At 46.8% G+C, this 60948-nt stretch overlaps 1 protein-coding gene and 1 long non-coding RNA gene across 2 annotated transcripts; one reads left to right on the top strand and one right to left on the bottom strand.

The window, feature by feature from the left end:
• Positions 1-20411: 20411 nt before the first annotated feature.
• On the top strand, positions 20412-33348 carry LOC144785696 (uncharacterized). Its single transcript, XR_013602025.1, has 3 exons — positions 20412-21006; positions 21048-21552; positions 31967-33348. It is a non-coding gene; the product is annotated as an uncharacterized LOC144785696 (long non-coding RNA).
• Positions 33349-46911: 13563 nt separating this feature from the next.
• Positions 46912-53738, bottom strand: LOC144785301 (uncharacterized). Its single transcript, XM_078664272.1, has 5 exons — positions 50688-53738; positions 50430-50607; positions 49994-50196; positions 49196-49950; positions 46912-48058 (listed from the first exon to the last, which is right to left on the bottom strand). Exon 1 carries the CDS (start codon positions 53736-53738, stop codon positions 52491-52493), a length of 1248 nt encoding a protein of 415 aa, XP_078520398.1. The 3' UTR covers positions 46912-48058; positions 49196-49950; positions 49994-50196; positions 50430-50607; positions 50688-52490.
• Between the last annotated feature and the right edge of the window lie 7210 nt (positions 53739-60948).

The raw sequence follows: 60948 nt of genomic DNA, 5'->3' as shown, positions 1-60948 counted from the left end.
ATTGCCTCAAATATGCCAATGCCCGTATTTTGCCCTGGGTGTCTCTCTAAGACAACAGTTACCCTCAGTATGCCAGGGTCAGTGACAACATTTGCAGGCATCCCATCATATGCTCACTCACTCACTCACACTCATTGGAGAAGTGTGGCTTAATGGTTAGAGCGGCAGACCTTGATGCAGAGGTCTAGCCCGGGACCAGGGTTCAATTCCCCGCCTCGGCGGGTCTTGGGCTAAAAAATTCCACGGACCTGATAATTCTCGCCTCGGTGCCTATTCCAATCATGGAGTCCCACTCTGCAACTCTGGGCAATAGCTTGCTTAATCTCCACAACGGCCCCCACAACGCTAAGGATGCCTGGCCTCCACCTTGGGGGTGCCCAGGAGTGGACACCTCACAGGGAAAGCCAGGATGGGTTCCACAGCGGTATTCGTACAAGCGCCTTGAGACCCTTGCGGGTGAGTAGTGCGCTATACAAGTATCAATTTACATTTATATTCTCTAGTACTCACTCATTCACACTCATACTCTTTTAGACCACCCTACACTCCTGCTTATTCATGTCCACTCCCCCTCTTGCATTCACTCTTAATCTCTTCCACTCAGTCTCACTCACTCTCTGTCATGGAGTCACTGACTTTCACTCACACACACATACTTTCACATATAGACATACGCTCACATAAGCACGCTCTCTCTCACATAAGCACACTCTCACCCACAAGTTTGCACAGAATATACATTTAAAACCATGTTTGCTCACCAAACCTCCCACCGAAGGTCCCGTTCCAGGTAAGCGTGCTCCATTTTATTATTGCACTAATAGTGAATAATAAACTTTTATTAACTACTTGTGTAATGAAAAATGGGCAGAAAATAAGTCATGAGAAGCTGCCCCTGTGTTCTTGGCACTGATTTTGTCACCTTTGAGGCAGGGGTCATAAAGGCAGTGCCAGGGGTCACAAGGGGCAAGCCAGGGGTCTCAGCTGTGACCCGGATTTACACCAGAATGATGTCTAATACCCTACGAACCGGGAAGGGGACTATGTGCAGGGTTGCCTCGAGGCTTTATCCTTCGGCAGTCCTTTCTGTTTATCAAACAACGTTCAGGGTGCCAGTCAGTCAATCCACTTTATTTGATTAATTAAAATCATAAAAGTACCAAAAGCAAACAACAGACATAGACAATGTTACAAAACATTAAACATAATGTTTAAAATACATAGGGTTCTTTCATGCTTGAGTAGTACGATAAAAACAGAAACTTCCAGTCCCAGAATGCAAACTGCTATTTGATTACAAAAAAAAAAAACAGGACTAGCTCATAGTGCCACTTATAATGCAACAAGGGTCTCACTGGAAGCTTTGCGTGTGCATGTAAACATTCTTAAGTGTGCCAGGCACCCTTCTAGATATCTGATAAAAACATATAACACTGGACATGACGTGTATTTCACACTATTCTTAAAATTCATGTTTTGAACACATCAGCAGGCCTGAGAGCTGTATCATACAAGGATCCCAGCAATCTGGCCTTCATGACTAAAACCCTGTATTTCAATCATCATTTATTTTGTTTATTATTGTTCTTTGAAATACCTTGCACCAAGGAAAGTTGTTACAAAAGCACCTTCCTTGCCAGGTCAGTTAGATGAAAAATATAGGGGGATAATCTCAAGAACGTGTGGTAACTATCGCAAAAGTAGCTTAAGTCTATCATGGGGAAAAAACTCTGTGTTAACGTGGTATTCTCAACACGGCGACACCATGCGATAGTCCCATGATAATGCGTCAAATGAATGCGTTAAAATCAAAATCATGCCACAAAAATGCGAAATATGCGAAATAAAAAAGCAAATGCAGAGGACAACCAGAACCCCACAAGCCCCCCCACCCCGGAGGACCAGCCTGGGACCTCGGGGTCAGGGAAGGGCAAGGAGAAGAAGAAGAGGAAGACACAGTTCAGTCCGCAGGAAAACAGGATCCTGATAACGGAGGTGGTCGAACACCATCAACAACTGTTCATCTCCTCCACTGTGTCATTGGCAACAAAACATGGAATACGTCAGACCATCGTGGACAAGGTGAATGCAGTCGGAGTGCCGAAGAGGACAATGGAAGAGGACAAGAGGCGCTGGAAGGATGTGAAGCGCAAAACCAAGCTGAACCTCGTCAACAACTGGAAGGCAGCAATGCAGACCGGAGGTGGGAGTCCAGCACCACAGGAGGAGCTGGACGAGATGGAGGAAATGGTGTCCACAGTCATCAGTGGGGAGACGGTGGCAGGAGTTGGGGGACCGGACACTGCTCAACATGACCGGACACAACAGCACCAGGGTAATGACCAGGGACTGGAGGGACGGAGGGGATGGGTACAATGGCACACATGCACAATTAAGCAGCTGCAGACAAACCATGCCCCAGAGTCTTAACTCCCACCAAGAGCCCAAAGCACCCAAGTCTGCAACATCCCAGCACTGCATAAGCATAGAAGTTAAAGGCACATCGCATGAAAGGGATAAGGGGCATCAAAATCAGAGCTGCAGGGGTGACTCCCACAAAATGCAGCACACACACATAACATGCAGAGCACAGCAACACTGACAACAATGTGGTACAAACCGCAACATGTCCACAACAGAACAGAGGACACAACTGCTGCCCCTTGTGTCTAGAAACTGGCCAATCACATTTGGCATAGCAGGGAAATGTGATATGATGATGTACAAGTACAAACACACATCCGTGATGGTGTCGGAATGTAAACTGTCCCGCATCATATAGGCAGCTCCCCTAAACACTCACAATATACACTGTCATGCAGTCTGAATGTAAACATGTACAATGCGTCAACCCACATGTCAACACATTGTTAAACTGCATCTCCCCTTCACATTGCAGGGGGAAATCCAACACCTCCTGCAGAGCAGCCCGAACCTCTCTTCTCCGATGACAAAGAGGACCACCACACCTTCGACGCCCTCCAACAGGTCATGGAGAGCCTCCGCACCCCACCTCCAGGAGCAAGGCAGCCCAGCTGCTATGAGCAGAACCCACCCCACTGCACAGGACACAGAGCAGCCAGCACCCACCACCACGGCTGCCTCCCTGGACCCCCACGACGAACACATGGCCTTCCAACGCCATGTGTCGGGGTGCCAGGAGAAGCTGGCTGAACAGGTGCAGGTGGGGTTTGACCGCATGGCAGACAAGCAAGACGCCATACATGGGTGTCTAAGTCCCATCAAGGACCCCACAGTCCCTAACGGACACCCACAGTCCGCTCCATGCTCTCCAACAAACCATGGTTGACATCGCCAGAGTCCTGACTCTGAGACAAGAACGACTGTTCAGTCAGAGTGGCTCTAGCGAGCTCGCCCAGGAGTTGGGACTCATGCCGAGGCTCATTGAGAACATGAGCGGAAGCGGGCTTAAAGAGCGGCTGCCACGGCTGCACACCAGCGAGAGGTAGCTGGGTCCCTCAATGCCCTGAAGACCATCCTCATGGAATTGCTGCCACAAGGCCTGGCGCTGATGCATGCTGCTGCTACCACTCCATCCACATCTACACCCCCTGATGTGTCAGTGCCACACAGTGCGGCGGACATTCGACCTCTGGCCCCTGAGGTGTCACTGCCACACAGTGCGGCGGACATTCGGCCCCTGAGGTGTCATTGCCACACAGTGCGGCGGACATTCGACCTCCGGCCCCTGAGGTGTCAGTGCCATACAGTGCGGCGGACATTCGACCTCCCGTCTCTGAGGTGTCAGTGCCACACAGTGCGGCGGATATTCGACCTTCGGCCCCTGAGGTGTCTGTGGTAAATAAATAAATAATACCTCTATTTTTGACTGGATATAACAATAACAGATAGCTCAATAAATAAGAGTCAAGATTCGAGGTAGTAGGAGTTTGCAGGTTTAATACAGCATAAAGGACAGGAACAGGACAACCTGCACAGGAATAGGATGGCAGCTAGCTCGCTCTTAATAACAGTGCACAAGCATATATAGTTAAACAAAATACATGATGTTCAATACAATAGGCGTAACAGTGGGCAGGGCCTGTAGCAGTCGCGAAAGATAAGGCAGAAAGTAGGTGTAACAGGAGGCGTGAACAGGGCGTATACATAGACATGTGATGTAAACGTAACAGAATATGTCTTAAATGGGGCGGAAACATGGAGGGGGCTACCTAAGGAGCCGGGACCTCTAACCTAGTGGTGCGCGCAAACTGACAATGACGTGTTACTAGGGAGAAGCTGGGGTCTATGACTTCTGCGCTAGAAGGAGAGACTGAAGTCTGGAGAGTCAGAGCGACATGTACCTAAACACTATCTAGTATCTGATGTTTAGAGAACATGTTGATAGAATCCAAAAGTTATCAGGGTAAAGGCTAACAGACTCTAAGACTGGTGCATGCATTATTCTACATGTAGTGCGTGTTGAGGAATATTAAATGACCATTAATACAGTATTTCTCTTACATGGAGACGTAGAGGCTAGACCATGACGGAAACTATTGATGCGATTCAGTAGCTTAGGAATGCAGGGAAGGAGGGCTGGACAGATAACTAGAATCATAACATACTCTTGGCAGACTGGCAGGCAGAGCCAGGCCGAGCCGGGCACTGTGAGGCAGGAAGTAAGTGAAGGGTCAGGGATACAGGTGGGGGCTGTATCGCTCCTCGGAGAGGGTTCAGGAGACAGGAGCTGAATCTGAGTCCGGGCCCTTTTGAGGCCTAGAAACGGGGACTTTACAATGAAATAACGTGCACACTGAGAAACGTGGCAACGTAGCTTTACATAGGCTCAATACTCGTAGCTTTCACGAGAACTGGAACTGGCATACTAGAGATGGACACAACTGTAATTGCGTCTTTAATCGATGATGGGGAATACATATGCATATTAATCATGCACATACAACATAGGATGGGGGACACGTAGGGACACAGAACATGGCAAAATTTACTTTTCCACATTCCCTCCTTGTCACTACGTTTCCATCAGGAAACATCAATATTCATGATACCATCTATCATTTCATACAGTATCATTTGCTCGTCTCGAATTGTCTTGGAAAGGGATTTAGGACGGGACTTGGGACTAGGAATACAAGAGGTAGCACAAATGCCGCAAATCGCAGGGCCACATTGTATACAGAGGCAGCAACTGAATATGATCGCTACTGCAATACCTAGAAAGGACAATACTTTCCATCCCCAGGCAGAAATTATATTCCAAAACCAACCGGACCATGTCCAGGTGCCTGGATTCTGGTGTAACTGATGGGCAATTTTATGAAGTCTGGTTATAGCTGAATAAACAGACGGCGCGTTATTAGGAATGAAAATGCAGCAACTAGATCCGATGACTCTACATGCTCCTCCTCTATCGGCCAGTATGACGTCAAGAACGAGACGATTTTGGAGCACGACAAATCTCATAGCAGATTGCTCTTCCGTTAAGTTACCTAGAGCAGAGGCAGTCTCATTCACTACTGCTTCAAGGGTTCTGGTCAATCTACGTATTAACTTACTATTCTGGATAGGTCCTATAAAGAAGAAGAAACCTTTATTGAAGTCTGTATACTGTTCTAGAGCAGTTTCAGTTTGATCGACAATCGGGGACTCGATCTCCCTTCTATGTCTAAGGTGTACTAGATGTGTGTTTCTATGATAATCAGATGGGGCTAGGAAAACTGGTGGCAGTAGGAAGGCAATATAACAGGTTCCATCCCAATCGAGGGGCAGACGAACATATGCGGTCTGACCACAAACAAAATATGAATGACGTGAAGCTTTGAAAATAGATTTCCCACTGTCACTATACTCGACAATAGTAATACAATCACTATGTCCTACATGTACGGAACCATTATTTCTGACCCATAATTCGCCTTTGACTGGTAATACTGAAATAGCAGGTAAGTCTGGAGTAGGATCAGACTGAACATTCAGGACCATAAAATTCGAAGAATAATTACCCAAATTATAAACTTCGTTCTCTAGATCTAACCCTGTTCTGTGGGGAAGACCTTGCTTGTCTGGAAAACATGTACTGTTCAAAAAGGACATATCTGTTGTGGATGACGTTAACATGGACCAGGCTCCACATGACCCATTATGTGAAAACGGATAAGGAAACAGTGGCAGAACTCCCTTCGGTGTCTGGAAAGGGGGGAGTCGACCACACACCCAACAATTAGTGGCATTGCTGGTCTGGTGTGAATAATGTAACATACGGATAAAGGAATTGTTGCGCATAGCAAGACGATAGGACAGTTCGTGAGGAGGCAGATTACTAAACGTGTGCTCTACTGTAGCATTAGAAAACTTATTTACATGAGGAATTGGAAAACATAAATGAAATGCATAACTCGTGCAGGTAACCATCAAGCTGAAAAATAATATAAAACTTAGAAAAACGATACATCGGATTGAGTTTTGACTAACTCTCTCACTATGGGGGTCTATTTCATACATGTCAGATACCTGTCTAACCGTTTCACCCAGGGGGACTTAGACAATTAAACTGGCTGACTTATTTTACTAGACCGGAGCTTCTGTTTATACTCCTGTTGCGGAGTTTTCTCTAACAGGGGGGGATTTGAGGCAAAGTCAATTGCGGGACAGTCCTTGATAATAGGGCAATGTTTGAACTCAAAAGTGTCTGTAGAAATGTCATTGAGCTGTCCGTGAAATTTCTTAACATGCGACAGATGCACCCAGCCTTTCCTGCCTTCCAACTTCACGGCTGTGCGGGTGGTTAGAAGGACTAACTTCGGCTCCTTCCAGCGAGGCTCCAGCGGACTTGAACGCTCAAAATTTCGGATTAAGACCAGGGTGCCGGGAAGGATCTCGTGTGGCTTGACTTCAGTATTGTCGGGAAATGCAGCGGCAACCTGTGAACGACAAGAGTGTAGGGCAGACATCAAGGAAGCTAGGTAATCTGTCAGCATATTACTGGAAACATCTGTAATACTTCGGGGTCTGGGTGTACCCCACACGTTCGGGGGGCGGCCGAATACGACCTCATAAGGGGACAGGCCTGATCTGGAATGTGCGACCATGCGCATATAGAACAGGGCAACTGGCAGGGCAACTAACCAGTCTACACCTTTTTCTTGACAGACTTTGGCAATACGGATTTTCAAGGTTTGATTATGTCTCTCTACGAGACCGGCTGCTTCTGGATGGCGTACACAATGGAACTTCCACTGGTACCCTAACAAAAGGGAAACGTGCTTCATTAATTCAGATGAGAATGGCTGGCCGTTATCAGAATACACGACCCTAGGGAGTCCATAACGGGGGAAATATTCACGAACCAACTGCTTGGCAGTGGTCGCGGCTGTATAATCTGGGACTGGATATGCTTCTGTCCACCTGGACAAAGCGCATACAACTACAAGGACATACTTGAAACCTCGACATCGCTCCATCTGAATATAATCCATCTGGAGGACTTCAAAAGGGTGGTCAGGAGGCTGGAATCCACCTTGTTCCACCGGGACACTTTTACCTGGATTGAACTGGCAACATATCATACAGGTACGGACTTTCTGCTTGGCTGCAGCTCGTAAATGCTTGTTAAACCAAATGTTCTGGATACTGTCTAACATGGCTTTTTCTCCTAAGTGTGCTGGACTATGTGCGGTATTGATAATGACTTGAACCATTGAGTCGGGGAGAAACCATGTGGCTTTTCCCTTCGTCAACCATCCCTGATCTGTCTGGACCCCTCCTTGTTCGGACCATTTCTTGATTTCTTCAGGAGTAGCATGTAACTGGATGTCTATGACATCTTGAGTAGGGTCCTTAACTGTCATACAAGTAGTCTGTTCTAGAGTGGATGTCGGTGTCTTGTTAACTGGTATGTCTGGTGTCTGAGCTGTAAGCTTGGCTATTCGATCTGCTAGATCATTACCTTGGGAAATAATGTCAGTAACTTTCGTATGTGCTTTGCACTTCATGATAGCGATAGATGTTGGTAAATGTATTGCATCTAACAGAGCTTGAATAAGGAGACCATGCTGAATCTTGGTTCCATGAGAAGTCATGAAACCTCTCTCCTGCCAGAGCACTCCGAAGTCGTGTACAACTCCGAATGCGTAGCGTGAATCTGTGTAAATATTAACTTTCAGGTTCTTGGCGTGTATGCAGGCTTGAGTCAGAGCAACTAGCTCTGCTGCTTGAGCAGACAGGGTGTCAATACGGTGTGTTTCAATAACTTCAGTGTCAGTAGTCACTGCATACGCGGCTACTAGTTCTCCTGTACTCGTTCTCATACATGAACCATCCACATAAAGTGTCAGGTCGGGATCTGGTAATGGAATATCTGTCAGATCTTGTCTTGGCTTAGTCATAGTGTTAACAACTTCCACACAGTCATGTGTGGCAGGATTCGAAGTAACTGACGGTAACAGTGTAGCAGGATTTAGAACGTTGCAGCGTCTGATTTCTATGTGTGACTGGAACAGTGTCAGTTCATAACCTGTCAAACGTGCAATTGTCAAGTGCTGAGTCTGTGTTCGGTTTAAAAGAACTTCCACGGAGTGTGGAACTTGTACTGTCAAGGAGTGTCCTAATACTATGGAATCACTTTGTCTGATAGCTAGAGCTGTGGCTGCAACTGACTTGAGGCACGCAGGCAGCGCCTGGGCTACTGGATCTAATGTGCTCGAAAAATAAGCACAGGGCTTGTATTGTCCGGCTTGATCTTGTGTGAGAACAGATTTTGCTGTACCATCACGTTCTGTGACAAAAAGTGTAAAAGGCTTATTGTAGTTCGGTGTAGCTAGAACAGGTGCTTGGCATAAAGCTTTCTTCAACTCATTGAAACTAAGTGTATGTTCAGATGTCCAAGGGAGGACAGTCGATACGGCTGCCTCCTGTGTCGTTAACTGTATCAGTGGCTTAGCTAGAAATGCATACTGAGGAATCCATTGTCTGCAATAAGAAGTAAGGCCGATAAAAGCTCGTACCTCCTTCTGTGTCTTGGGCTGTGGAAGACTCGCTATTAACTGGATACGATCGGGTGTCAACTGCCTACCCCACTTGGACAGTAAGTGGCCTAAGTAGATCACTTGCTGGACACAGAATTGAAGTTTTGCAGGGGACACCTTGTGCCCCATCTCGGCCAGAAAATACAGGACTGTAAGTGATGCTCGCTCGCAAGCACGTTCAGAACGGGCTGTGATCAGTAGATCATCGACATACTGGAGCAGGGCAGTGTCAGCTAGCATGTGAATGTTGTCTAGTTGTCTCTTAAGTGCTTGACTGTAAATGCTAGGACTTTCTGTGAAACCTTGAGGAGCTCGTGTGAATTTATAGCTCCTTCCATTTAAACAAAAACCGAAAAGGTACTGGCTATCTGGATGAATGGGGACACTGAAAAATGCATTCTTGAGGTCGATTACTGTAAAAAATATTGCCTCAGAATCAATAGCTGTCAATAGGGATGAGATATCTGGGACTACTGGATACTGGGGAATAATACATTTATTGAGTTCTCGAAGATCAATCACTAATCGATATACTGGGGGTGCATTTGGATCAGTACGTTTCATGACTGGAATGATAGGAGAATTACATACATTGGAGTCAGTTTCTACAACTACTCCTTGAGCCATGAGCCTCAGGTGGCAATCTGTACTGTCTGATTCGTGGCAGGACTATACCTTGCTTGAGAGTCACACGATGAGGTGTGATTTGCATGAAACCAACATCAGTTGGACCTTGCGCCCATAGATGCTGCGGAACATTAGACAATCTCGGATCAAAATCTCGTAATACATAGTGACCCTTGAAGTCACGTAAAAACAAACGTATTCCCTCTGGGGAACAGCAAATAACTGCACCTAATTCTTTCAGTGTCTTAATACCCAACAAATTTTCTGGACATGACTTCGTAAGCAATAGATCAGTAGTTCGGGACAATGGACCTACTTCTAGAGTAACTGGCTTTGATATCTCGTTTACAATAGGCTTTCCTGAAAATCCAAGGGAAACATTTCTAGAGCCTGAGAGCGGAGCCCCTGGAACCTCGTCGTGACTTATAGTAGTCCTACTTGCCCCTGTATCAATCAGAAACTTTCTGTCTTTCCCTAATACTTGACTATGAACATAGGGACCTTCTTGATCTACAGGAATCTCGATGAGAGGCAAGCCTACCTCCCTCTCTAGGCTGTTTCATGAATACGCTTGATACTCTGGATACTCTGTCTGGGCATACTGGTACATCTGCTGTGTAACATGCTGTGTTGCAGCGATAGGCTGCGGTGCTGTAACTGTCTGTTGTGCATTCTGTGGCTGAGAAGTCTGTGAAACTTGTTCTTGTCTAGGCGGACGTGGTCTTTCTTTAGTTTTACCAGTGGCTATATTGTGTTTCAGAACTGCACACTCGTTTATAAAATGACCTGGCTGTTTACAATAATTGCATGTCCCTTTAACGGGAGCTGCAGGATGACTGGCTTGATTCGGACCCCTCTTCTGACTGTCTTGAGGAACAGATTGTGCAACTAGTACTTTCATTTTCGTGTCTTTCATACGTCTTCTCTCGTGTTCTTGCTCTTCTCTGATTCTATTCTGGTGATACTGGAGCATCTGTAACATCTGGGACGGAGTACTAGCTTGCCATGTACTTTCGACTTTCAAAACTCGATTCTTAACTTGTGGACTTGAATTCTCGACTAATTTAGTAACAAAAAGATGAGGGTATGACTCGCTACTCGTCTTCAAACCGCTGTTTATTATAAAACATTTCTCAAATCTAGAATAAAAATCACTAGTGTCTTCGTCTTGTTTCTGTTTACAGGCTGAGATTGCATCCCAGTCTTCCTTTTTAGTGGCTAATAATCTAGGCAAAACTTGTATTAACAGTTCAGGTAATTCTTTACATTTGTCTCCAAGACCGGTACCTGGTACTCGTATCTTATCTTCAGCTTCTAGAGCTGTCCAATCGATCTTTTTCTCTCCCACCTCCCAATCTTTTTCCTTGAGTTTTTCGTATACCCCTGCGGGCAACAGGACTTTTAGCATTTTAATAATATCTGGATACGTGTATTCTCCCATACGGAGCATGTCTTTTAATTCTCGGTGGAACCCTGCTGGATCTTTGTCGTGACAGGGAATTAATTTCTTCATCTCTAAGAGTTCCATCTTGGTAACTGGGGTGTAAACAAATACTCGTTGCATTTCACCATCTGGTGTCCTAACTGGATGTACTTCCCGTAACGGATGCTGTCTATCTATGTAAAACGGTTTACTTTCTGGAGGTGAGACATGAACAAAATGTGGGTTCAGAAACGTCCTATATTTGTGGCGCTGTTCTAGAATGACACTAATTAAATCGGTACCTAAACCTTTCCATCTATACTGGAGTAACTCGTTCAGGACATCATGTAACGGACCTGGATCAGAATGTTGACCCTCATACAATGTAATGAGGTGCTGGATCATATACATACCCACCAGTCGCTGCTCGGCTGGGGGCAGTTTCAGAAACATTTGTGCCACTATTTCGTCTGGAAAAGTGGTAGAATCAGTAATCCATCGGACTGCTGATCGGGCTAGTTCTTGTTCATGCATGGTACTTAACTCACTATAACCGATTCGTGATTTCAGAATTTGATCGGTAGCTTGAAATACTTGTTCTAGAGAACCTTGTTCCGGTGCTGGAAGATGAAAGACTTTCTTGTGTTCTAGGCGTAAATGTCGGTCTGGAAATCTAGATTTACCTACATACGCTATTCTGGCGGTATTCTCGTCCTCTACCTCTTCAGTAGAAGAGTCATTTTCTTTCTCGCTTCCTAGAGCTTCTTTGCGTTGTTCGTGTAACCTTATTATTTCTTTACGAATTTTCTTATACATACTCTCTATACTATTGAGGGTCTTGTGCTTACCCTCGGCTATATTATCACTCCACCTTGTCAGAACTTTCATTTCGGTCGGATCTTTAGTCGGGGAATCTTGTTCCCGTATTAAACAATTGATCAGAAACTTTAATAGCATAAACTGGATCTCGGATTTCCTGAGAGACATGACTTCAGCAATACTTTCTGGATCTTGTCCTGTACGAATGAAACGATACATTCTGTCTAGATCTTCTTTCATATTCGGTAGGGTGACCAAATACTCGGACACCTGTCTTATACGTACGGAATATAGAACCATACTATCCTCGCCTGGGACTGGATCATAACAGCATTCAGTAAGAACTCGTCTGATTTCTGCAATAGACTTGTATTTGGGCGTACGCTGTAACGCACGTTCATGTAACTCGACTGCTGCTAAACGTCTATTTGGCGGCGGGGTACCAGGGGGACCTCCTCCCGCGGCCCCTATACTGGAATCGTCGACTGATACTCTTCGTGCTGGCAGAGTGACTGATGTGGCGGGAATTTGTACTACGGGCTGGACCGGGGGTACCGTAACAGGTACTGCAACAGGTGCCCCGGTGACTGGAGGACCGTGAATTACATTATTTACAGGAGCTGGTGGAACAGGATTTGCATATTCTGGGACTGTGTCGTCCAAATAGGACGAGAGAAAAATATCAGCTGCGGTCGGTTTGTGACGTAGCTTGGTCGGAACTAAGGGTGGCGGAAAATTACTGGATGCCTCCGGGGTTGCTTTTGGCAAGCCCTCGGCAAGAAGAGGATACATACCCTTAACGAGGGCATTCCTCTGTCTGTCTGACTGTTCGGTTTTAACTCGTTCACCTATTTCAATTAATTCCCTTTCTTGGGCTCTTTCTAAGGATTCCCTACTTAATTCTGACTTTCTGATTTCTTTTTCGGTTCTTTTATGAGATTCTTTGCGCCATAACTCGATGGGATCTTTCTGTGACTGTCTGGCTTTCTTTTTCTATAATACTTCTTCTACTCGCATGATGCACTCGGCATCCCATGTACCCGATACGGGCCATCTGTACTTTTCTTCTAACTGTTTGGTGTACTCCACCCATAAATCTAGATATAATATGGCACTTATGCCATGCTTTTGATACATAAAATGACCTGGACTGTCCCTAGGCGGGACAGGAACTGCTTCTTCTAACAGACCTTTCCTAGTTTTTAACTGACGTAATTTGGAAAACAAAGGCATGACTGGGCTGGAGCCTAGACACAATACAATACACAATGAACACGATAATTACTGAAGATACACCACTTTCATACCACGACATTGAAATACATGAATGACATTTAAAATAACAGTTCTGACAAAATACTACCTGGAATACTGAAAACAGAATACAGAATTTCTCGAGAACAGAACGGACTAGAACAGAAACTAGATGCACTGCTAAAACAGTACGAAACTTACCGGTCTCATAAAGAGACACGTCAGGACCCGCATCCACCTAAGTGGACACTTCGTGTTGGATCTGTGTACCCCAAACCCACGGACCAGAGACAATGCAATTGACCCTGTCTAGATACTACCCCAGCAACGGTACTCACCGGGCAGCAAGAACGGAAGGCCTCGGACTGGACTGGACTGCTACGACGCCGGACGGACGAACTTCGGACTTCTGTTACGGGTGGGCCTCCGGATACCTCGGACCTTGGACTCTCGGCTTGGGCTCTGGTCGGGACTCGCCGCGTTCCTCCACCGCCTCGTCTGGATGCTGGACCGCAACCTCCGTCTCCTCCGTGGGCCTGAGGGATACTTGAAGCAGAAATATCTGCACGTGCACGGTATGGTTCCGTCACGGCTGCAGAGGATCAGGGGGCTTGCGTGGCTTCACCGGCGCGTGGGGAAAGGGCAAGTCCCTATTCGGGCGCCATTATGTGGTAAATAAATAAATAATACCTCTATTTTTGACTGGATATAACAATAACAGATAGCTCAATAAATAAGAGTCAAGATTCGAGGTAGTAGGAGTTTGCAGGTTTAATACAGCATAAAGGACAGGAACAGGACAACCTGCACAGGAATAGGATGGCAGCTAGCTCGCTCTTAATAACAGTGCACAAGCATATATAGTTAAACAAAATACATGATGTTCAATACAATAGGCGTAACAGTGGGCAGGGCCTGTAGCAGTCGCGAAAGATAAGGCAGAAAGTAGGTGTAACAGGAGGCGTGAACAGGGCGTATACATAGACATGTGATGTAAACGTAACAGAATATGTCTTAAATGGGGCGGAAACATGGAGGGGGCTACCTAAGGAGCCGGGACCTCTAACCTAGTGGTGCGCGCAAACTGACAATGACGTGTTACTAGGGAGAAGCTGGGGGCTATGACTTCTGCGCTAGAAGGAGAGACTGAAGTCTGGAGAGTCAGAGCGACATGTACCTAAACACTATCTAGTATCTGATGTTTAGAGAACATGTTGATAGAATCCAAAAGTTATCAGGGTAAAGGCTAACAGACTCTAAGACTGGTGCATGCATTATTCTACATGTAGTGCGTGTTGAGGAATATTAAATGACCATTAATACAGTATTTCTCTTACATGGAGACGTAGAGGCTAGACCATGACGGAAACTATTGATGCAATTCAGTAGCTTAGGAATGCAGGGAAGGAGGGCTGGACAGATAACTAGAATCATAACATACTCTTGGCAGACTGGCAGGCAGAGCCAGGCCGAGCCGGGCACTGTGAGGCAGGAAGTAAGTGAAGGGTCAGGGATACAGGTGGGGGCTGTATCGCTCCTCGGAGAGGGTTCAGGAGACAGGAGCTGAATCTGAGTCCGGGCCCTTTTGAGGCCTAGAAACGGGGACTTTACAATGAAATAACGTGCACACTGAGAAACGTGGCAACGTAGCTTTACATAGGCTCAATACTCGTAGCTTTCACGAGAACTGGAACTGGCATACTAGAGATGGACACAACTGTAATTGCGTCTTTAATCGATGATGGGGAATACATATGCATATTAATCATGCACATACAACATAGGATGGGGGACACGTAGGGACACAGAACATGGCAAAATTTACTTTTCCACATGTCACTGCCACACAGTGCTGGAGGTAGAACACCACCACCCATATGTGAGTCACATGAAACAGCAGAGGACGAAAATGCGCTTGCATCTGCCTCCATGGTCAGAAGGACGCAGTAGCATTCATCTCCGCCATATGGCCTGTTTCTGCTTGGTTCTGCCCTCGGCATCATCACCTTCCACTGTCCCACGATGCACTCTGCAACACTCACCTTGGACCTTGACGTGGACGGCCATATTCTGTTTGGTCACCAATGACACAGTTATCAGACTGCGGACTGGAATCCTCGTCTTCTGATGAACTTGTCATTCCCTAAAGGACTCTGGCTGGCCCTTCACAGGCCAACAATGCAAGGTGGGGTTTGCATGGCCCTGTACTGCTCCACCTGCAACACTCCATTGAAAGTGCATTAAACATTCAGTGTCACATCGATGTGTCATGTCTATGATCTTGCAAGTGTGGAGGTATGGATGCATATAGGGTCAATGATTCCCCCTTACGTCCACGTTGCTCATGTTGTCGGCCTTGGGTCACAGGGTGACACATTGCTGATTGTGTTCCGGGTGGCTCCAACACTAGAACAGAGACACTCGCATTAGTTACTTCCTTGTCATTGTTCGGACCCTTACACTGGACTGGCATACGCCAGGCCAGCCCACTCTGCTTACGCTTACAGGGGGGGACGATAACTATACATGTCCCAGTTCTTCCATGTAGGGATCTGCTGCTCACAGGTCTAGTTGTCAGCATGCCACAGGCACTCCCTCACGGCTGGTTTGCACCCACACCAACACCCATCCAGCACACGCGTTACAGGACATGTGACGCTGCCAATAAAAAGGGCCTTGCGCACGTGCTGGACGCCAGTTCCACTCTGTAACTGGGTGTCTCCATGTGGTTATCATTTATGCATGAGGGCCTAGGGCCCGGGCACAGCACATTGCCCACTGCCGGAGGTGACATGATGGCATCCGGACCACAATACTCAATCATAAAGGGTCCATTGCTTGCGGTGCACAGACTTGGTGGCACCGGCTACACTGCGGCAGTCACAGACACACCTCCAGGGGACGGTGTCTTTCGGTGCACTGAGGTAGGTGCACCTTAAGTGCTGAGCGGGTGTGCAGCCTGCGATGATGCGCCATCCAGGCGGTCCGGACTGGTAGCATTAGTGTGAGCCCTGCTGGACCGCAGTGTAGGCCTGAGCCAGCGGGCAGTGCGGGCCTACCGCCACGTGGCATCGCCTCGCGGTTCACAGAGTTAGTGGCAGCTCAAGAGCTGAGCCGTGTGCACTGATATGTTCTCTGTCATAGCGAAATCAGGAGCCAGAATCAAGTGTGTGACCTTGTGGGCCGTGGTGCGGGGCTGCATGATGTGGAGGGTGCCATGGTCGCGAGACCCGGGCTTGGAGCTCCCACCGGCACGTGGTGGGGCCTCTTGGAGACACACCGGTGGCTGAAGGTGAGCAGTGAGGCCTGGTTGCGCTGGGGCGGGCAATCTCCGCTGGGCGGCGGGAGGGGCTGGGGTGCCTCAGCCTGTGTGCGCAGGGGCGGGAAAGCGATGATGACGTGTGCTACTGTATGGACTCTGCCATTCATGTCTCTGCACACAACTATCGGCTGCTTGTCACAGCAGCAGTGAAGTGTGTCTCAGCAGAGTGTGCCACAAAAGAGGCGGGAAGCATTGTACTGTTCAGAAATCCCCAAACCACAGCTGTGCAGTTTATGACTGATGAGTCAGGCGCAAAACACATAAGGCAAGGTAGTGAAACAGTTAATAAAAGCTGTGCGACAAGTAAAGAGGGGAAAAGGCTGTGTATAGCAACCACAGCTGCTTTAATATTTTCAGAAAGTTGTAACCTTATACCCAACAGCCAATTGTATTCTGGGACTTGTAGTATATTGTAAACAGCTAGTCTGTGCTTCAAGCAGCACTCCACCTGACTACTATTTGAGTTCCTCTCTGAGAGTTTTCTGTTATTGCACCCAGGCATATCACAGAACAATGGATATGTGCCTAAAGCGAGCAAGACCTGTTGGCTTTGCCAATGTTTGTTAGCAGTATTAGATAAGTGAGTAACAGTAAGGGTACTCTTGAGGATAATTAGAATGTATAATATTTCAGTTCTGGAAAGAATAGACCCTGCATTAACTATAGTGAGGGGGAAGAATTAGTGTCCCCCTGAGGTGGGACTCAAACCTGGTCTCCCATTCGCGCCTCTAAACTCTGTGAAGCACTTACCCCCCCCCCACACCTTATTCAGAGAGCCTCCATTTTGCATTGTTCACACCTCATTGCTTTCTTCTTCTGCCCCCTCCTTTCTCTCTCTCCTTCTGCACATACTTCTTTGCATCTCATTCACGTCACCAACTCCTCCCCCACACACAGACACACAAGTCCACGGTCCTCAGGAAGACACACACACATGATACACACACACTACACACTCATTAAACTGTAAACACTGTGGGGCAGATTTACAAGCCCCTTGCGCCTCTTATACGCCGCCGTTGCATCACTTTTGTGACGCAGCGGTGGCGCAAAAGATGCACCATGGTGCGGGGTATTTACAACGTGACGCATCTCCCAGATGAGTCACGTTGTAAAGCCCTGCCCCAGAAGGAGGCGTTCCATCGCAATGGGGGGGCGTTCCGGCGCCTCCCAAAAGTGGCTGAGTGAAATCTACAGGATTTCACTCAGTCACTTTTAGGCCCATGCTGCGTCAACACCCTGCGCCTGCTTGAAGCAGGCGTGAGGATTGACGCAGCATTAACTAGATAGGGCCCCCGGAGCATTGCTGGAGCTGCGTCGCACTTGCGATACAACTCCAGCAATGCGCTGCCTTTACGGCAGAGATGCGTCACACATCTGTGCCGTTTTTGCCCCATGGTGCGCCGCATTGTAAATGCGGCGCATCCATGGTGGCGGAGGCACGGCGCACAATCCCTGTCGCATCCCTGCTGATCTGCAGGGACGCGCCAGTTATTGTAAATCTGCCCCATAGACTCTGTCAATAATTGAGCAGCTTTTTACCTCAATCACATTTGGTCACAATTACAAGTGCACTGCCACCATGTCTCTGTGCACTCCACAAAGAGGCCAAGGATCGGATGTTCTGATAGCAGGAACGCCTCGATGACCCACTGATCAGCACTGTGAGAAACACGCCCTGCTCTCAGCCTCAGCTCTAAACCTGTCAGATATGGCCCTTTAGAAGCACCAGTCCACAAGCTGACACCACCCACTGAGCTGTGCCACAACACAACAATGCAAGGCTAGTGTGCTGGTCTGAGGAAAACAACACTCTGGAAAATGCAAGGAGATGAAGTAAGAGGTGAGGAATGCACACAGCAGCTTTCTTGCTGACATGAATTGTCAGGACTTCATCTCGATTAATGAAGGGTGACCTTTGCCCCTACTTCACCCAGATATCACAAGCACGTACTGTTTATGGCAGGATGACGCATCACGCCTGCAGGGGAGGAGGTGTGTGTGGGGGGGGGAGGGGGGTCACTGCAGGGCACAGTCATGTGGATTATAAAGGTGCCTGCTGGCCCAGGCCCTCAGCAGCTGGTGGCTGCGTTCCTTGGACTCAGAAGACGGACAGCGCTGGCAAGTGTGTGCACGAGGAGGGGGTGTCAGTGGGTCTCTGCCTTCCAGACTGACGGACAGCAGCAGGGTCTCCGAGCAGAGGAGCAGAGCCCCACAGCTCGCCTGTGACTCTAACCAGTCACCTGGAGCTGCCATAAAACTGCAGGGTCATTGACCTCACTTTTAGGTCTTGCCTGCAGGCCGCGAGCGTGTGCTGTCGCTATGGCGACGATTTCCTGTGTCTCTAAAAAGGGGCTTTCAGCCCGCCCATTACTTACCATTCGTTGGCATCAGTATCACTCTTCTCTCCTGCCTTCTCATTTGGCAGTGCGTGTGGGGACTCATTTCCTATTGTTTGTGTGGAGCATGGACCAAGTACAGATTATCACACAAAATGATCCAGCAACAGAATCTTATTTTCCCAAGTCAATGATAGTGATATGATATTTCAAACGAAAAATATTGTACGATAATAACAAAATAACTTTTTAAGGACAGGCAATTTCAACAGCTTGATTGTTGTTCAATTCATTCTTTATTTTCATAATTCAATAAAATATGACAGGATTGCTAGTTGCCAACGCGTTTCATCCCAAAGGGGACTTCTTCAGGGCTAGAAGCAATTTATAAAAATACACACTGTTACACATACAATATAAACAATTAAAAATACATACATTGATATCATTCTAAGTTAACATCATAATATAACAATCTTAAGTTTCATTATTGTGAAAGCGATTTGTCTGAGAAACGCCCATCCTAATTCATAATTTGACAGTACATTTATATCTGTCTGCTCCATTATTCTGGTGCATATAGATATAAAAAGAAATAAAAGCCATATAACACATGGCCTTCTCAGAACGATCTAATGGCGGGAGGAAGAAAATACTGAGAAAAGTCATATGGCAAAAAACAGTCAAAAGACTGCCACAGTAAATCATCATCCTTTGTATATCAGAGAGCATTCAAAGAGAGACCTTACAAAAATCAGAAAGTAATCAAGTTTGTTACATCAGATCATCATTTCTAAGGGCCATGAACGAGTGGAATGACTCATTCTTATTAGACAAAAAGGGAAAAGAACCGTTATGCTTAAAGCACAAAACCATTAGTGATATATAAAGCACTCTGCATGGTCTATTTGGCTCTCCGTCATCAAGGACCTGCGCATTCGGGAATAGCATTCCATTGGTATACCTTTAGAAGAGAGCTGAGATCCGCATCTCTTAGGAAGGTGTCCATCCCCAGATTCAGCAAAGCCAGGTGTAGCGGTCATTCCATTTCAGTCACAGCAGCTAAATTGTGAAACACTCAGCCGGCACACATTGCAAGGCTGGACTCCTTTGGGGTTATTCACAAGCAACTGAAAACCTGTCTCTTTTCCCTCCCATGATTGCTTTCTCTTGGTCTCAGAAGAGGCTTTCTTTCCAGAGTCAGCACTCTGCCGCCTTCGGGCTTAGCGCACACAACGAATACTGTTCCATTCCATGACTGTGCACTGTGGTGGCAATGACCTAGGCACAATTACTTGGGTAAGACTGGAAATCCTAATGAAGGATACCTTTGGTAAATTAATGACACTTTCCCCCCATACTGCTTTAGTGTTCTTCAACATTTGCCAAAGACAAAAGTGCTAGTGGCCTACCAAAATGTGTCAACAGAGAGAGAAATCCAGGAAACATGTCAATAAAACTGTTTCTGCATTCCTCTGAGACCACAACATGGGAACAAAATACCACAGCAACTTACGCTTCGATATGGTCAGGATATATTGAAAAGACGGAGTCCATTTCACAGGCAACAGGGTGTTCCTTAACAACTTGAAAGACTGCATCCTGTTCAGGTGTAATTATGGCTGTGCAAGTAGTTGTCTGGGTCTGTGAGCGGACGTGTGATTGATTTTGTGGGTCTGTGAGTGGCTGCGTGGGTGGGTGAATTGGAGTGTGAGTGGCTTTGTTGGCCTGGAAATGAGTGTCAGTGGCTGGATGGGTGTGTGAGTGGGTCTGTGAGTGGCTGGATGGGTCTGAGAGTGAGTGTGTGGGTAGCTGTATGAATGTGAGAGTAGCTATATGGGTGTGTGAGTAGGTGTGTGAGTGTCTGTGCGGTCTGTGAGGGGGTGTCTCAGGGATTTCTGGGTCTGTGAGTGGGTATGTGAGTGGCTGTATGGGTCTGTAAGTGGGTATGTACGTGTGTGAGTTGGTGTGCTGCTGTTTGTGTGTGTGAGTGCTTGTGTGGGTGTATGAGTAGCTATGTGGTTCTGTAAGTTGGTATGTGATTCATTTTGTTGTTCTGTCATTGGATGTGTTAGTATTTTTTGGGGTCTGTAAGTGGGTGTGTTAGTGTCGGGATGGGTGTGTGAGTGGGCCTATGACTGGTTGGATGGGTCTGTGAGGGAGTGTGTGAGTGGCTGTATGGGTATATAAGTGGGTGTGTGAGTGGCAGTATGGGTGTGTGAGTGGGTGTGTGAGTGGCAGTATGGGGGTGTGAGTGGGTGTGTGAGTGTCTGTGCAGTCTGTGAGCGGGTGTGTGAGCAGTTTTCTGGGTGAGTGAGTGGTTGAGTGAGTGGCTGCATGGGTCAGTGAGAGGGTATGTAAGCATGTGAGTAGGTCTGCGAGTGTGTGTGAGAGGCTGTATGTGTATGAGTGGGCATGTGAGTGGCTATATGGGCCTGTGAGTGTGTGTATGCTTATATGGGTCTGTGAGTGGATGTATGGGTGTTTGAGCAGGTAGCTGTGTGAGTTTGTGATTGGGTATGTGATTGATTTCATGGATGTGTGAGTGGGTGCACACACCCACTCACAAACTCACAACACCACTCACACATCTACTCACACAGCCACTCACATACCAACACACAAATTCACACACCCACTTACACACCCACACAACCACACACACACCCACACACACATACATCCAGCCACCTGCATCCATATAACCACTCACAAACAATGCAATAGCATATGTTGAGGTTCCGTAAAAATTATTAAGACGTTCTGGGCATTACCGAATATGGACGAGTTTGGTATCTACGAGCCGTAAATGACGAGTTCGGCAAGTGTGTGTATTTTTGCTACGCTACCTGCCAGGGTTCATCTAATATTACGTGTTCTTCATCTGAACCTTCGGGTTCCATTTTAGATACGGCATCCATTTTGTTTCTTGCCCTCACGTAATCAGCGAGCAGGTAACTGTTCGCTCCTTGACCCTCTAGTTCCCAAGCCTTGCGGAAGACGCATATTCCTTTCATGCGTCTTTATGGCCGAAGGAATGACACAGCAAAGGCAGATGGCCCAGCTTGAGGGTAATCTGGTCGTGCCGGCCTATTGTGACAGCCGTGCAGGAGATGGGATCCAACTCTTTGATCCTACGATCATGCTTCCGATATTACCCCCACACTCTTTTCTCTACACGTGTCTGACTTCCTTGCAGCTGTTCCTTGTCCCTTTCTCCTGGTCATTTACAACTCTAATGGGTGTGCCTAATGGTGGGAAAATGTACTTTTACAGTTGGGAACCGGCATTGCTACTGTAATTATGTTGCGGGACTCTGAACACATGAAAGCGACCCTTTTGAAGTTTTACTGTGGGAACTGAATTGTAACCTTTTGTCCAAATGTTGTGCAATGGCAACATTTAGTATAAAAGAGAGCGACCTACATAAGCAATTTGAAGCAGACTCGCAGAACCTACATGCCTATGTACTTCTTATGACTCTTGTTTCCCTGCAGTAATAAATGCTGATCTTTGACGCCGAAGGAAGTGTCCCGTGTCTCTGTAGTTTGTGCGCCGAAACAGGTATCCCATGAAGGTTATAGGTGTTGTTCCCTGGCACCGCTGGTACTGTTAAAAGTCCAGTCCTTCAGTTGGCGCCCAACGTGGGGCCACTTCAGCGGTACCGGTCCAAAGCCTGATGATCGTGAGGAACTTCGTGTGAAATCTCCGAGGGAAGGTGCACCCCGCTTCATCGATCCTGTTGTCGAAATAAGTGGCCCGACGATTTTCCTTATGAAGATTCCCGCCTCCTGACGGCTGTGACGGACCGATGCCCTGACTGTCGACCTGTCTTCGACGCCCGGTGCAGACCTTACGTACAAGCGAGACGATAGACGGGCCTTCCTGGTGACGCCATTGAAGTTCTGAGTTAAGTATTTGTGGGTCGCTCCCAGTCCTTAGTGGTTGTTCTAGCTTTTTGAAAGCTTTGTTGTAGCCTTTAAGGCTTTGTTGTAATAGCTCCCTGAGCTTTGTTATAGCCTCCTCAGGCTTTGTTGTTAGCTCTCCGAGCTTTGTGATAGCCTTAAGGCTTTGTTGTATTGCATGGTTCCATTGCATTTGTGGTTCTTAGTATCGGTTCTTAGTATTATTTGACAGTTGCAATTGCCAAAAACCGAGGGTTTTGACTTACACGAGGTTTAATTACTTCGGTAATCCTTGAAGTTTGATACTAGGTTAGTGTGCACGATGCCTAGCCATAGTGGTTTGTTTCGTATTTTCAAATGTTGCGCAATGGATTCCCGGTTGGAGGACTCGTGTCCGATACCTCCAGTTGGAACTCCGATACATGATCTTTATAGTCGACATGGGGTGGGTCCTATAATATATAATGATTACTGGATCCGCTATACAAAGAAAGACGGTGACCTTAGATGGCCACCACATGGAACTTTTGAACTTTCGATTTTAGACAATCTTGAGGCTAAATTATTTTTAAAGAAAGCTATGCCAGCTATGTTTGATTCCTTTCGGATATGGCGTAAAGAGGCCAAGCAGAAAGAAATCAAACAACTCAAAAAGGATCAAAAACAAGGGTTCGTTCCGATAATGCAAACTATACGAGAATGTAGACAGGATAAAGAAGAAAAGGAAATGGAAATTTCTACTAGATTGCATCACATGAAAATAGATAAATGTTACCCGGTTTTACCGAGTAGTCTAGAGAAGAAAGAAGAAGATTCGAAGGAGGATTCCTTGTTATCGTATTTGATGAAATCACCACCTCCTTATGTACAGGGTGCTACTGCTCCTGTAGCTGCTCCTGTTGTTCCTCCTGTTGTACCTCTTGTTGCTCCAGCGGCTGCGGGTCAGCCCGCTGTTAACCCTACGTTTGTTCCACCACCTGTCCTTGTTCCTACTGCTCCTGTACCTGTACCTTCGCAGACTGTTGTTTCTGCTGCTCCAACTACCTTGTCCGTTCCTACTATGCCTTCCTTCACCTCCAGTGTTGTTGCCCCTGCTTTTCTTTCTCCTTCTGTTCGTAAGCGTGTTCCTAACTCTGTTGGTACCCTTTATTCACCACTTTCTAGTCCGTTATTCTCCTCTAATTTATCTGAAACTCCTCAGAGACGGAGTCAGATCCCTAGTGGTAGGGAGAAAGAGACGTTAGTAACCATGGCACATAGGTGGATAAGACATCCTGCTAATTACACTCCACGTGTGGTCTTCGACACGTTTTCTCAGTTTAATGAGCCTACGCAGAGATTCGTGTTTGAAGAGATGTGTAACTTTTTGAGGGAAGAATGGTATAATGATGAGGTAGATAATGTACCGTCCGACATAATTGAACTTCAGAGTCACTTTTCGAACGGTATGATTATAGGTGAAGATGTACGACGTGCCGTGGAACGCTTATTAGCGTTCAGATCCACAGCACATTCTCGGGTGTCATTAGATGATACCACTGAGAATTGGAAATCGGTTCCTGGTCAGTATCCTATGAGAGAGGTTCCGCCACTTTGGGTGCCTGGTGACCCTGGTGCTGCCCCTCCGGTTTTACCGCATTTTCGGAGGGTATGGATACATCTTCCATGGAAACGATCGGAAGTCTTGCAAGTGAAGCAATCCTTGCCTGATCCGCGTAAGAATCCGACTGGTTATTATAAGGAGTTATCACAACTGGTGGAAGCTTCTATTATGAACATTGCCGACATCGACATGTTGTTCGGTAATGTTGTACCGCAACCAGTTTGGGCGAAAATTCGTCAAGCTGACCACGCAGTTGAATTAGGGGGTGATTGGGCTGCATTGATAACGGCTGATGGACTACAAGTTGGTGGGGCTAAGCCTGACCAGCTGATCTTGGATTTGCCTCAGAAAATAATTACGCTCATGAAAACTCTCATGCCAGCGATGAAGGTGAACTGGGATAAGTTATCTGCCTGTAAGCAAAAGAAAGACGAGAGTGTCTCGGATTTCTTCACGAGGTTTGAGGACGCGTTTGTCGACCACAGCGGCCAGGACATGGGCGCTGAGGGAGGCCAGCGGTTATTTGTTGACAAGTTTGTGTCGAATTTGTTGCCTGAGCTAAGCAACAAATTGAAGAATTCAGAGAGTGCATGGGCGGTTTCAACTCCTGCGCAAATACTAGCAACGGCTCAATACTATGAGAATAGGGAAAAGGAAGAAAGTGATCGTGTAGAAAAGAAAACGAAGGAGCTCAAAACGAAGGTTTTGTTGCAGCAAGCATATCCTCCACGATCAAACCAAAATAATTCACAACAGCAGTATCGACCACGAGCACAGCCCGATAGGATGCAGCCGCGCTCTGACAACTTTGATTATAGATCTTCACTTGGGTATAATCAGTGCGCATATTGTAGGAAAGAGGGACACCTAAAATATGATTGTCTTGCCTTACGGGACCGCCTGAATGGTGTGTCGACACGTGGAAACCGTGGTGGTGGTCCTCAACAGGCATCACGAGGTAGAGGTCGTGGTTCATCCCACAATCAGATTGATCGTCATCAAAATCAATCGGATGCGAATAATTGTTTTGACCAGCGGAATGCGGGGTCAGTTCGATCTGCACAGTATAATGTGGACGATTATTACGTAGAGCATGAGACTGTTGCAAATGACCATTACTAGGATAGCCAACGACAAAGAGAGGGAGTAGTGTCAGTTCCGGTCGATCAGAGTGGGCCTTACGTTGCAGTGGCTACATCGGGTGTAGTTGAGCCTTTTCTGTTAGACATTGGTGCGACGAAAAGTTCCATCAGGCATTCGAAACTCCCTGGCGCACCTTTGTCTGGCTTAACGAACGTTTCCGTTGGATTCTCCGGCGCCCCTGTTAGTAACCCAGTCTCTAGTCCTTTGCCCCTTATGATTGGACCTCGTGAGCTAACGGCCCCACTGATTCTATCTACAGGTTGTGGTGAGAATCTTTTGGGTCTGGATTTGTTAAAACGATTATATGCAACTTTGTATTGTTCCCCCGAAGGAGTGGAGCTTACATTGGGACGGAGAGTGATCTCTCCCATGTATCTGTCGGTCGATAAATTTCCACCGGAATTGAATTCCCTCCCTGCGTCCTTATGGGCCACAGGTCCCAATGATGTGGGCCTGTTAGACATTCCACCCTATGTGATTCAATTGAAACCAAATGCGCGGTTACCACGTTTACCTCAATATCGTATTTCTCTCGAGGGCGAACGAGCGCTGTTAGCAATCGTTCATGATCTCATTGGAAAAGGTGTTGTTGAAGAAACTCGTGGAAACGTGTGTAATAGCCCTGTATTGCCAATTCTGAAACGAACTGACCCAACTAAACCTCCTGTGTATCGTTTCGTAATAGATTTGAGAGAGGTGAACAAAATAGTGGTTCCACAATTTCCTGTGGTTCCCGACATTACGGCCTTACTAACAATGATTCCGGCATCTGCCTCCTGGTTCACAGTGATCGATCTAAAGAATGCTTTCTTTAGTATCCCGATTGCCGAGGAAAGCAGAGACCTATTCGGATTCTCATTAGGTGGTCGCAGTTTTAGGCTAAAACGCGCTCCACAGGGCTACTGTGAGAGTCCGTCAATCTACAGCCAAGCACTTAAAGGTCAACTTGATGCCTTTGTTTTACCGACAGGTGCGGCTTTGATTCAATACGTTGATGATCTTTTAGTGGCAGCTGATACAGAAGCTATTTGCAAAACGGCTACGGTATCATTGTTACACTATCTACATGACTTACATCACAAGGTATCACCTTCAAAGCTACAATATTGTTGTCAAGAAGTCACCTATCTAGGTCACTTATTGTCAAGAGAAGGGAGAAGGTTGACCCCAGAGAGAATCGCAGCGATTTCCCGAATGACTGTGCCAAAAACCCAGAGAGATGTTCGTGCCTTTTTAGGTATTACGTCCTATTGTAGACAATGGATTCCAAATTTTTCATTGTTGGCGAAACCATTGATAGCTCTTACGTGCAAAGATGTTCCATCCCCATTGTCTTGGTCTGAAGAGTGTCAGAAAAGTTTTTCTGAATTACGTGATGCGTTGTGTTCGGCTCCTGTGTTGGGCACTCCTGACTACAGTAAGCCGTTTACACTATACGTTCACGAGAGGGATGGTTGCGCGTTGAGTGTTCTGACACAACCTTTTGGCGGCAAGCAACGCCCATGCGCCTATTTTTCGTCGACTTTAGACCCAGTAGCCAGAGCCTTGCCGAGTTGTTTAAGGGCAACAGCGGCAGCTGCGGCGTCCATTCGACAGTCCGCAGGTCTAGTCATGGATAATATGCTTACGGTGATGGTTCCGCATGCAGTTGACACTCTATTGAGTCGAACGAAAACTCAACATTTGACGAGCGCAAGGTTGTCTGGATATGAGTTGACGTTGTTGGCCAGTCATATACGGATAAAACGATGTAATGTGTTGAATCCAGCAACATTGCTGCCGATCGACACGGAGTCAAGTGGTGAAACAGTACATGACTGCTATCTCAGAACTGAGGAGGAGACTAAGGGCCGTATTGATCTAAAAGATACTCCACTGGCAGATCCCGATGGTACTTTATATGTGGATGGTTCCTGTTTTAAGTTGCCAAATGGTGATGTGACGACTGCGTATGCTGTAGTAACATTGAGTACGATTGTGGAAAGCGCAAGATTAAGTCAGAATTCGGCTCAGGCTGCTGAGCTGATCGCATTGACGAGAGCGTGTGTGTTGTCTAAAGATAAACGGGTGAATGTGTTTACAGATAGCCAGTATGCGTTTGGTGTGGCACATAGTTTTGGACGACTGTGGAGAGAGAGAGGATTCCTTACGTCGCATGGCACGAAGATTCAGCATGGTCAGCTTGTAAATGATCTTTTAGATGCACTCTCATTGCCTAAACAGGTGGCCATAGTCAAATGTAGCGCACATCAGAAAGTAACGGACGATGTGGGTCGTGGTAATGCGTTTGCGGATGAAACGGCTAAAGAGACGGCTAAAGATTTGACGAACAGAATGTATGTTACGAACTCAGTGAGATGGCCAACAGAGACTGGTATGTGTGAAGACACATTTGAAAGTGTGAAAGGAATACAGAATGAAGCCACTGAGACGGAAAGGACTAAATGGAAAGAGAGCACTGGAAGATTGGATGAGAATGGATGCTGGGTTGATTTATCAGAGAAGCAGAGATGGATGTTACCGGATGCGTATGTGCTCGCTGTTGTTACAATGGCTCATGGTATGGCGCACATCAACACGAAAGGCATATGCAAGTTGTTGTCTCATGTATGGAAGAATGATGGGATTACTAAGTGTGCCGAGAGAGTGGTTAAGAATTGTATGGTGTGTTTGATGCACAATCCTGGTAAGGGCACCCCCACTCCTCCTGGCCATTTTGCCCCTCCTACATACCCTTTCAAAGTCATCCAGTTGGACTTTATCCACATGGACCGATGTAACAACTTGAAGTATGTTTTGGTTGTGGTTTGTGCATTCTCTAGGTGGATTGAGGCCTACCCCCTTAAGGATAATACGGCTTTATCCACGGCAAAAATTTTGCTCAAAGAATATTTTCCTCGTTACGGAATGCCTCGGATCGTATGGTCGGACAATGGAAGTGAGTTTGTTGGGAGTGTGATGAAGAGTGTGTGTCGCGGTTTAGGGATCGTGCAAAAATTTCATAGTGCAAACCATCCACAATCAGCAGGCTTGGTGGAAGGATATAATGGCACCCTAAAACTGAAATTGGCTAAAATTCAGGCAACGACTAGTTTATCATGGCCCGACGCTTTGCCTCTAGCTCTCCTGTCGACCAGGGCAACTGTACACTCTCGAGTAGGGCTCAGCCCATACGAGATTGTGTTCGGCCGTCCTGCTAATGTATGGGGAGTCCCAAGACCTAAAGAATTTGATAGAGTCGAATACCCTATGTTGATCGATTATCTCTATGATCTGACTGCTAAATTGAGTTTGATTCATCAACAGGTCTTTGAGGCTCTGCCGTCACAAACAGAGGGTCCTGGTCATCGGCTCCAACCCGGAGATTGGATTCTTGTCCGAAACTTCGGACGAAAGCGGAATCTTGAGCCGAGATTCGTGGGACCGTTCCAGGTACAGCTAGCAACGAGAACGGCAGTTCGGCTGGAAGGCCGGAAAAACTGGGTACACGCTACCCACACCAAAAGAGTCCCGCTTCCTTTGCCGTCGGACACCTGGATGAAAAGAGGTTTTTCTTCTTGTGAAACAGACACTCCACAACACTTTGTTCCGTTCAGCGAAGCTCAGTCCATAGCTGACACCCCTCGAACAATTTCTTTGCCATCGCCATTGGAGAACTCTGAAAAATTGCCTGAACAATTGAACACTCATTTGCCATCCAATCCACTGTTTGAAGATCAGACACGCCCTGGAAGCAGCCGATACTTTCTTCGTTCACGCACGAGCCACAAATAAAAAGATTTTTTTGTTTCTAGGTTCTACATTGCTCTGAAAACAGTGGACATTATATATTGTGTATCTTTTTCCTTTTTTCATACAGCCAAGAACATTATTTAGCTAGAACCTACCATCCAGGTTGACCGTAAGGCCGTGCGGGTACTTCCTTCTGTTTAGCAGCTATCGACACAAGGTTGGTTTCTTTTATCGATTTCTGGGAACTCCTGGGAATTGATAATCGTTACTCAGAACGAAGTGCGTCAAGAACGTCGCGGACGGTCGTTAGGGGATGGAATCATCATTGTCTGAGCTGTCGAAAAGAGAGGAAATGTTGGCGCAAAGATCTGCATTGCATAAAATGTTTCATACGAAATGGGTTTTCTCACAGGTGATCATACTGTTCCTCACCATATCTATGTTACTGGTAGGGGGAGTATATTATGGGTCCCAGTTCCTATTGTCTTCTGCTACACCTACTCTTACATCTCATAATCTATATTTCGTTTCAACTGTCTCTCCACATTCCTTTTATCTTCTGCCTCAACACGAACAAGTCAGACGTGCGGAATTCAGAAACAACTCTTTTATCCAACTCTTGCATCAGCATCAGTTAGTGGTAAACACTACCAATTGTTGGGTGTGTGGGTTAATGCCACATACCATGGATAAAGGTATTCCGTACTTAGTTCTGCCTTATAGTGCGCAAGGGTCAGCTCGAGCATTACAAACTATGTTCCGTAGCGCACTAGATTCCTACCCCCATCGAGAACCACGCTCAGCAAACTTTGGTCCTGGCCCGTACCACAAGACTCTGACGAGAGCTATTGCAGACTTAGATAGAGATATTTTTGACGCATCGCTCATCCCAGAGGAAGAGGTGCGAGCATATAAGGAACTAAGTGAGGCTGAGTACAGCTTATCAGTGGGTGAGAGCCAGCTTAAGAGCTCGTCACCGATATGGATTGTACCTCACCTTGGTAATTTCTGCTTGAAAGGTCTTGGTCGAAATCCGAGAGCTCAGTTTGGGGAGAGTGCTTGTACCGAGACGTATGTCTTACCGACGCTCTCCTCCCCTGTCTTCCTGCCTGCCAAGGGTACCTACTTTGTATGTTATGATCGAGCCTATACGTGGTTACCTCATGACTTCTCGGGTACCTGCTATATTGCGAATCTTTTGCCTCCGACTTTCACTGTGGCCTCTGATTACCACAGAACTAGAATTGTGAGAGGTGTGGTTAGCAAAGAAGATACTTCCGGACAAGAAGCGGGAGACTTCTTTAAGGGTTTCCTACCATTCTGGGGACCGATGGTTAATAGCAGGAACCTGAGGCAGTTAACTCGTGTAGTAGAATCGACTGCCAATATAACTGCAAATGCCCTTGGTAATTTGACAGCCGAACTCCAGGCGGATAGACTAATGACGTTGCAGAACCGTATGGTTCTAGATATCGTTCTAGCAGATAGAGGTGGGGTTTGTAAAGTCATCCATTCGAGCTGCTGCGTATTCATACCTGATAACGCTCCAACGGTTTATCAAGCCATCTCTAAGTTGCACAAAATTTCGGAGTCCATACACGTGGACGAAGGAAATTGGACGCTTCTGGGATGGTTTTGGGGTCTGATATCGACTTGGGGGTGGAAGATTCTGATGATCATAGGGGTTGTTGTGACATTTCTGTTCTCATGTTGTCTTTGTGTGCAATGTGGTCCTGCCTTATGTGGCCTTTGTGCTACGACGTGTATAAGACAGCCCGTTGTCACCAAAGAGGCATTGAAGGATAGAATAATGCATCAGCAACATCTAAATGATCTGATGAGTATCGAAATCGATTATGATTCCGACTAGTGCTTGCCTACATGAGGGCAAAAGGACCGTCTGAGGTTCCGTAAAAATTATTAAGACGTTCTGGGCATTACCGAATATGGACGAGTTTGGTATCTACGAGCCGTAAATGACGAGTTCGGCAAGTGTGTGTATTTTTGCTACGCTACCTGCCAGGGTTCATCTAATATTACGTGTTCTTCATCTGAACCTTCGGGTTCCATTTTAGATACGGCATCCATTTTGTTTCTTGCCCTCACGTAGTCAGCGAGCAGGTAACTGTTCGCTCCTTGACCCTCTAGTTCCCAAGCCTTGCGGAAGACGCATATTCCTTTCATGCGTCTTTATGGCCGAAGGAATGACACAGCAAAGGCAGATGGCCCAGCTTGAGGGTAATCTGGTCGTGCCGGCCTATTGTGACAGCCGTGCAGGAGATGGGATCCAACTCTTTGATCCTACGATCATGCTTCCGATATTACCCCCACACTCTTTTCTCTACACGTGTCTGACTTCCTTGCAGCTGTTCCTTGTCCCTTTCTCCTGGTCATTTACAACTCTAATGGGTGTGCCTAATGGTGGGAAAATGTACTTTTACAGTTGGGAACCGGCATTGCTCCTGTAATTATGTTGCGGGACTCTGAACACATGAAAGCGACCCTTTTGAAGTTTTACTGTGGGAACTGAATTGTAACCTTTTGTCCAAATGTTGTGCAATGGCAACATTTAGTATAAAAGAGAGCGACCTACATAAGCAATTTGAAGCAGACTCGCAGAACCTACATGCCTATGTACTTCTTATGACTCTTGTTTCCCTGCAGTAATAAATGCTGATCTTTGACGCCGAAGGAAGTGTCCCGTGTCTCTGTAGTTTGTGCGCCGAAACAGGTATCCCATGAAGGTTATAGGTGTTGTTCCCTGGCACCGCTGGTACTGTTAAAAGTCCAGTCCTTCAATGTTGATATTAAATGTGTTATTGTTTTAGTATTGAATGTGTGCAATATAACCAGTAGACCCCTTATTTGTTCGAGGACTCCCTATGGATATGTGGATCCATCAATCAATCAATCAATATGCATTTGTAAAGTGCTACACTGTCACTCTTAGGGGTATCTGGGTGCTGTGTTTCTGTCAAAGAGCCAGGTCTTGAGTCTTTCTGAGGTCAGGCAGCAAGGGGGCTGTGCGGTGCTAGAGGGTTGATCGTTCCTGGTCATGGCAGTGATGTAGGAGAAGGAGTGGCCACTGCTGCAGCTGCAGCAGATGTGGTGGTGTGTGTGCAAGGGCAAGTGAAGAGGAGTGCAGGTGTCTAGTGGGATGGTGGAAGTTCAGTCTATGGTTGAGGCAGGCATGTCCTCTTTCATGGAGGGCTTTGTAGGTGCACCTGAGGATCTTGAGCTGGCATCTATTCTGGATGGGGAGCCAGTGGACAGTGGAGGTCTCTCAGGTGGGGCGATGTGGGATCATTTGGGGTGGTCCAGGAGGAGTCTGGCTGCCGCATTATGTAAGGTCTGGAGTCTTCTGAGGAGCTGGGTGGAGATGACGGCATAAAGGGTATTGCTGTAGTCAATGCGGCTGGTGACGAGGGCCTGGGTGATGGTCTTTCTGCTGTTGGTTGGGATCCATTTGAATATTCTGTGGAGCATGCGAAGTGTGTGGGAGCCCAAGAAGGCGACTGCATTGACTTGTCGCTTCATGATCAGTTGGCTGTTGAAAATGATGCTGAGGGTGCGAGTATTGTCAATCAGTTTGGATCTGAGTTCTGCAGACCACCAGCTTTGGTTCAATGCAGAGGTGTTCTTCCCAAAAATAGGTACTTCAGTTTTGTCAGAGTTGAGTTGGAGGTAGTTGTCTCTCATGCATTTCGCTGCATTGGTCGTGGTGTTGCAGGAGGTGGTTTTGGTGTATTAGGGGTCCTCGATGAGCGAGAGGATCGGTTGACGGTCGTCTGCATAGGAGATTATGTTGAGTCCATGCGATCTAATGACGTCTGCAAGCGGATTTATGTAGATGTTGAAGAGGGTGGGTCTGAGGGTTGATCCTTGTGGTACTCCGCATATGATGTCTTTGTGTGTGGAGGTGAAGGGAGGCAGTCGGATGTGCATTCTGAAAGGAAGGAGTCGATCCATTGAGGGCATCTTGCTGTATGCCTATGTTATAGAGTCTATTGATCAGGGTGTTGTGGCAGACTGTGGTGAATGCCGCAGAGAGTTCGAGGGGGACCAGGGCCCCGGTTTCTCCACAGTCGAGGAGTGTTCTGATGTCATCTGTGGTGGCAATCAGCATGGTCCCAGTGCTGTGGTTGCCACAAAATCTTGATTGAGAGGTGTCCAGAAGGTGGGTAAGATCCAGGAATTCAGAGAGCTGCTGGTTGTTGGCTTCCTCAAGTACATTGGCTGGGTAGGGGAGGAGGGAGATCAAACTGCAGTTTTTGAGATCGTTGGGGTCGGCTGAGGATTTCTTTAGGAGGGTCTGATGTCTACGTGTTTCCATTCATCCAGGAAGGTTGCTGAAGAGATGGAAGTATTGAGGATGCTAGTGAGTTATATGCTGATAGGGTTTGTTGCAAGGTTGAAGAGGTTGTTGGGGTAGGTGTGGGTGGGTGCCCCGGAGTGGATGAAAGACATGAATACTGAGGTGGTCAGGGCGGTGAGCGGTGACCAGGTGGTAATGGTTTGGGTGGTGTGCACTGGTTGCTTGAGGCCATCAGGGTTGCGGGTGGTGGGTTGGATGTTGAATTTGTAGTAGATGTTGGTGATCTGTCTGTGGAAGTAGGATGAGCGGGTGTTGCAGGGTTCTTGGGAGGGGGTTGGTGTTCTCTATAACTGTTGGGTTGGCAAATTCTTTGACTGTTTTGAAGTGTTCCTTTAGTGAATGGATGAGGAGTGGATGCAGGTTGTGATGACTGCTTTCTTTGCTTCTTTGATGCGCCGATGATAGTTGCTGAGGGCTGTTTTGTGAACTGATCATTTGGCAGGGTTCTTGGTGGCACACCAACGTCTCTCCAGTTAGTGGCAGTTGCACTTGGTGGTCCTGAGTTCTGGGGTGTACCAGCTGGCATGTTTGGTGATCTTGTTGGATTTAATGGGTTTCAGTGGGGAAACTCTGTAGGCGCTGTCGGTGATCTAGGCGGTGAAGGTCTTGGGTTGGGATGTAGTCAGAGCCTGTGACTACTGCATTTTGTGACCTTGCTCCCGCTGTGATGGGAGGAGATCGGATGCCTGGTGTTGGTATGCTGGGCACCGGTGATGGTGAAGTGTACAAAGATATGGTTGGTCCTGGTGGGTTCTATGGTGTGAATGAATTTGATTCTGTCGCTGAAGGTAACAAGCATTTGCAATGCAATAGGTCTCGCATTTACGTGAGTTTAAGCTATTGGCATTGTAAATGACAATGCCTTTTATTTATGTTTAAAAAACAAAAACTTAAATAAAAGGCTCTGGGCCCGATTCACAGAACTAACTTAAGACAAAATCCTAAACTTACTACTTTTGGTATTCACAGAAGGCATTTAGTAGTAGTAAAGTTAGGATTTTGTCTTAACTTTGACTTAAGACAGGCTTGAGGCAGACTTAAGACAAACTTAAGACAGACTTAAGACAAACTTAAGACAGACTTAAGACAGACTTAAGTTTGTCCTAAGTCAAACTTAAGACAAAATCCTAACTTTACTACTACTAAATGCCTTCTGTGAATACCAAAAGTTGTAGGTTTAGGATTTTGTCTTAAGTTAGTTCTGTGAATCGGCCCCATTGTCATTTGCAATGTCAATAGCTTAAACTCGTGTTAATGCGAGGCCTATTGCATTGCAAATGTTTGTTCCTAAAATGAAATGCATAGGAGAGGTGTTTACGTTTCCTTTACATCAACTTCAGTGTATTCTTAGAATGTGTTCTGTGTGTTCAAGCAACATAAAGTATTTACGATTTCAAACAATTGTTAAAACGTCTGGAGAGGTTGGTCTTAGTGTATTCACATATGGAATAGAAGCCATGTTAAAAAATATTTAATAGCCAATGGTTGTGAATGTTTTCTGGCAGCAGCTGTTAATATCTGTCTACATTAAACTAAGTTCGAGTCGAGCCAGAAATTAAGTCCCTGCAGAGGTTTCTGGCAAGACGTGCACCTCTCAGCTGACAGACTTTTGCTTGTGAGAGAATTATTGCTGATGTCCATGCCATAGTCACCCCAAGTTGCCCTCATCAAAAATGGAATCACCACGAGCCTAGTTTGGCACGTAGACCAAGTGCGCACATGAGTTCTTTTTCACCCACGTATTCAAACATATATGGAAGGACATGTTACACTTTCCATAATTAATAGACATCCCATGATTGGGTGGTGTCCCAAAAGGAGCCATAACTCATTAATTAAAAAACATAAAGTTCAAGTCCAAAGATGTTGTTTTGCAGGCTAACGTGATGACATCTTGCCTGACGATGTTGGCTACTAATTTACTAGCCTGAAGCAAGGTTGAATATCTCAGTTTACAGTAACCCTGAGTTTTTTAGGGCCATTCGAAATTAAGTTAATTAAGTACATTGTGTACAATACTACGAAAACTGCCTGCAATTAAACAAACATCCACCTGTCATCAGGGGCAGCTGTATCCTGGAATGGATGGTCGATCCACAGCACTTCCTGTGATGGAACATTTCAGCCGCTTTCATTGGTGTGAAATCACATAAACTACTCGTCCCAGCATGCAGTGTACCATTTACTAAAAAGCCTTAACTTTTTATTTTTTGAAGACTTGATGAACGTTTTTAAGTCAATTTACCCCTTAATACTTATTCTTTACAGTGTAGTGTTTGACTAGTTTAAATAATTATCAATGTCTGGGAAACATTTAATAAACAATTGCTGGAAACGCCAGCAGATTACTACTAGATATGTTTCTCATTGCAGCCGTTTCAGCAAACAGCTGGAAGATAGTTCTGTCACAGCAGTGTTAAACCCACGAGCAGATCGGTTCTCATTAGCGAGACGACTAGCATTGTTTACATCAGTGTAATGAATTGACCTTGTCAGAGTGGGAACTAAACCGAGCGACACGCCCAGCCAAATCTCAATGCGTCTCAGGCAGAACGCGCAACTTCATCTTTTGTTAAGAATGGTTTAGTGAAAAAACAAACTCATACATATCACAAAAATTCTACTGACAGACATATTTAAAATAGGAACGCAGTCGGAAACAAGCAGCACAATGTGACCCGCGAGAGGTGAAGAAAAGTTAGTATTTCTTTTTTTGTTCTCGGCTCAGCTCTGAATGCAGCCTTGGCAGCCAAGAATACTTCATCTTTTTTTTCTGAAAGATTCTTTCACTCTCCTCACTGAAGGCACTAAACTCGGGGAACTGACAGGCTTTTCTGTTGACTCTGTGAATAATCTTGACGCTATGGATTATCCCCAAGCAGCTGTGGGGAGCACAAAAGCTTTCCCTCGAACATAGGAAAAAAAAAATACCGATGCAGCCCTGGGCAGATTTTATTTTCCATCTCTCTAGTGATTTCAACAGCCAGCCAGTCTGGAAAGCATTGCATGTGTTTGTAGGAAAAGTAAACACTGCCAAAATCAACAAGTTTCTTCCTCAAGGGGCTGTGGAGAAAATTAGTCTGCAGGTTAAGACAGTTCAGTCTCGACATTTTGGAGTGCAGCAAGCTCGAGTTCCCAGGTTTTACCCCAGAAAGTTTGAAAAGCTGTGATGAATCTCATTGGAGAAATTATGCAATGTATATTCGAGCAGTGGAGTAAATTAACAAGCCGTGGCCGTAGAATGTCCGGGTTCTTGAAGTGGAGGGAGGTAAAGTGAAAGTGTGCGATGCGCGCGCTGTGCCGCCATTTTCTCTGCTGAAGGGAGACAGGAGTTGGCACTCGCGAACAGGAGATGTGCACGTGTACAGAGTGCACATCTCCTGTCCGCGCGTGCCACCACCTGTCTCCCTTCCAGCACCAAAGCGGCAACAATAGTCTTGCTAGAGGATCAGCGCATGCACTGCATTCGCACGCGAGACCTAAAAATGGGGTAGAGTGTGTCTGACTTTGTGAGTGGGTTTGGTGACCACTTTGGTGAGGCCGATGCTGTTGAGGTTTTCCAGGAGGGTGATGGAATTGGCATTGTTGGGGTCGGCAATGTGGAAGTTGAGGTTGCTGAGAAGGATGTAGTGATGAGAATTGATTGCTTGGGGGGCGATGAGGTTGGGAAGGGCGTCACGGAAAGTTGCTCTGGGTCCCGGTGGTCTGTAGGTGAGGGTGCCTCTTATAGTGGTCTTCGTGTCAGTTTCTAGTAGGAAGTTGAGGTGTTTCATGAGAGGTGTGGGGTCGTCTTTTGTGATGATGCATCTGATGGTTTCCTTGGAGATGATAGCGATGCCTCCACCTTGTTTATTTGCGAGGTCTTGGTGTATCATCTTGTAGCCGCCGGGAGTGGCTGTGGTGATGTCAGGGTTCACGGAGGGGTTCAGCATTGATTTGGTGATGAAGGCAATGTGAGTGGAGAGGGTGGTGATGGTGTCCCAGATTTCTGTGCCGTGTTTGCAAAGTGAGCAGACATTGAGCAGGATACAGTGGAGCAGTTGTGGGGTGTTCTTGGTCTTGTGGGCAGCAGTGGTGTGAGATCTTTTGTAAATTGTGTCGCAGGAGAAGTGGCAGTGTCAGCAGGTGAAGGAACCTTTGGTGGATCGTTGGGTGGAGGAGACACAGCAGTTTTGGTATCCAGGGTCCAGGTCCAGGAGTTCCTTGGTGGTGTACAACTGGGTGGCGGGAGGGCTAGGCTTACTAGTGCTGCGCATTGTCCAACTGGTGGTGCCTTGGCAGCGCATTTACTGCATGTGTCCGCTGCTTGGCTGTATCGCCATCACCCCTAGTGATCCTGGTTGTTGGTCTTAATAGTCCTGGATGCTGGGCAGGGATCTGAAGCAGGCAGAGCAGGGACTGTAGGCTGGACAAGGACATCCGCAGGGAATGGACAGCTGGCCGTGCAGGGACTGCAGGCAGCGCAGGGACTGCAGGCAGCGCAGGGACAGCAGGCAGTGCAGGCACAGCAGGCAGCGCAGGGACTGCAGGCAGCGCAGCGGAAGCAGGCGTCACAAGGACAGGGACATAAGCAGTGCCGGGACAGGGACAGTGGGCAGCAGAAGGACTGCAGAAGGACTGCAGGCAGCGCAGGGACAGCAGGCAGCGCAGGCACAGCAGGCAGCGCAGGGACTGCAGGCAGCGCAGCGGCAGCAGGCGTCACAAAGACAGGGACATAAGCAGTGCCGGGACAGGGACAGTGGGCAGCAGAAGGACTGCAGAAGGACTGCAGGCAACGCAGGGAGAGGGACATTAGGCTGGACAAGGACATCAGTTGCACAGGGACAAAAAGGCAGCGCAGGGACAGCAGGCAGTGCAGGGACAGCAGGCAGCACAGGGACAGCAGGTGGCACAGGGACAGCAGGCATTGCAGGGGCAGCAGGCAGTGCAGGAACTGCAGGCAGTGCAGGGACTGCAGGCAACACAGAGAGAGGGATAGCAGGCGCACAAGGACAGGGACATCAGGGGGCACCAGGACAGGTACAGTAGGCAGTGCAGGTACAGCAGGCAGCGCAGAGACAGTTGGCAGCACAGAGACAGCAGCCAGCACAGGACTGCAGGTAACGCAGAGACAGGGACAGCAACATAGCAGGAACAATGACAGCAGCAGTGCAGGAACAGGTACAGCAGGCAGCGTAGGGACAGCAGGGACAGCAGGCAGCGTAGGGACAGCAGGGACAGCAGGCAGCGTAGGGACAGCAGGGACAGCAGGCAGCGTAGGGACAGCAGGGACAGCAGGCAGCGTAGGGACAGCAGGGACAGCAGGCATCACAGGGACAGCAGCAGTGCAGGGACAGCAGGCAGCACAGAGACAGCAGGCAATACAGGGACAGCAGAAGGGCAGGGACAGCAGGCAGCACAGAGACAGCAGGCAATACAGGGACAGCAGCAGGGCAGGGACAGCAGGCAGCACAGAGACAGCAGGCAATACAGGGACAGCAGCAGGGAAGGGACAGCAGGCAGCGCAGGGACTGGGACAGCAGGCAGCGCAGGGACTGGGACAGCAGGCAGCGCAGGGACTGGGACAGCAGGCAGTGCAGGGACAGGAGGCAGCGCAGGGACAGCAGACAGCGCAGGGACAGCAGCAGCGCTGGGACAGCAGGCAGCGTTGGGACAGCAGGCAGCGCAGGGAGAGCAGGCAGCGCAGGGGCTGGGACAGCAGGCAGTGCAGGGACAGGAGGCAGCGCAGGGACAGCAGACAGCGCATGGATAGCAGGCAGCACAGGGACAGGGGGCACAGTACCTTGGCTGGGGGTCAGATGAAAGAGGGGTGGCCCAGACCAGCCTCCTTCACGTTCTGACGGGCGTGGATGGCCTGGCTCTTGGCCCGGGCTTTGCCCACGCCTGTCCTGTGAGGCAGGAGTGGGCACCATCTAAGTAGATTCTCCCAGCAGGAATGGCAGTAAAAACAAGGAAGTCCTACTCCCAGTAGCGAAGGCTGCTGGGAGTTGTGGTCTCCCTGGGAAGGGTCAATGTAGTCCCTTTGATTTATGAGCAGGCGCCCTCTAAGTAGGCCCAGACGTGGGTCCCTTGCTCACTGTGTCACCGGATTCAAGCTAGCCTGGCTGACGAGGGGTGTTACCCCGAAACCGGTCCCAGGATGCTTCTTTCCGGTCCAGGGAAGACCTGTCTTGGCAGTTTGGGCTGGACTGTTCCCATGAGGCACAGGGTCAGACTGATTTGCATATGGCTGGGTCAGAACTAGGGTGGCATAGTTAGCTAAAGAACGATGATGGATTTAACCCAGATCTGTGACTGGGGTGAGTGCCTGAAAAGTTTCAGCGCTCCGTCTGTCTCCTTGTGTTTGTGTGTGTTCTCTAAGTAGCGGTCCACAGCAGAACAGTGAGAAGAACAAGGCAGTCCTACTCCTAGTAGCAAAGGCTGCTGGGAGTTGAGGTCTCACTGGGAAGGGTCAACACATTTAAAAAACGAAAGACTTGGGGCCATGTTTATGAAGGAGTTGTTTTGATCTTGTGCCACGAAACATGGTGCAGGAGCGACTCAACTCTTAAATTAGATTTATCGAGCCAGGCACGGTCGTCTTGTGTGGGCTTGCGTTGCTTGATAAATCTAGAGTAACGCAACACGATGCACATCGCAGCGTCTCATTACTCTCTCCTCAGGAGGGGTTCCATGGGTGGAACGTTGGTGCTCCCCCAGTGAACACTACTACATTCTATGGTATTTCACTCTATCTCACTGTAGTTTACGCTACTCCAGTATATGTTATTGCACTATACCGTATTACACTCTACCCCACAGTAGTCTCCAGTCTACCACTCTGCACCACTGCACTATACGGCTCTCCAATATTTGGCACTCCGTTGTACACTATTTGACTTACCGTACCACACTGTGCCACACTCCACTTTACGTAAGCCCACTGTACACCACTAAACTTTACCCGACTCCACTCTATAGCACCCCAGAATACCCCACTCCACTGCACGCTATTTCTGTTTGCGCCACTCCACTGTACCACACTTCTCTCTGCGCCACTCCACTGTCGACTATTTCAGTACACAATATTCCAATATAGGCCTCTAAACTATTGAACATTCCAAGGTATAGAACTACTCTCTATGCCACAACAATATACTTGAATACACTGTCCAATATTTACAGGACGTCAGTCCACTTTACCACACTCCACTTTATGCTATCCCACTGCATGCCAGTGCACTGTACACCACTGGACTCTCTGCCACTGCAATGAACAACACACTATTGTGTATGACTTCCCTCTACGCGGCTCCACTGTATGCAACTCTACTCTATGGCATTCCACTATGCAGTACGACAGTATACCTCATTCCACTTTACTCCACTTCACTATACCCCAATATACTGTACCAGAGTGCACTTTACAGCATTATCTGCCACAGTATTGTAACACACTCCACTTAATAGCACTCTACTAAAATAAACTAAAGTGCACAAATATTACAAAATTGTTACTAACATTGCAAAAGCCATCGAAATTCACAAAACATAAGGTTAGACGTTGGTTATTGTTCAATTAGGTGATACATACGACACAGTAATATGAAAGAGGTGCATAAATTATCATTTCAACAGATAACTTTATGGGTCTGATGTAGATCTCGAAGGACAGGTTACTCCGTCACAATGGTGACAGATATCCCGTCCGCCGAACTATAAATCCCATAGGATAGAATGGATTTATATTTCGGAGGATGGGATATCCATCATCGTTGTGATGGAGTAACAGAGTGACCCAGCCACCGAACTATAAATCCTATAGGATAGAATGGATTTATATTTCAGGAGACGGGATATCTATCACCGTTGTGAAAGAGTAACAGAGTGTCCCGTCCGCCGAACTATAAATCCCATAGGATAGAATGGATTTATATTTCGGAGGACGGGATATCCGTCACTGTTCTGAAAGAGTAACAGAGTGTCCCGTCCGCCGAACTATAAATCCCATAGCATAGAATCGATTTATATTTCAGAGAATGGGATATCCGTCACCGTTGTGAAAGAGTAACAGAGTGACCCGGCCACTGAACTATAAATCCCATAGGATAGAATGGATTTATATTTCAGAGGACGGGTTATCCGTCACCGTCGTGACGGAGTAACAGACTGACCCGGCCGCCATACTATAAATCCCATAGGATTAAATGGGATTTATATTTCAGAGAATGGGATATCCGTATCCGTCACCTTTGTGACAGAGTAACAGAGTGAACCGGCCACCGAATATAAATCCCATAGGATAGAATGGATTTATATTTTGGAGGATGGGATATCCGTCACCGTTGTGAAAGAGTAACAGAGTGACCCGGCCGCCAAACTATAAATCCTATAGGATAGAATGGATTTATATTTCGGAGGACGGGATATCTATCACCGTTGTGAAAGAGTAACAGAGTGACCTGGCCACTGAACTATAAATCCCATAGGATAGAATGGATTTATATTTCAGAGGACGGGTTATCCGTCACCGTCGTGACGGAGTAACAGAGTGACCCGGCCGCCATACTATAAATCCCATAGGATTAAATGGGATTTATATTTCAGAGAACGGGATATCCGTATCCGTCACCATTGTGACAGAGTAACAGAGTGAACCGGCCACCGAACTATAAATCCCATAGGATAGAATGGATTTATATTTTGGAGGATGGGATATCCGTCACCGTTGTGAAAGAGTAACAGAGTGACCCGGCCGCCAAACTATAAATCCTATAGGATAGAATGGATTTATATTTCGGAGGACGGGATATCTATCACCGTTGTGAAAGAGTAACAGAGTGACCTGGCCACTGAACTATAAATCCCATAGGATAGAATGGATTTATATTTCAGAGGACGGGTTATCCGTCACCGTCGTGACGGAGTAACAGAGTGACCCGGCCGCCATACTATAAATCCCATAGGATTAAATGGGATTTATATTTCAGAGAACGGGATATCCGTATCCGTCACCATTGTGACAGAGTAACAGAGTGAACCGGCCACCGAACTATAAATCCCATAGGATAGAATGGATTTATATTTCGGAAGATGGGTTATCCGTCACCGTTGTGAAAGAGTAACAGAGTGACCCGGCCGCCAAACTATAAATCCTATAGGATAGAATGGATTTATATTTCGGAGGACGGGATATCTATCACCGTTGTGAAAGAGTAACAGAGTGACCCGGCCACTGAACTATAAATCCCATAGGATAGAATGGATTTATATTTCGGAGGACGGGTTATCTGTCACCGCTGCAATAGAGTAACCCGTCCATCGAGATCTAAATCAGGACCTAAGGTATGGATTTGTAATGGCTGTGTAGTGAAATGGGTGTTTGGCAGAAATAAGGTACAAATAAGTGTGTAAGTGGTCCATTCATATTAAAGTTAAGAGTTAACTATAACTGTAGCGTTTCTAATGTTTGTGGAGCTTAATTTGGGTTTGTATACCAAACCGAAAGAAACTTTCCCTAACTATAACTAGTGTCTAACCTTTGTTTTTTTTGTAAATATACATATATTAAGTAAATTGTGCTATAATTCTTTTGAGTAAATTCAGCAAGTGATATTTAATAGCCTAGAGAAAGGGAGTAGAATAAACAAACTTCATTGTGTGTTACTGAAGCAAGGTCACACTTGGGTCCACCATGGCTGGTCGGGCAGGCTGGGCTGGCATCGACAGAACATCAGCCACATCTGTATACATGCCTCATACTCGGCTACTGTGCTGTTCTTAACAGCACTGGGTACCAAGACACACCACAAACATACAAGAGATACTGGTATGTTCTGTATCATTGTCAACACCACCAGCCACCACACATCTTACATACAAAACAGCACAGAATATATGTGATCTCTGAATAGATGGGCATTGGAGGACACGTTAGACAGAACATTTCTCAAGTCCAATGCATATAGCCCACTTTTCTAGGCTGTTGGAAATACCTGTGAGGTAATTTCGCTCGAGGAATTATCCCTACCACTTATATGGGGATCCAAGCTATCCCATATGCAATGCAGAGGAACACAACTAATCTGTGTTTCCACACCAAGGCCGCAAGTTTTTTGTCACCCAGTCAATTTGTCTCCGGAAAAACTTGAAGTAATTCTGCATGCAGTAATTTTCCACATGAAGCAACAAGGTGTGTGAAATTACCTCATTACCTGCAATGCCTTTTGAGCAGGACCTTCAGTTTCTGCTCATATCTGTAATAGGATGTGTTGTAAGGGTCACACTGGTGCAGTGAAAGTTGAACTAAGGTTTATTATCACAACAACATGAAAAGTAGAAAGATACATGGACATGTTCCCCACAGCTGGCCCAGCACCTCGTAACCCCAACATTAGATCAAACCATTTAGATGGAACCCCCTGGGGATGGAGGGGAAAGGGTGAGGGGGAGAGCATTACAGCGGAACAGGAGAAAGGGGGCGTTGTAATAAGTTTACATTCAATTGGCTATTGTGGTGCTTGCATTGTTTATGTTTAACTGATGAACTGTCTCCACGGTTCCCTTTGAGAGTGAAGTGTTTCCATTCACTCCTCTTTTGACTGCAGGGCCGAAAGCAGGTGCTGTCCTGCACTAAGAAAGAGCTGCCAACTTCATCTTGGATTGTGTTACTTTGCAACACTTGGCGACATGTTGTAAAGGTGTATCTGTCATCAAAGTGGCACAGAGTCAATACCATCTCAATTAATGAACTCATCTTTATTTTTTATTTATTTATAAAGTTTTATATATCAATCAGTCAATCACAATATTTGTAAAGCGCACTATTTACCCGTGAGGGTCTCAAGGCGCGAACTTGACCCACAAGGGTATCAGAGCACTTTACATTTAGGATTGTTGTGTTAAAATTTACATCAGATACAAGAGCATAGTAAGATACAGTACGCATACACAATGTTTCAAGATCCGTAGGAGGGAGGGGAGGAAGGAGTAATAGCAGAGAGACGAGGAGGAACTGTGCCCAATGTCCGGCTGGGTAGGTGACGGTCAAGGTGGCGGTGGCTGCCTGCGTATACTTTCAAGGAACCGTTTGGTGATAACAGTAGATGAACTACTACTCTTTTCCACCGTGGCCATTTTGGGATCACTGGAGAGTACAGAGTTACGCGCTTGAGCACACTGTTTTAATTTGCAAGAGCAGCGTTTCAAGTGCGTCACCTGGAACACGCTCATGACCTCGAGCGTACCTCATACTGTGCGGAGCGCAAGAAAGTGCATTTTCATTGGTTGATTGCTTAAGAGCATGGAAGGACCTGCTCTAGTGTTTCACACACTCTGATTGGTGCAAACTGTAGGATGATAGCTTTTTATGCAGCAGTGCCAATGTAAGGGCACACCATGCAAAAAGTCCACACAACCCTTATTGGGTTACAGGGCTTACTTTAATAATCCCAAGTGCTCTATTTGTGGTAGTGTGGGAAAGCAGTTTAGGCTGATCTCAGGTGTCAAGCATTTGTTGTACACACAGAGTCAGTAAATGAGACACGCTCAGGAAGAAATACAAGAGCAATTTATCAAAATAACACAGATTGTATATGAATTTAGACACCCAGAACTTCAGAATCAGGTAAGAACTTTAAGAGTTATCAATTTTACAAGAAAACAGTAAAAATACTCAATTAATGTTTTGGAAGTATGAACCTTGAATTCTGTAATGTTATCCTATAGGAGGGAACACGTACACAGCAAACCTATACTTGTGGTCTAATGTCAGAGGTGCCCTCTGGCACTTACGGTGCTAGGGTGCCAAGGTCCAAAGTCCCACCAGCAGTTTGAGGTTAGCTGCTTCTGGGTGTCCGGGTGTAGATGTGCTGGTCGGGTTGGCGGGAGGGGGGTTCAGGTCACGCGGTCCCCTAGGCCACAGGACACTGTCAGGAGTCACGTCCCAGGTTACGGCGCTCGGGTGCAGAGGGTCTTGGCTGATTGGCCACTGGAGGTTGAGGCACTCATGGTCGTCAGTCGGTTTCGCAGAAGGAAGAAAAACAAGACAGCAGTGCCCCTCTGGTCAAGGATCGCATCTGTCCTAAAGTCCCTCATGAAACACGAAAGCTTCCAAAGTGGTGGTGACTGGACAACAAACAAGCCTAAGCTGAGACAATTGCCCCAGTACTCAGGGTACTGCTGCAGCAGGCCCCTAGAGGGTCTAGCATCTCAAAACTCAGCAGAGGGATGGGGCTGACGTCCTAGAGCTACGAAGGCTTCCTCCTGAAGTGATGCTCCCTCAGTGGGCCTGATGGCCAGAAATTGATATTTTCCATTAAGAAATCGCAAATTTGGAAATATAAAACCATTCTTTCCTATGAGGAATGAATGGCTTAGCATTTCCTAGATAGTTATTTCCTAAATAACGATTCCCTAATAGTGATTTCTACTCTGTAGAAATTGCTATTGGGAAATCTCTATTTTTGTACATTCCATTTTGCATTTCCTAAATAACGATTTCTTGGGATTCACTTTTTAGAAATGTAAAATGGAACTTTTGTACATATGTCCCAAAATGTTAATATGGGAGTCGATTGCCACCCCTTACCAAATAGCAATTAAGTGGTTTGTATGCTTAAAGATACTAAAATATTTTCCACATTAGATTTAAGATCTGTTTACCCAGATTGAACTTACAGAGGACTCGAAATATTTAACTGCATTCCCTACGCTGCTGGGACTACATCAATTCAAAATTATGCCATTTGGATTGGCTTCTGCGGCATCAGTGTTCCAAAGGGCCTTGTTCCATGTTTTTAAGGCTGTGGACAACTTTGTGAAGTGTTGCCAAGATGACGTTTTGATATTTTCGAAGGATGAACAATTTATGAATGAAGTAGGTTAAAGGCTAGAAAAACTCTCTAGAACTCCAAATGCAAATTGTTCAACAATTCTGTGGAACATTTATCACATTTTTTGTCGAATAATGGAGTTGTGCCCAAGAAATCTATTGTAGATGCTATCACCAATGCTCCTGCATGAGAAAAGAACAGCTTCTCTCATTCATGCGGTTGTGTGAGTATCATAGAAAATTCATTAGGAATGTTGCCACCAAAATGGAACCTATGAGGGAATTGACAAGGAAAAATTTGGAATTTAGTTGGTCTGAAAAGCAGCAACTTGCATTTCAGTGTATAATGAAAGATATAGAGGCAGAATCTCGGTTGAAGCTTTTCTGGTTAAACAAAGCATCATTACTGTGGACGCTAGCATGTGTGGAGTAGGTTATGCGTGATCGCAGAGGTGTGGAAAAGAAGAGTGGAATATAGCTTTTGCATCCAGAACCTTAAATGATACTGAGAGGAGTTATGTGGTGATTGAGATGGTTGTTGCCGTGCATGTGGGCTATTGAACATTTCAGAAATTACGTGTGGAGAAGTCGATTCACATTAAGGACAGATCACAAACTGCTGATTAACGTATTATCACCTGGTGGAGAGTGGATCGCCACTGTGTGCATTGTCCGATTAACGGTGGCAAGAGTATGGTTTTAAAGCCGAAGTTGTTCGTGGAGAGTGGAACATGATGGACGATTGCTTACAAGGCTGCCTTGCTGGTTGGAAGGTATGAATGTATGTATGTGTGACCAGAGTGCACATGACTGCAGTATCAAAGAGGTGGTTGCTGGGACTTTTGATGCCATTATGGAGGAGAAATGGGCAGAGAGTGAAATGAGGGATACGTTATGGCAACGGGTAAGGAATTGGGCGATGGAAGGTTGGCCTAGAAAGGAGTTGATTCCTCCATTCTTATTACCATTTTGGAACTTTTCAGGAGGATTGGATGTGGAAGGTGGATTATTATTCAAAGAAGGCAAGAGGGTTCCTGGGAGGTTGATAAGCAAAAAGTGGGTTGGCATCTGGCTCATGGGGAGCACAATGGCAAGTCGGCTCTGAAGAGGCTTATCACAACTTGTGTTTGGTGGCCGGGCAAGGACAGGATGGCAGACAGGGTAGTAATTGAGTGTGATCAATGTGTTAATGGTGAGAAAACCCTGTACCTTTGAAACCTGTTGCATGTCCAAACTTCCTGTAGGGAAAGTAGCCTTTGACATGTCTGGTCCATTTTCTTCTTTACCTCAAGAAGCTAGTTCTGCTTTAGTGATGGTAGATTATCACTCCAGGTGGCCAGAGGTAAGGTTTCTTGCTCAAATCACCACTTGAGCAGTAATTGTGTTGTTTCAGAAGACGTTTGCGAAAGAAGGATGTCCTGAGGTTTTCATTACTTATAATGAAACTCAGCTTAAGTCGAGAGAAATGGAGAGTTTTCTCAAACAATGTGGAATACACCACGTCACTACCATGTTATATGAACCTCACATTAATAGATTAGTAGAGAGAATAAACTGTGTTTTAAAGGATTTTGTGGTCACGGAATACAAGAGTGGTTGTCAATAGAGTTTGTTAAGGGAGAAATTCTTGATGTATCTCATTACACTTCATACTGTTACGGAAGTTAGTCTGTTTACATTACTTAAAGGAAAAGATCCTGGGCCTCATTTATGAGGCCGTGCGTCACTTTTATGCCGCCGGTGCGTCACTTTTTGTGACGCACCAGCAGCATAAAAAATGTGCCTTGTTGCACCATATTTACAAAGAGGCGCATCTAGGTAGATGTGTCACTTTGTAACCCCCTGCGCTACATTATACCTGCGTCAGGTATAATGGGCCTCATTTATGAAAAGTGACGCATCGCTACGTGAAAACAGCGATGCGTCACTTTTCACTGCGCCCTCCTTGCACCACCAGTGATGCGTCATATTTACAGTATGACGCATCATCGCGCAAGGAGTTACAGATACGTCAGTATTTCTGACGTGTCTGTATGGCGCAAAAGTGGCGCATTGCTGGAGTGTGTCACAAAAGTGACGCAACTCCAGCAATGTTTCCTTTCACATGGGGCAAGCCCCATGTGAAAGGGCCTGCGTCAGTCGTACGCCTGCTGTGAGGCAGGCGTAAGAAATTGACGCATTTGTGTCCTAGAAGTGGCGCAGTGAAATCACATAGATTTCACTGCGTCACTTCTACGACCCTTTCTTGCGTCAATACGCCCCCCTTGCATACATTATACCTGGCGCAGGTATAATGTGGCGCAGGGGTTTACAAAGTGACGCATCTCCCTAGATGCGTCACTTTGTAAATATGGCGCATTTTTTACGCCACTGGTGCGTCACAAAAAGTGACGCACCAGCGGCGTAAAAGTGACGCATAGCCTCATAAATGAGGCCCAATGTATGCAGAGGGGGCGTTCCCCCGCAAAAAGCCTCGTAGAAGTGACGCCGTGAAATCTATGAGATTTCACTGCGTCACTTCTAGGACGCCGTTGCATCAAAATCTTGCGCCTGCCCCACAGCAGGCGTAAGACTGACGCAGTCCCTTTCACGTGGGGCTTGCCCCATGTGAAAGGATGCATTGCTGGAGTTGCGTCACTTTTGTGACACACTCCAGCAATGCGTCACTTTTGCGCTAACAGATACGTCAGAAATACTGACGTATCTGTAACTCCTTGTGACATGATGCGTCATATATTAAATATGACGCATCAGGTATGTCGCAAGGAGGGCGCCCTGAGAAGTGACGCATCGCTGCTTTCACGCTGCGATGCATCATTTCTCATAAATGAGGCCCCCTATTTCCAAGTTGTGTCCATGGTGGTACAGACAAAGAAGTGGTAATAGCAGGCAGGAGTATGACGTGGACCGTGTGAGAAGCGAGGGGAAGAGAAGCAGATGAAGACTAGAGAATGGTATGATGTCAAATGGATGTTAAAGAACCCATGTTTGTGGTAAGAGATTCAAACCTGGATACTCCATAAAGGTGCGGCCAAGTATGGCACGGTGAGGAAGGACATCAAGGTGTTTACCCGCAGCGTTGTTACGCAAGATGGTAAAATGTGGAATGTTAGAAGGGTTGTTAAATGAAAAAATATGAAAAATTGAGATAGAATGGATTGCGTGAAGATTTGTGATGAACGTGCAATGGCTAAGGTGCTTGGATTCTTTTCGGATAGGGTGGTTCTTGCCATCATTTGGCTAGCTTACGGAAGGTATTGGTTTCACCACACTTTCTGGGTGGTTTATGGATTGGTCACCTGACCAGTTTGAACATTGTCCCGATCCCTTGTCAAAGGTCCTGACAAATTGCCTTAAATCATTTGTGACTCTTTGTTGGCAAGAAACATGTTGACTTCCATTTAAATTGATCCCTTGAGATGTGAAGGGCATTTTTATCTGTATCTTTTTCACTTATATTTTAGATACGACAGGATCCTCTATCATAATAAAATAGTAATTAGGTGACCCCTTATCATTTATAAATTTTCCAATCTAGATTTTTACACCCTCACCTAAGGCTCATCATGGCAAAAACGTCTTAAAAGATCTCCGGTACAGCGCTCCCTCGAGGGGCCCGTTAGACATTGCACCGCCGGCCCAACGAGGCGTTGCCCAACGATGAAGCATGACCCCCCCCCCCCCCCCGGTGGGTGAGGACTCTTGCTCCTGAATTTTTATATTACTCTAACCTATTTTAGTATGGGCGTGATGCCAATGGAATCTGCATTACACACATTCAGGAACTGCACACTCGTCCATTGCTCTGCATGCGATGGCTGATCTCCAGCTTGGACTGTAAAGATTGGGAGAGGAGGCAGACTTCCAGTTCAAGATTGTGGCATCGTTTTGAAGCTTGCAGCAGTGATCTCTGGCACTCTGCGTAAGAAAGCTGTGGCCCAATAGCAATGGCAGTGGCTGCTGGTATTCTCAGTGCTCAATTAGCAGAAGTCTGCAGCTGCTGGTGAGCTGCTGGGAGATGATCTAAAGGAACTATCTACTGAGGTCGACTCCTCTGGATGCAGAGACACGCAGAGAAAGCCGGCACAATACTGCTACTCAGACTCCCTGACACCCTAAAGACCAGCGTGGTCTACAAGGCAGAGCAAAACATTGGCATCAAAGCCAATGGCTGAAGGGGGCAGATTAACCACCCAGTTGTATGGATGCTGTTCAGAAAAGACTGAACTAATATGTGAAAGACACTCTGGCTGATGGACAAGTGAAATGGGCTTTCATAAAACCCATTTTTTCTAAACAAGATTACACATTTTTTTTTTAGAAAACATGATTATGGTGCGACAGCAAAAAGTATTTTGGTCAGACCTAAAACTCACAGAAATAGATAGAGCATGGGTGTAGGAGCAGCAGGCATCTTTGGCTCACACACTTAAGACATACAGCACTGCTCAAGAGCATCACAATCTTCCTTCAAAGACATGAAACAAGATTGGGACTGCAGTGCCAGCCAGTGCAAGCTTCAAAGACATGAAACAAGTACGATACTGCAGTGCCAGCCAATGCACGCTTCTTAAAGACATGGAACGAGTGTGATACTGCAGTGCCAGCCAGTGCAAGCTTCTTAAAGACATGGAACGAGTGTGATACTGCAGTGCCAGCCAGTGCAAGCTTCTTAAAGACATGGAACGAGTGTGATACTGCAGTGCCAGCCAGTGCAAGCTTCTTAAAGACATGGAAATAGTGTGATACTGCAGTGCCAGCCAGTGCAAGTTTCCTAAAGATATGGAACGGGTGTGATACTGCAGTGCCAGCCAGTGCACGCTTCTTAAAGACATGGAACGAGTGTGGTACTGCAGTGCCAGCCAGTGCAAGCTTCAAAGACATGAAACAAGTACGGTACTGCAGTGCCAGCCAGTGCAAGCTTCTTAAAGACATGGAACGAGTGTGATACTGCAGTGCCAGCCAGTGCACGCTTCTTAAAGACATGGAAATAGTGTGATACTGCAGTGCCAGCCAGTGCAAGCTTCTTAAAGACATGGAACGAGTGTGATACTGCAGTGCCAGCCAGTGCACGCTTCTTAAAGACATGGAAATAGTGTGATACTGCAGTGCCAGCCAGTGCAAGTTTCCTAAAGATATGGAACGGGTGTGATACTGCAGTGCCAGCCAGTGCACGCTTCTTAAAGACATGGAACGAGTGTGGTACTGCAGTGCCAGCCAGTGCAAGCTTCAAAGACATGAAACAAGTACGATACTGCAGTGCCAGCCAATGCACGCTTCTTAAAGACATGGAACGAGTGTGATACTGCAGTGCCAGCCAGTGCACGCTTCTTAAAGACATGGAAATAGTGTGATACTGCAGTGCCAGCCAGTGCAAGCTTCTTAAAGACATGGAACGAGTGTGATACTGCAGTGCCAGCCAGTGCACGCTTCTTAAAGACATGGAAATAGTGTGATACTGCAGTGCCAGCCAGTGCAAGTTTCCTAAAGATATGGAACGGGTGTGATACTGCAGTGCCAGCCAGTGCACGCTTCTTAAAGACATGGAACGAGTGTGGTACTGCAGTGCCAGCCAGTGCAAGCTTCAAAGACATGAAACAAGTACGGTACTGCAGTGCCAGCCAGTGCAAGCTTCTTAAAGACATGGAACGAGTGTGATACTGCAGTGCCAGCCAGTGCACGCTTCTTAAAGACATGGAAATAGTGTGATACTGCAGTGCCAGCCAGTGCAAGTTTCCTAAAGATATGGAACGGGTGTGATACTGCAGTGCCAGCCAGTGCACGCTTCTTAAAGACATGGAACGAGTGTGGTACTGCAGTGCCAGCCAGTGCAAGCTTCAAAGACATGAAACAAGTACGGTACTGCAGTGCCAGCCAGTGCAAGCTTCTTAAAGACATGGAACGAGTGTGATACTGCAGTGCCAGCCAGTGCACGCTTCTTAAAGACATGGAAATAGTGTGATACTGCAGTGCCAGCCAGTGCAAGTTTCCTAAAGATATGGAACGGGTGTGATACTGCAGTGCCAGCCAGTGCACGCTTCTTAAAGACATGGAACGAGTGTGGTACTGCAGTGCCAGCCAGTGCAAACTTCTTAAAGATATGGAACGAGTGTGATACTGCAGTGCCAGCTAGTGCAAGTTTCTAAAAGATATGGAATGAGTGTGGTACTGCAGTGCCAGCCAGTGCACGCTTCGTAAAGATATGGAACGGGTGTGATACTGCAGTACCAGCCAGTGCAAGCTTCTTAAAGATATGGAACGAGTGTGGTACTGCAGTGCCAGCCAGTTCAAGTTTCTTAAAGATATGGAACGGGTGTGATACTGCAGTGCCAGCCAGTGCACGCTTCTTAAAGATATGGAACGGGTGTGATACTGCAGTGCCAGCCAGTGCACGCTTCTTAAAGATATGGAACGAGTGTGATACTGCAGTGCCAGCCAGTGCAAGCTTCTTAAAGACAAGGAATGAGTGTGGTACTGCAGTGCCAGCCAGTGCACGCTTATTGAAGATATGGAACGAGTGTGATACTGCAGTGCCAGCCAGTGCAAGCTTCTTAAAGACAAGGAATGAGTGTGATACTGCAGTACCAGCCAGTGCACGCTTCTTGAAGATATGGAACGAGTGTGATACTGCAGTGCCAGCCAGTGCAAGCTTCTTAAAGACAAGGAATGAGTGTGGTACTGCAGTGCCAGCCAGTGCACGCTTCCTAAAGATATGGAACGGGTGTGATACTGCAGTACCAGCCAGTGCAAGCTTCTTAAAGATATGGAACGAGTGTGGTACTGCAGTACCAGCCAGTGCAAGTTTCTTAAAGACAAGGAATGAGTGTGATACTGCAGTGCCAGCCAGTGCAAGTTTCTTAAAGATATGGAACGGGTGTGATACTGCAGTGCCAGCCAGTGCACGCTTCTTAAAGATATGGAACGAGTGTGATACTGCAGTGCCAGCCAGTGCACGCTTCTAAAAGATATGGAACGAGTGTGATACTGCAGTGCCAGCCAGTGCAAGCTTCTTAAAGACAAGGAATGAGTGTGGTACTGTAGTGCCAGCCAGTGCACGCTTCTTAAAGATATGGAACGAGTGTGATACTGCAGTGCCAGCCAGTGCAAACTTCTTAAAGACAAGGAATGAGTGTGGTACTGCAGTGCCAGCCAGTGCACGCTTCTTAAAGATATGGAACGGGTGTGATACTGCAGTACCAGCCAGTGCAAGCTTCTTAAAGATATGGAACGAGTGTGGTACTGCAGTGGAAGGCAGTGCAAGTTTCTTACATACAAGGAACGAGTGTGATACTGCAGTGCCAGCCACTGCAAGTTTCTTAAAGACATGGAACGAGTGTGGTACTGCAGTGCCAGCCAGTGCACGCTTCTTAAAGACATGGAACGAGTGTGGTACTGCAGTGCCAGCCAGTGCAAGCTTCTTAAAGACATGGAACAAGTGTGGTACTGCAGTGCCAGCCAGTGCACGCTTCTTAAAGACATGGAACGAGTGTGGTACTGCAGTGCCAGCCAGTGCAAGCTTCTTAAAGACATGGAACAAGTGTGGTACTGCAGTACCAGCCAGTGCACGCTTCTTAAAGATATGGAACGAGTGTGATACTGCAGTGCCAGCCAGTGCAAGCTTCTTAAAGACATGGAATGAGTGTGGTACTGCAGTGCCAGCCAGTGCACGCTTCTTAAAGATATGGAACGAGTGTGATACTACAGTACCAGCCAGTGCACGCTTCTTAAAGATATTGAACAAGTGTGATACTGCAGTACCAGCCAGTGCAAGCTTCTTAAAGATATGGAACGGGTGTGGTACTGCAGTGCCAGCCAGTGCAAGCTTCTTAAAGATATGGAACGGGTGTGATACTGCAGTGCCAGCCAGTGCACGCTTCCTAAAGATATGGACTGAGTGTGATACTGCAGTGCCAGCCAGTGCAAGTTTCTTAAAGATATGGAACGGGTGTGGTACTGCAGTGCCAGCCAGTGCAAGCTTCTTAAAGATATGGAACGGGTGTGATACTGCAGTGCCAGCCAGTGCACGCTTCTTAAAGATATGGAACGAGTGTGATACTGCAGTGCCAGCCAGTGCAAGCTTCTTAAATATATGGAACGAGTGTGGTACTGCAGTACCAGCCAGTGCAAGCTTCTTAAAGACATGGAACGAGTGTAGTACTGCAGTGCCAGCCAGTGCAAGCTTCAAAGACATGAAACAAGTACGGTACTGCAGTGCCAGCCAGTACAAGTTTCTTAAAGATATGGAACGAGTGTGGTACTGCAGGGCCAGCCAGTGCAAGTTTCTTAAAGATATGGAACAAGTGTGGTACTGCAGTGCCAGCCAGTGCAAGCTTCTTAAAGATATGGAACGAGTGTGGTACTGCAGTGCCAGCCAGTGCAAGCTTCTTAAAGATATGGAACGAGTGTGATACTGCACTGCCAGCCACTGCACGCTTCTTAAAGATATGGAACGAGTGTGATACTGCCCTGCCAGCCAGTGCAAGTTTCTTAAAGATATGGAACCAGTGTGGTACTGCAGTGCCAGCCAGTGCAAGCTTCTTAAAGATATGGAACGAGTGTGATACTGCACTGCCAGCCAGTGCAAGTTTCTTAAAGATATGGAACGAGTGTGGTACTGCAGTGCCAGCCAGTGCAAGTTTCCTAAAGATATGGAACGGGTGTGATACTGCAGTGCCAGCCAGTGCACGCTTCTTAAAGACATGGAACGAGTGTGGTACTGCAGTGCCAGCCAGTGCAAGCTTCAAAGACATGAAACAAGTACGGTACTGCAGTGCCAGCCAGTGCAAGCTTCTTAAAGACATGGAACGAGTGTAATACTGCAGTGCCAGCCAGTGCACGCTTCTTAAAGACATGGAAATAGTGTGATACTGCAGTGATAGCCAGTGCAAGTTTCCTAAAGATATGGAACGGGTGTGATACTGCAGTGCCAGCCAGTGCACGCTTCGTAAAGACATGGAACGAGTGTGGTACTGCAGTGCCAGCCAGTGCAAACTTCTTAAAGATATGGAACGAGTGTGATACTGCAGTGCCAGCTAGTGCAAGTTTCTAAAAGATATGGAATGAGTGTGGTACTGCAGTGCCAGCCAGTGCACGCTTCTTAAAGATATGGAACGGGTGTGATACTGCAGTACCAGCCAGTGCAAGCTTCTTAAAGATATGGAACGAGTGTGGTACTGCAGTGCCAGCCAGTTCAAGTTTCTTAAAGATATGGAATGGGTGTGATACTGCAGTGCCAGCCAGTGCACGCTTCTTAAAGATATGGAACGGGTGTGATACTGCAGTGCCAGCCAGTGCACGCTTCTTAAAGATATGGAACGAGTGTGATACTGCAGTGCCAGCCAGTGCAAGCTTCTTAAAGACAAGGAATGAGTGTGGTACTGCAGTGCCAGCCAGTGCACGCTTCTTGAAGATATGGAACGAGTGTGATACTGCAGTGCCAGCCAGTGCAAGCTTCTTAAAGACAAGGAATGAGTGTGATACTGCAGTACCAGCCAGTGCACGCTTCCTAAAGATATGGAACGGGTGTGATACTGCAGTACCAGCCAGTGCAAGCTTCTTAAAGATATGGAACGAGTGTGGTACTGCAGTGCCAGCCAGTGCACGCTTCTTAAAGACAAGGAATGAGTGTGATACTGCAGTGCCACCAGTGCAAGTTTCTTAAAGACAAGGAATGAGTGTGATACTGCAGTTCCAGCCAGTGCAAGTTTCTTAAAGATATGGAACGGGTGTGATACTGCAGTACCAGCCAGTGCAAGTTTCTTAAAGACAAGGAATGAGTGTGATACTGCAGTTCCAGCCAGTGCAAGTTTCTTAAAGATATGGAACGGGTGTGATACTGCAGTGCCAGCCAGTGCAAGCTTCTTAAAGACAAGGAATGAGTGTGGTACTGTAGTGCCAGCCAGTGCACGCTTCTTAAAGATATGGAACGAGTGTGATACTGCAGTGCCAGCCAGTGCAAACTTCTTAAAGACAAGGAATGAGTGTGGTACTGCAGTGCCAGCCAGTGCACGCTTCTTAAAGATATGGAACGGGTGTGATACTGCAGTACCAGCCAGTGCAAGCTTCTTAAAGATATGGAACGAGTGTGGTACTGCAGTGGCAGGCAGTGCAAGTTTCTTAAATACAAGGAACGAGTGTGATACTGCAGTGCCAGCCAGTGCAAGTTTCTTAAAGACATGGAACGAGTGTGGTACTACAGTGCCAGCCAGTGCACGCTTCTTAAAGACATGGAACGAGTGTGGTACTGCAGTGCCAGCCAGTGCAAGCTTCTTAAAGACATGGAACAAGTGTGGTACTGCAGTGCCAGCCAGTGCACGCTTCTTAAAGACATGGAACGAGTGTGGTACTGCAGTGCCAGCCAGTGCAAGCTTCTTAAAGACATGGAACAAGTGTGGTACTGCAGTACCAGCCAGTGCACGCTTCTTAAAGATATGGAACGAGTGTGATACTGCAGTGCCAGCCAGTGCAAGCTTCTTAAAGACATGGAATAAGTGTGGTACTGCAGTGCCAGCCAGTGCACGCTTCTTAAAGATATGGAACGAGTGTGATACTACAGTACCAGCCAGTGCAGGCTTCTTAAAGATATTGAACAAGTGTGATACTGCAGTACCAGCCAGTGCAAGCTTCTTAAAGATATGGAACGGGTGTGGTACTGCAGTGCCAGCCAGTGCAAGCTTCTTAAAGTTATGGAACGGGTGTGATACTGCAGTGCCAGCCAGTGCACGCTTCCTAAAGATATGGACCGAGTGTGATACTGCAGTGCCAGCCAGTGCAAGTTTCTTAAAGATATGGAACGGGTGTGGTACTGCAGTGCCAGCCAGTGCAAGCTTCTTAAAGATATGGAACGGGTGTGATACTGCAGTGCCAGCCAGTGCACGCTTCTTAAAGATATGGAACGAGTGTGATACTGCAGTGCCAGCCAGTGCAAGCTTCTTAAATATATGGAACGAGTGTGGTACTGCAGTACCAGCCAGTGCAAGCTTCTTAAAGACATGGAACGAGTGTAGTACTGCAGTGCCAGCCAGTGCAAGCTTCAAAGACATGAAACAAGTACGGTACTGCAGTGCCAGCCAGTGCAAGCTTCTTAAAGATATGGAACGAGTGTGGTACTGCAGGGCCAGCCAGTGCAAGTTTCTTAAAGATATGGAACGAGTGTGGTACTGCAGTGCCAGCCAGTGCAAGCTTCTTAAAGATATGGAACGAGTGTGGTACTGCAGTGCCAGCCAGTGCAAGCTTCTTAAAGATATGGAACGAGTGTGATACTGCACTGCCAGCCAGTGCACGCTTCTTAAAGATATGGAACGAGTGTGATACTGCACTGCCAGCCAGTGCAAGTTTCTTAAAGATATGGAACCAGTGTGGTACTGCAGTGCCAGCCAGTGCAAGCTTCTTAAAGATATGGAACGAGTGTGATACTGCACTGCCAGCCAGTGCAAGTTTCTTAAAGATATGGAACGAGTGTGGTACTGCAGTGCCAGCCAGTGGAAGTTTCTTAAAGATATGGAACGAGTGTGGTACTGCAGTGCCAGCCAGTGCACGCTTCTTAAAGATATGGAACGAGTGTGATACTGCACTGCCAGCCAGTGCAAGTTTCTTAAAGATATGGAACCAGTGTGGTACTGCAGTGCCAGCCAGTGCAAGTTTCTTAAAGATATGGAACGAGTGTGGTACTGCAGTGCCAGCCAGTGCACGCTTCTTAAAGATATGCTACGAGTGTGGTACTGTAGTGCCAGCTAGGGCAAGCTTCCTAAAGATATGGAACGAGTGTGGTACTGCAGTGCCAGCTAGTGCACGCTTCTTAAAGATATGGAACGAGAGTGATACTGCAGTGCCAGCCAGTGCAAGCTTCTTAAAGATATGGAACGAGTGTGGTACTGCAGTGCCAACTAGTGCAAGTTTCTTAAAGATATGGAACGGGTGTGATACTGTAGTGCCAGCCAGTGCAAGTTTCTTAAAGACAAGGAATGAGTGTGGTACTGCAGTGCCAGCCAGTGCACGCTTCTTAAAGATATGGAATAGGTGTGATACTGCAGTGTCAGCCAGTGCACGCTTCTTAAAGATATTGAACGAGTGTGATACTGCAGTGCCAGCCAGTGCACGCTTCTTAAAGATATGGAACGAGTGTGATACTGCAGTGCCAGCCAGTGCAAGCTTCTTAAATATATGGAACGAGTGTGGTACTGCAGTACCAGCCAGTGCAAGCTTCTTAAAGACATGGAACGAGTGTAGTACTGCAGTGCCAGCCAGTGCAAGCTTCAAAGACATGAAACAAGTACGGTACTGCAGTGCCAGCCAGTGCAAGCTTCTTAAAGATATGGAACGAGTGTGGTACTGCAGGGCCAGCCAGTGCAAGTTTCTTAAAGATATGGAACGAGTGTGGTACTGCAGTGCCAGCCAGTGCAAGCTTCTTAAAGATATGGAACGAGTGTGGTACTGCAGTGCCAGCCAGTGCAAGCTTCTTAAAGATATGGAACGAGTGTGATACTGCACTGCCAGCCAGTGCACGCTTCTTAAAGATATGGAACGAGTGTGATACTGCACTGCCAGCCAGTGCAAGTTTCTTAAAGATATGGAACCAGTGTGGTACTGCAGTGCCAGCCAGTGCAAGCTTCTTAAAGATATGGAACGAGTGTGATACTGCACTGCCAGCCAGTGCAAGTTTCTTAAAGATATGGAACGAGTGTGGTACTGCAGTGCCAGCCAGTGCAAGTTTCTTAAAGATATGAAACGAGTGTGGTACTGCAGTGCCAGCCAGTGCACGCTTCTTAAAGATATGGAACGAGTGTGATACTGCACTGCCAGCCAGTGCAAGTTTCTTAAAGATATGGAACCAGTGTGGTACTGCAGTGCCAGCCAGTGCAAGTTTCTTAAAGATATGGAACGAGTGTGGTACTGCAGTGCCAGCCAGTGCACGCTTCTTAAAGATATGCTACGAGTGTGGTACTGTAGTGCCAGCTAGTGCAAGCTTCCTAAAGATATGGAACGAGTGTGGTACTGCAGTGCCAGCTAGTGCACGCTTCTTAAAGATATGGAACGAGAGTGATACTGCAGTGCCAGCCAGTGCAAGCTTCTTAAAGATATGGAACGAGTGTGGTACTGCAGTGCCAACTAGTGCAAGTTTCTTAAAGATATGGAACGGGTGTGATACTGTAGTGCCAGCCAGTGCAAGTTTCTTAAAGACAAGGAATGAGTGTGGTACTGCAGTGCCAGCCAGTGCACGCTTCTTAAAGATATGGAATAGGTGTGATACTGCAGTGTCAGCCAGTGCACGCTTCTTAAAGATATTGAACGAGTGTGATACTGCAGTACCAGCTAGTGCAAGCTTCTTAAAGATATGGAAATAGTGCGGAACTGCAGTGCCAGCTAGTGGAAGCTTCCTAAAGATATGGAACGAGGGTGGTACTGCAGTGCCAGCCAGTGCACGCTTCTTAAAGACATGGAACAAGAGTGGTACTGCAGTGCCAGCCAGTGCACGCTTCTTAAAGACATAGAACGAGTGTGATACTGCACTGCCAGCCAGTGCAAGCTTCTTAAAGTTATGGAACGGGTGTGATACTGCAGTGCCAGCCAGTGCACGCTTCCTAAAGATATGGACCGAGTGTGATACTGCAGTGCCAGCCAGTGCAAGTTTCTTAAAGATATGGAACGGGTGTGGTACTGCAGTGCCAGCCAGTGCAAGCTTCTTAAAGATATGGAACGGGTGTGATACTGCAGTGCCAGCCAGTGCACGCTTCTTAAAGATATGGAACGAGTGTGATACTGCAGTGCCAGCCAGTGCAAGCTTCTTAAATATATGGAACGAGTGTGGTACTGCAGTACCAGCCAGTGCAAGCTTCTTAAAGACATGGAACGAGTGTAGTACTGCAGTGCCAGCCAGTGCAAGCTTCTTAAAGATATGCTACGAGTGTGGTACTGTAGTGCCAGCTAGGGCAAGCTTCCTAAAGATATGGAACGAGTGTGGTACTGCAGTGCCAGCTAGTGCACGCTTCTTAAAGATATGGAACGAGGGTGGTACTGCAGTGCCAGCCAGTGCACGCTTCTTAAAGACATGGAACAAGAGTGGTACTGCAGTGCCAGCCAGTGCACGCTTCTTAAAGACATAGAACGAGTGTGATACTGCACTGCCAGCCAGTGCACGCTTCTTAAAGACATGGAACGAGTGTGATACTGCAGTGCCAGCCAGTGCACGCTTCTTAAAGATATTGAACGAGTGTGATACTGCAGTACCAGCTAGTGCAAGCTTCTTAAAGATATGGAAATAGTGCGGAACTGCAGTGCCAGCTAGTGGAAGCTTCCTAAAGATATGGAACGAGGGTGGTACTGCAGTGCCAGCCAGTGCACGCTTCTTAAAGACATGGAACAAGAGTGGTACTGCAGTGCCAGCCAGTGCACGCTTCTTAAAGACATAGAACGAGTGTGATACTGCACTGCCAGCCAGTGCACGCTTCTTAAAGACATGGAACGAGTGTGATACTGCAGTGCCAGCCAGTGCACGCTTCTTAAAGACATGGAACGAGTGTGGTACTGCAGTGCCAGCCAGTGCAAGCTTCTTAAAGACATGGATATAGTGCGGAACTGCAGGACCACC

This window comes from Lissotriton helveticus, chromosome 10 (assembly GCF_964261635.1).
Source record: "Lissotriton helveticus chromosome 10, aLisHel1.1, whole genome shotgun sequence".
Classification (NCBI taxonomy): domain Eukaryota; kingdom Metazoa; phylum Chordata; class Amphibia; order Caudata; family Salamandridae; genus Lissotriton; species Lissotriton helveticus.
The sequence above is the reverse complement of the archived record's forward strand: the minus strand, read 5'-3'. Positions and strand labels throughout refer to the sequence as shown.

Coding starts and splice junctions, on each gene's coding strand:
- LOC144785301 (XM_078664272.1), bottom strand. CDS start 53,738: ATGTCTTTAAGAAGCGTGCACTGGCTGGCACTGCAGTACCACACTCGT.